A 68,984-nucleotide genomic window follows, 5' to 3' on the forward strand; every position below is an offset into this window, starting at 1 on the left:
AATTGAGTCTGCCCATTTTTAATCAGGGTAACCATAGATTTCCTACAAGTTCCTTAATAGGCCAAAATAATAAATATATAGTAGCGCTTTGCCTTTTTTTTAAAACCTCTTCCAGGGATATGGCCCTTAGCAGGGCCTATCACTTCTGTTGTTTGTGGTTGTTGTTTGTATTTGATTAAGTAGAAATCCCCTCTCCAGGGGAAATGCCCTAATGAGGTCATTCTTACTATGGTGTTAATGGCAGGTGTGCTGCTGTAGCCATCGGCTTTTTGGGGACCTGGGTCTGTGAGGTTCTTTCCCAGGATGGGGTCAACAGTGGGAAGGCGGGAGGTGACACAGCAGGCCAGGACACAGTGTGACAATTCCCAGCCCGGAGCTTCAGAGTGTGGCAAGGGCTGGGTGGAGGCCAGGGCCGGGAGGGGAGTGGGTTCCCAGCAGCGGGGCCAGTCCTCGCTTCCCCACTGACAGGGCCCTTTCCGACTGGTGCCATCCCCCCTCTGCAGCCCCCTGCCTGGGGGCCCTGGCTGCAGCCTGGCGAGAGGCAGCCTCCTTGGTGCAGTGTGGGACAGATAGCTCCAGGGGCCCTGCCTGACCCTGGGACTGACTGCCGGGAGCTGGAGGGCCTGCTGTCCCCAAGCCCAGGCCTGTGAGCTGTTCTCGCCAGGCTGGCCCTCTGAGGGACAGGGAAAAGGGGAGGGTCCCGAGGTCGCATGCTCAGGTCCAAGCCCCTGGTGAGCTTGTGAGGCTGGGGGGCAGGATAAAGGGAGGGAGTGCTGGGAGATTGCTTCTATTTTCCAGGCCACAGCTACAAATGTCAAAGGAAGTGGGGAGGTGGTAAGGGCAGCCAGGAGAGAATTACAGGCCAGTGGTCTGCCTGGAAGCTCGAACTTCAGCCTGGACAAGGGACAGAAGGCACCTAGGAGCTCCCCGGGGGAAGAGAGCCTTGGACCAACCCATGGACCTGCCAGGCACGGACCAACACCTCTTTGCTGCCTTCCTGTCTGGGCCGCCCAGGGGAGGCCCAGGTGAGCCGTGGGCCGGGAAGGGGCTCGGCTAAGGGCAGAACTGATCATGGCAGCGATCGTAACTGCCATTGTTCCTGGAGTCCCAGCTCTGAGCCAGACCCTCCGCTCACTGAAAGGGCACCAGGCTCGCCCACTCTTTGTTTAAACATGAAACTTGGCAGAGGCGTGGGTTTCGTTTTTACCTTCAGACATGCGGGTGAACAGGAAAGCCTTGGAGATGTTCTTCTGGCTTAATAACAACAACAAAAAAACCCTCGTAAGTAACTTCCTTGGAGGAAACAGATGTCTGCTGACATATTACTGTACCATGGCAGTAAATTATTAAACGAGACAGCCAGCCAGAGTTATGGGCTGCTTTGGGATTAAAGACAACTTTCTGGATACACGAATCACCCCCGAAGTCAGCAGGCCCTGAAAGGCTCCTGTGTCGGAAGTGACATCGAGGAAGGCAGTTTCACGGGCGATTTCGCCTCCCTCTGGCTGTGACTGTGGAAATGTGGACGAGTGATACCTCCTTCTCCTTATCTTGAGGAGTCCGGATGAGCTGAAGTTTTCCAGGGTCCATCAGTTAAGAAAGAAAGTTTAAAAGGGGGTCTGGAGGAGCTCGAAAGGTGTCACTTGGAATGGGGAAGGGCAGGGAGGACTAAGGGGCTCACACGGTGTTGCTGACCACAAGCAGCGTTTTTTTCAGCTGCATCCTCACAGACCAGGAGATGGCATTATTCCCACCCTGTGCACGTGGAAGTGGAGGCTCAGAGAAGTCCCCAGTGTGCCCGGGGTCACACATGAGGAGGTCAAGGGCTGCCCTCCTGAGTATGGGGACTGTGGCTGCTGCAGGGTGTGTGTGGGCTCTGGTGTCAGAGAGACCCCGGTTCCACTGTGAGCGCTGCCGAGGAGATGGATGAGATTCCTGTTGCTGCTGTAACAAATGAGCCCCAGAGTCAGTGGCTGAAAACAATGCAGACGCATTAGCTGAAGCCGGGCAGGTCAGAAGCCCAGAGGGGATTCACTGGGCTCACATGGAGGTGCCCACAGGGCTGTGTGCGATGCTTTCTGACGGGAACATCAAACAGATGTTCCCTTTTCCTGCTTCTAGAGGCCGCCTGTCTCCCTTGACTTTTGGGCCCTTTCTCCACCTTCAGAGGCGGTAGGTTAGCCTCGTCCGGCCTTGACTCTGATATTCCCGCCTCCCTCTTACACTCGTGGGAATGCTCTGACTACCCTGGCCACCCTCCGGATAATGCCAGATCTCCCCATCTCGAGTTCCTTTAGTGACTCACACCTACAAAGCCCCGTGCTAGGTAAGGCAGCGTAAGTCACAGGTTCCGGGGACTAGGATGTAGGTAACGTTGGGGCTTCCCTGTTCTGCCCATCACTGTGGTCTTGACCAGGGGACCGACATTCGGGATAACACCCCTTTCTCAGGAGGTTTAGAGGGGATGAAAATAAGGAGGTTGGGCTTCCGCCCGGAGAAAGTGACTGAGGTCACCATCAAGAGACAAGCTGTTCTGGAGGCTGGTGACACGGTGAGGAACACGCGATCTACCAGAACTGTGCTCCTTGGGGGCAGACAGTGCCTGGGAGACGCCACTTGCTCAGGTAGAGGCTGTCCCCGTGGTCACTGGCCCCTCCTGAGGGCGTGACCCAGGACTCAGCATCAGACAGATTGGGTTTACATCCCAACTTTGCCTCCTGCCAGCAGCTTGTGGGTGGTTGGGGGTGGGGATGTGGGGAGGGGTGGTGTCAGAAAGGGAGGAAACTAACAAGTTGAGTTTGCACGTGACCTCATTTCTTCTGCCTCTGTTCTGCTGGGGCGGAAACAACAGCTCAGAGAGATCAAGCATCTTGTCTAAGATCACACAGCTGCTGGGGGACGTCGCACCCGCCAGGATTCCTCAGCCGGTGTGGCCCATCCGTGGCCCTTTGCCACATCGGCCTGCCTCCCGGCCTGCAGCTGCCTTGATATTTTTCTTTAAATCAAAATATGCTTTTTCTTAACTAAAATGTATCTGTTTTAAAATGAGACCTTATATTACTCGCATAAATGGGAAATCACCAGAATTTATGAGCAATTGAGGTTATGTGTATTTTTATAATGCACATTAAAATGAATCTGTCATCATAAAAATGAAGTGTTCATCTGCAAACCACATAAAGCGGTTCTCATACACCAGCAGTGGGCTTTGGTCTTTGATTTGGCAGTTGGCTCCAAACCTGCTCCCGTTTCACCAAATCGTTACATTATCAATGGCTATCATTTATTATGGTGTTACATTTTCACATGTCTCCCTACCACAGTTAAATCCAGACTCCTCAGCACGGCCTCGGGGCCCTACTGGCCCCTCTCTCCTTATCTCCAGTCCATTTGGTCCTGGTGCTTTTGGGCGAAGTAGCAATTGTCTTGCTGTGTTGGCTACCAAGCCAGAAGATGCCAGGATTTGAACCTAGGCTGTGAGCCTTGGAGCTCAAGTGCTTAACCATTATACTGTGCCACCTTTCTACAATGTCTGCTCTTAGCAGTGCCTATGATGAAAAATAAGCAGGTTTGAGAATGAAGCAGGGAAGGGTTGGCTGGATCACAGGAGCCCTGTGCTGGAAGAGCCTCTTGGTCTCACTGCAAACAGAGAAAATTTTGATCAAGTCCACCGGACAAGTTTTGTGGGTCCAATAGAGCAACTCCTGTCAAGGAGGAGGAGCTTAAAGACCTTTTATAACTTCTGTGGCGCGGCGGGGGGGGGGGGGCAAAAATGATGGGCGGCCACAGTGGCCAATCCCAACTCTTATGATCTCATATGTGGGCGGGATTTCACTGTGGTGTTCTCCACTAGAAGCTTTACTTTTTGCAAGTGGACTCAACATCTGGATAGAGCAGACTTCCTACAGGAATTTTGCAAGGGCCTCATATTTCCTTCCCCTATTACAATATGGATAATTTATCATCTGACAGGGAGTACAGATCCCAGTGTTGCTTGCCTAATAGTCATGGTTTATTAATTCCAATCTTTCCCAAGAGTGAGGTGAAAAAAATCCTCGATTGCATGTGAGCATTGGAGGACTTGAGGCCCACAAAGTGCAGTTTTGCTGAGGGTTCCCCAAACTGCTGGGAGGCATCAATGACCCAGCTGTAGGAAGAGCCTAGCTCAGGGCCCGACACACAGTTGATAGATTTGCTTAGTAATTTATTCTTCTGTTCTGGTTTGGGCAGAGCTCAGGAAGAACACAGTTCTCTCTGAGGTTAGGGGGAGAGTGAAGGGGACATCGGCTCTGCAGGGTAGACTCTAGTACCAGCCAGGCCTGGTCCAAATCTCCATTCTCCGCAGGCTAGCTGTGTGACTTTGGAAAAATCACTCCACATCTCTGTGCCCCAGGTTCTTTATTTGAAAAACAGGGATAATAATAGTATCTCCCTCAAAGGGCTGAGGGAAGGATTAAAGGGTTTGGTCCAGGAGTGTGCTTAGAACAGGTAGGAATTAGTAGAAAATAGTTATTTTTGCAGCCTGCCAGACCTGAGTGTGACTTCTGCTACCAGCACTAACTACTGCGTGATTTTGGGGGAACACCTTGATCTCTCTGGACCTCTGTTTCTCTGTCTGGAAATGGGTTTGGTAACAATCCCCATTTCCGAGGGTGGTGGCGAGCATCCAGAAACTGCTTAACCCCCAGCCCGGGCGCACGGGACACAGGCACGGACGGTGCACGGGTCTGCCCTCCCCGGGAAGCCCCTCCGGCAGTGGCAGAGGGCCAGCTGTGGTGCTCCCAGGCAGGCTGTGGCCCATCCCGGCGGCCCCGCCCCACTTGTGATGGCCTTGCCCCTGCCTGTCTGAGGGGCAGGAAGGAAGTGAGGAGGGCAGCTTCCCCTTTTCTCTCCTGCTCCAGGAGCTGAGCTTCTTCCCCTTCAGTGCCTCAGAGGAGGGACAGCAGCACCATGGCCCCCAGTACGGCCATCCGCCAGACTTGCTGCTGCTTCAATGTCCGCATCGCCACCACCGCCCTGGCTATCTACCATGTGGTGAGTGCGGGGCAGGCCCAGGGAGACTGTGTGTGTGTGTGTGTGTGTGTGTGTGTGTGTGTGTGTGTGTGTGTGTGTGTGAGAGGCCCCTGATCTACTGAGGCCCCTCCAACTAGACGCCACTGCCGCCACCCTTCTGTGGGATCCTGCTTGGTGGGTCTCAGCCTCCTGCTCTGCTGACTCGGGGGAGGGGACCCGGTAGCAGCCCCCATAGTGGAGCAGAGGTGGAAGTAGGGGGTTCTTGTTGCAAGAGAACATAGCTCGCATTCTCTCGGAAGCTTACTTTCTGCCTCTGTAAAATGGGACAAAGTAGCCACTACAAGGTCAACCAGTACAAACGGAACCCCAGGTGGGAAAGTGCTTTGGGAGCCAGGAATCTTGGGAGACACGGGCGCTGCCAGGGCGCTGCCAGGACAGGGGCCAGGCCGCAGGCACAGCTCCAGCTCTTCCCCACCGTGGGCCCGGGCTCACAAGTGGGAATCTCCCTTCGTGCTTCCAATGGGAGGGAGGAGGGAGTCCTCTTAGCTCGCAGTTTGGGCGACCCACTGCCTTCTCCCCACCGGGAAAACTCGAGGCTTTGTGCTAATGAACAGGGGGGCTTGCCTGGCCCAGTCTCTTGTGGGGCAGCCCGAGGGGAGCAGGCCCAGTGGCTCCACTTTGGAGGCTGGCGGGTACCCCCCAGTGTGCAGCCTTGACTCTGGGTGAGTCACAGCCCCTCCTCCCCCAGGGCCAGAGGTCACTCCGTCTTAGTGGCTGAAGGTCGGGTTGGGGTCTCTGTGCCGTCCTTCCAGGCCCCCGGGCCCCACCCCACAGCTCCAAGCCATACCCAGCTCCCCCAGGCCCAGCGCCTTCCTCTCAGGGTGACTCATGGGCTGTGGCTAAAACTTCTCTCATGAGCCTGGAAGGGCTTCCTCAAAGAGAGCCCGAACCTGCACACCGTGGTGGGCCGCTGTAAGTGCCTAGACCTGGCTGCATCTGCTCCCCGTTGCAGGCTGGGCAGGTGGGGCTGTGGCGAGAGCTCAGCCTTCAGAGGGGCGTTGCTATTCGGTGCACACAGCCTCGATCCAGACCCCGTGTGCGAATCCTGGCCTCACTGTTACTAGCTCAGCAGCCTTGGGCTACCTGCTTAACCTCTTCAAACCTCAGTTTCCTCCTCTATTATAAAGGGGCACCAAGGGCACCTCTGATAGGCTGGTTGAGGGGATCAAGGGCGTTGACATCTACACAGTGTCTGACACGGCCCAGTGCCTTCTTGTCAGCAGTGCATCAGACACGGAGCTTGCTGCCAGCACACGCGGAGTCCAGCTGCCAGACCCCAGAACGCCGGTTTTGGGAGGGGCTCAGAGGTGCCCTGCCTAGCTTGTGCCAATGCAGGAGAGATTCTGAGAGAAGCCAGTGGCACCTTGGCTGTCCCCACACCGCATCCTTAGGGCCCCTTCCAGCTCTGCGATTATGCAATGTTCTTGGAAGGCCAGTGTGGTGGGCAGAAGTGGCCCCGTGGGAAGCAGGCCCCTGCACCTTCATGCGTGTGCCACCACTAACTGGCTGTGTGACCTTGGACAAGCTTCTCTCTTGGGCCTCAGTTTCCCTTTACAAAATGGAGGGTGTGTGGGGGGTGTGGACTGACCTGGACGTCTCAGACTCCAGGGCCTCCAGGGCCCAGACAGGTCCTGTGAGTGCGGGTGGTGGGCAGCCGGACCCGTGGCGGCCCCGGGAGTCCATGCCGGGTCCACTCTGGAGGCCGCTCTCTCTTCCCGCTGATTGTTGCCATGAAGGAACGTGGGCCCTGGTGGTGGCTCTTCAGGTGTTTAGAGAAGCAGGGAACACAGGCTCCGATGTTTCCATGTTGGTGGCTGACTCAAGGTAAAAACAAATCCCTGTGCCGGCTGAGCCAAGCCTACTTGCAGGCTGCCCTGCAAACTGCAGACTCTGTGACTTTCAAGGTTTCCTCTCTATCACACCATCTCAGGTCCTCACCTGTACATGACATCAGTGACATGACATCAAGTGACAATGGTGCCTGCTCACAGAGCTGGAGAATCTGTGGGCAAGTGATCAGGGAAGACTTCTTGGAGGTGGTGTCATTAGCAGAGGCATCGAGTTGGGCTGTGGGGAGTATGGATGGGGGCGAAGTGGGTATGCAGAGCTGTGGAGGCTGAAGGACAGCGGCACAAGCTGCCGCTGGTGCCGCTGGACGAAGGGCATCGTCTGGTGCAGGGGACACTACACAGACCAACCTGGAGACTTCGGGTGGGGAGCACGAGGAGGGAGGGGCTTGGAGTGACAAGTGAAAGAGCCCGGACCTCCACCGCTGAGGATTCTTTGTTGTGGGGACCGAACTGCGCGTTGTAAGATGTTCAGCAGCATCCGTGCCCACTCTCCACAAGGTGCCGGTAGCTCCCTCCTCTTGTGATAACAGAATATTTCCAGACACTGCCTGATGCCCCCTGGGGGCAAAATCGCTCCCAGCTGAGAAGTGCTCTCTCACGTGAGGGATGGGAGCCGCAGGAGCCCTAGAGGAGAAGGCAGGGGAGGAGGGGAGGAGCCTGGGAGCCCTGCAGCTGGCTCAGGCGGCCCTGTCGGGGTCGGGCTCCTCTGTTGATTCCTGTGGGGGCCCGTCCCCCTGTCCCCTCTATGACAGGCCTCTGCTCCTTCCCAGAAAGGGCAGGGGCTGGGGGCTTTCCTGTGGCCCAGAAGTCGGGTGGCAGGTGGACTGTCAGGGCCCCGAACATCTGGATGGAAAAAGAGTGAGCCACCCTCCAGATGTGCTGATCACTGGGTCGCTCTTCATCTGCAGCCTGTCAAGGATGACAGCCCTGCACATCGAGAGCTATTTGTGGACTTGGTCCCTCTGGGGAGGGTTAAATCGGGCCCTTGGTGTCTTGGGACAGCTCAGACGTTGTAGAATCTTCAGGAGCGTGATTGCTGGGGGACCCTCCAGTGTCGGTGGCTGGAGGGCCTTCCTCCGGATTTTTCTGGGTTTGGGTAGAGGACTCCCTGGGTCACAGATGGTTCCCGACCCAAACTTGCATGGGTAGGGGAGTCAGAGAACTTTCTTAAAGTGGCCACATTGGTGCTGCCTTGTCTGGCAACCTGAAGCATGTCCTTAAGTCTATGGCAGGATGTGGGGACCCCTGGGAGACCCCCTTGTCCAGAAATATCTTCCTCCCTGGCCTCTCCTCTCCGAGGCGCCTTGGATGGCACTAGAAGGGCATCGTCTGGTGAAAGGCTTACACCTGCGGTGATTTCCCCGCGGAGCAGCAGAGCGGGGGTGGGGGGGTGAGGAGGGCAGGACGGGGCGCCGGCCCTGGTTGTCCCTGGGTCATCGGGTGGTAAGCTCTAACTGTTTTCTCCTTTTCTCTGTTCTCCACATCTGGCACCATGACCACGACTACTTTTTAAAATAAACTTTTAATTTTGGAATGGTTCTGAATTTACAGAACAATGTTGCACCGAGCGCCGAGTTCCTGCATACCCCACACTGGGTTTCCCGCGTTGCTAACGCCTCACATTAATAAGGCACGCTTGTCAGCTGCTGAGTCGATGTCACATGCTGTTACTCACGAGGCCCGCCCTGCGTCCAGGCTTCCTCAGCTCCCCTTGCTGCCCTTTTTCTGTTTCAGGGCCCCACCCGACTCTGAAGGAACCTTCAGCCCTTGGGTTCCTCTCGGCTGAGACAGTTGCTCAGATTTTCTTGCTTTCGGTGACCTTGACAGTGTTGAGGGGCACAGGTGATGCTTCGTGTCAAACACTCCTCAAAAGGACTTGTCTGATGGTTTTTGCATGGCTGGATTTGAGTCTAATGTTTTGGGGGAGGGAGACTACAGAGGTCAAGTGCCATTTTCCGTGCATTGTATTGCTGCTGCTGCTGCTGCTGGCCTTGATCGCCTGGCTTCTCCACCGTGAAGGCACTGCCCCCGCCCCCACCCCCACCGCATCCAGTCCTCTGCGGGAGATGGTCACCGTGCACGCTTCCCCTCCTTGCGGGAGGAGTAGCTACATAAAGTAGTTCGTATTCTTCACAGGAGGGTCGTCTGCTCTCCTCATTTATTATAGAAATAAATGGCCGATTTATATTTTTATCAGCAGGGACTCATGGATATTTATTTTATACTTCGGGTTATAATCCAATGCTATTTTATTTATGTGGTTGCTCAAGTTTGCCACTTTTTAAATAAAAAAAAAAAGTAAAGCAACCTCTTTACTTAAAGGAATCCCTGGTGATTGCAGATATATTCTCGAACATGCCTTCCTTTTCTGTGTTCAGCCTCGGGCTGAGACCCAGGCCAGACTCACTCATGGCCGTGCCTGCCAGGGTTCTAGTAGGTCCAGGGGCAACCGCGATTATGGCTTTGATGGATGACAGAGCTGCTGGGCATGGGACACGGATGAGAGAGCTTAGCCCATCCCCTGGTGGAGGCTGGGGGTTTAGGAAAGGTTTCTTGCAAGAGGCCTGAGTGCTAAAGGTGAGCAGGATTTCGCCTGGTATGTTGGGGAAGAAAGGGCATGCGTGAATGTTCGGCGGAGGGGGGACCAGGTGGCGATTTGGAAGTCCTGAGCAGTTCACAAAGCCGGGCTGGGGGAGGGGTGACTGTGAGGTATGGAGGAGAAGCAGGGAGGTCAGTGAGGGTGGGGCTGGACCAAGTCCCTCGCTTTTTCAGGCTTCATAGCTGACATGATGGGCCTCTGCTTGTCCCACTTCCTGCATCTTACAGATGAGAGAACAGTGGTCCAGGAGGGTCCCTGACTTGGTCCACGTTGCACAGGGTGCCAGTGCTGGCTCACGGGCGTGTGGATTAGCTAGTGAATGAACAAATGAATCCTTTACGTGACCCACAGGCCAGGGGTGGTCCAAGTGTTTGGAGGCCCTTTGTTTCTTCTTTATGGTCCCGCTCACAGGAAGCTTCTTTCTCCAGGAAGCCCCTCCTGATTTGCCCTCCTTAGAATTCTAGGGGCTGCTCTCTCTGTTCCTCTCTGGGATAGAGAAGATCACAGACTTTTCTCCATCACTTACTCTTTTTTTTGTAAGGATTTTATTTTATTTCATTTATTTTTAGATAGAGGGGAAGGGAAGGAGAAAGAGAGGAAAAGAACATCACTGTGTGGTTGCCTCCCACATGTCCCTTACTGGGGATCTGGCCCAGGCATATGTCCTGACTGGGAATCGAACCAGCGAACCTTTGGTCCGCAGGTCGGTGGGTGCTCTGTCCACTGAGCCACACAAGCCAGGGCTCATCACCTACTCTTGATGTGACCTTGAGAAGGCAGGCGCCTTTGTGGTCTGGGCCTCAGTTTCCTCATCCATTAAATGGGACTAGGAGGTTCTGTTTCAAGGGTAACTGTTTCAGGGTTTTCAGCGGATGCGGCCTCACTTAAGGGGGTTGTCGGGCAGCTGGCACGCAAGTGCCCGGAGTCGGCCATGAGAGAAGACCATGGAAGCCACTCTTCGCTTCAGTTCTCATCTGTTCGGAGCCTTAAAATAGGCCTCAACTGCCGGATGGGAAAAGCCCCGGATGAGAATGTGTTAGATTCTTTGTCTTCATGCTCAATGCCCCCGTGTGGTACAGAGAAGCCTTCACGCCTGGTGCCCCCGTGTGGGGCAGAGAGGCATGGCTCCGTGTGGCTGCTGAGGGCCTGGGCCCTTCCCGGCGGGGTGGCGAGGCTGGCGGGGGTGCAGTGGGCGTCTCTGCCTCTCCCCCAGCTCCGTGGCTACGAGAACTGGGTTGTGCTCCGTATCTGTGGGGTGTGCATCCCACCCTCTAGCTTACAAAACGTTGGAGGCCTGCTAGGTTAGTGGACCCACTAGGCTCATGGGGAAAGGTGCGCAAGGCCCTCTGTGGGCACGGGTGGGCCCCGGGAGCGGCACCAGGTCCGGCGGGCTGGGCGATGATGGTCAATCACTTGTGGGAGGCAAGCCAGGTTGGGCCAGACCCCAGGCTGGGCCTTATCCTCTCCCCCACTTCCTGGTTCTGAGGCCCAAAGCAAGGGAAGGAAGAGGCTTCTGGGAACGAGAAGTGGGTGGTGGTCCCAGTCATCAGAGGCCCCCTCGGTTGGAGGGGGTCACTGCTGTCAGTGGGCCATAGCGGGGGAGGCACCAGCCTGGGAGAGGGTGCTGCCTGGTGCCTGGGCTGGGGCCCCGCTCAGGCTGGCCCGGGGCTGGAGGGCAGGGCCTGGGTAGTCTGGACTTCCTGTCACCGCCCTGTCCCAAGCTCCCAGGAAGCGAGGCTCTTATTTTCAGCCCAGAGCAGTGGTCTGGAACCAGAACTTTGCTCTGAGGTCAGTATGAGGCTTGTGTTGGTCTCCCAGGGGACCCTGCTCTGTCAGGGGGAAGAGGACGCACAGAGTGCCTAATGAGGCGTGCAGCTGACCAAGGAGAAGTGCAGAGTGGGGCTGCGGGCCCCTCGCCCCTCCAGCCCTTAGCCCTGCCTCCCTTCCAGCCTCAGTTTTCTCCCCTGTCAAATGGGGCCAATGAGCATGGCCTGCAGGGGCATTCAGAGACTCAAGAGAAACCTGGTGGGAGACGTACCTGGCACCTAGTGACTGCCCCACAAGTGGCAGCTGCCATCAGAGCCCCCACTTGATGGAAGAAGAAACTGAGGCTCAGAGAGGCCAGGTTTTTCTGCTGCTCCAGACTGTGGTCGGGGAGGTGGGGGGCGGGGAAGGGTGTCAGCGGGAATGTCTGGGAGCCTTGTCCTACTCATTTTTCTTTAAAAATGTTTGTTCGTGTGTAGTTGACATGCATATTACACCGGCTTCAGGCATTCAGCACAGCTTTGCTGCATTTACACACCTTATAACACGATCAGCACGACTGGCCTAGGAGCCATCTGTCTGCCTGGGCACGCAGTCACCACATTACTGACTGTACTGCCCGTGCCCTGCACACCATCCCGTGGCTGACTTACTTCATCACTGGAACTTGCCACCTCTTCCTCAGGGAGCCTTGTCCCCATTGTCACGGGCCTCCCACAGAAAGACACAGTCTCGATTTCGTCTACAGAATGGGGAAAAACAGGGCTGAGAACGGCACCTACCTCCCAGGGCGGAGGTGAGGTGCAATGACGTGTGTGTGTGTGTGTGTGTGTGTCAGTGATCAGAGCACCTGGCCCCTCCCAAATGCCGGTCGTGATCTAAATACTATCAAAGTGGAGGGGTGTGTTTGCTCTGAACATAAACAGGGAAGTAATGGTTTACAGGGGTAGTTTTCAGGGTGCAGGCTGCTGCGCAGATACTCAGGAAGTGGAGGAGGACAGGGCTTAGGCCAAGCCTGAAGGCGGAATCTGAATCTGCACCCCCAAATGGCTGCCCTGCTCTTCACCCCCAAGAGTGGCAGAGGCCCCTGGAATTGATTGGTCAGGCACTTGACCCTCAGTACCTCTTCCTTGCTATCCTGTCTTCTTTTATAGGGGCAGGTCTGGAAGGTCAGAGGTCAAAGGACAAGCCTTGCCAGGCTGCCCCAGGCTGGGCCCAGGCAGGTGTGGGGCTCTGAGGCTGGCCCTGGGCCAGAGCTAGCTGCTCTCTGTCCAGCGCTCCGGTCCTGGCGGTGTCTGTGCCGCAGGGTGAGCATTGCCTACACTGTGTTCTCCGTGGTCTCCTGGCCTTCGCACGAGCTGCCCTTCTGCTGGCAGCGCTCTCGTCCTGTCCTTCCAGCCCCACAGTCACCACCTGGGTAAAACCATGTGCCCCGCAGAGTCTCCCGCACCCTCCCACCAGCCCAGCCGCACGTGCCTACTGCTCCCTGGGGGCCTGTCGTGTGCCCAGCACCTGGGGCACGCCAACTCACGCTTCCTTAAGAGAAACTTCTTGCTGTTCCCTGAATGTGTCTCATCCACCTTTGCTCTTGCTCCTGCCATTCCCTCTGCCTGAACACCCTTCCCACTGGCCTCTGGGAGAAATCTTTAAGACTAACCACTGTTTGGAAGTTGAAGCCTGCACTCCTGGAGCCGAGCTCCCAGCACCTACCCCCGCCCCAGGGTAGCCCCCCATCCCCCCACCCCTGCAGCTGCAGCAGCGGGGTGCTCATGGCCTGGAGGTTCCTCCAGGGTTTGGCAGGCCTGCTCCCTTCTGTGACCCCCAGGGCCTGACACAGAGTAGGGACCAGACAGTCTCTATTCCATTTTACTTTTGTAAACTTTTTATTAACCGACCTGTCGTAAGTACACATCCGGATGAACTCTGATGGAGTGAGCATACCTGTGCAAGCTCCATCCTGATTAAGAAATAGGACAGGACCAGCACCCAGAGGCCCCCAGCGCCCCACCCCCTCACTGCCCTGCCCCCACTGACTTCTCCTGTCTGTGGTCCTAGCGCTGCAGAGGGATGAGATCGCACAGTGCGTGTGCTTCTGTGCCTGCTCCTTTCTCCCAGCATCGTCTGTGAGCCCCCCCCCCCCGCCCCTGCTGCTGAGTGCAGCCAGCTCATCCCCTCGCCCCCCACCCGTACTTGTTTCGTGAATATATAACAACATATTTGCCTGTTCTACTGCGGAGGGAATGTTGGGCTGCGGGCAGCTCGGGAAGTTATGAATAGAGCAGCCACTGCCGCCGGGACCTGCGGTTTGGTTTACACGCACAAGCGCTTCTGCTGCTCAGTCCGTCTTTCTGAATCTTCATTTTTGGGAGCAGGCATATGTCACCTCACTCTTCACAACCGTCCTCCTAGCGGGTGGGTCCTGCTCTCTGTTTTACAGATGGGGCAACTGAGGCACAGGGAAGTGCAGTGGCCAGGAAGCGGGGACAGGGATGGGAGGACAGTAGCGCAGCAGCCTCGGGAGAGAAGCGGGGCTCCGGGGCAGGTGAGGGCACCTGGCTGGGGTTGCAGCTGAACCCAGGCTCTGGGAGGGGGGACCGTTGTGATGGTATCTGAGCTGCTGGGGGTGTGACTGCAGAGACAGTGCTGCTGGGGAAGGGCCCCCACTCGGTTGCCCACTGATAAGCTGCAACAGGAAGTACGGGGTGAGGGTGGGGGAGGGGAGCTTCCTCTTGCCATGATGCATCTGGTTCTTTTCTCCTTCCAGAGAACTTGGGCGCGGGTGAGGGGGGGTCCTTCGCACGGGCAGGGAAAACAAAGTAAGCCTGGGAGGTTGAGCTTCAGGAGGTCGTTAATAATAATGATGACGGCCTAAGTGTGCGGGTGCCCTTCAGCCTCTAGGCCCTCTGAGCGGGAGGCCAGGGTGAAAAGGAAGAGGGGGCAGGCAGGGTTGTGCGCAGGAAGGGACTCATTCTGCAACCTGCATTTTCTGTAGCAGGAGGGCCGAGGACGAGCCCAGGCCCGATTCCCAGTGTGAACTCTGCAAAGTCACACACAGGCCCCGACTCTCCTCGCAGGCAATCCTGATCTCACAGCCCTGTTAGCAGGGGGCCATGAAGTTCACAGATAGGAATGTGCTCTCGCACCGGCTGGCACTGAGTAGGTGCTCATGGAGGGTCGTGTTCTCTGTGATCTCAGAGGGTGGGTCTCTGCCTACTTCTGAAAGGCTGGGTCCTGAGCCCCCAGGAGAGACCTGGTATTTGCACCCCAGAGTCTAGGGTTCCATGTCACATTGGTCTTCATCACCACCATCACATCCCGGAGTCCCCAGCAGCAGCAGCAGCAGTGGCAGCAGCAGCAGTAGCTGCAGCTTCAAGGCCGTGTGATCTTTGCAGTTACTTGCCACTTCCCAGCATGCGCACCAAGGTTACCACAGTGAGGCCACATCCACTGTCACCTCTGTGATCACCACGCACATGATCACGACTGTCACCATGACTCCACACCCAGTGACACAAGCTGGTCCCCACCTCCCGGCACGGTCCCTGCTGTCAGCCTCACCGGACCCAAACTCTCCCCCCACATGCGGCTGTATTTAGTAGCGTCCTGTTCCCCACCCACCCGGGTTTTCCTCCCCTCCTCCAACCCCACCCCCTTTGTTTCAGCTCAAGCTGTGGGGTGCTCCTCAGAGCCACCAGGAACGCAGAGAGCGAGTCCCCTGGTGTCCTGGCCCCTTGCCCCAACGTTCAGTTTAGGGAAGTTGGGCTTGTTGTTGAGAAAGAAGGAACGGGGTGGGGTGAGGTGGGAGTGGGAACAGAAACCAGGGAGAAGCAGAGAAACGAGGTAAAAAGGGGAATGGAGAGGGGGGCTGGTGGGAGGGCGCTGGGCGTGGCCGGCGCCGGCGCGGCCTCGCAGCCTGAGCCCCGCCTTGGCCTCGGGAAGAGTGAGGAGTGAGGCGGTCCGGCTCTGCAGCACTCTTGCTGTGTGACCTCGGGCTGCTTGCTACCTCTGTCTGAGCCTCGCCTCCCCGCTGCGAACACCCCCTCTCTGCTGCATTGCCACCCCAGTCCTGGGTCTGCAGCCGGGCCGCAGGCCTTCACACGTGATGTTCCCTCTTCCTGCTTCTCTCTCGTCTCAGTTGGAAAGCTTCTCTTTATCCTTCAAAGCGGTGCTCCAGCTTCTCCTGTTCATTGAAGCCTCCCCGAGTCTTCCAGACAGTGGTGATCACTCCTTCATCAGGGACCCTGAGGTCCCTGAATGTCCCCTGTCACGGCTCTGAACACACTGGTCACCCATCAGGTGCCCCCTGGGGCCTTTGACACCTGCAGGCCAGGGTCAGTGTCTTGTCCAGCCAGGGCCTGGTGGGCCCAGAGAGAATTTACTGGGTGGACAAACGAGGAAAAGAATGAACACCTGCAATTGGCAGACACTGGCCGGCAGCGCCGGTTTATGGAGCGCCTGCTGTGCACCTGGCTCTGTGCTGGCTGCCGTTGACCTGATAACAGCCTTATGAGGCAGGTCGAGTTATTCCCCCATCTCCCAGATGGGGAGACTGAGGCTCAGAGAAGTTAGGGGCTCCCTCAAGGGCATAGAACTTGGCTTAGGCTCAGGACCCTCTGACTCCAGCACCCCAGCTCTGAACCACGTGATGTCACCATGTGGGATCAAAGAATAGTGAGTGGGAAGATGCTGTGATGGAGGAATTTTCACCTGCCTGGGCTTTGTAGGAGGAGAAAAGACCTGTTCCAGGAGGGTGTGGGCCACGGCCCAGCCAGGCCCTCTGAGCTCAGGGTGAGGGGAGAGCTGTGTTCAGGTGGAAACTGAGTTGGGGGGTGGGGTGGAGGCAGGTGAATGAGGACCTGGGAAATCTGAACTCCTGGGGATTCCAGGCCCCTCCCAGCATATGCTGTAGGTAAGCCAGGTACTTTTCCAGGACTGCAGATGACTCTTGGTTCCAAACCTTGGGGGAAGCGGCGAGGGCTGTTTGAAAGGTGGGAGGCAGCTCAGGGCCGGGAGTGTGGGAGGGTCATGCCGCAGTTTGTGACAGTTCCACTCCCCTCACTCTCCTGTGTTCAGTCATCGCAGTGGCCCTGGGTGCAAATGCGGTGACTTTGCTCATTGACTGGAGGGGGAAACTGAGGCCAGGGAGGAGCCAGGACCTGGCTGTGGTGGGACAGCAGTGAGGCCGTGGGGAGGCCTGCCGTCACGCTGCAGCTGCTGCGTCCTGAGCTCTGAGAGTCCGGGGCTGGGGAGGGTGGGCAGATGGTTGGTGGGACCAGGGGCTGGGCGCCGGAGCAGCCACTTGGCCCTGAGTGGAGCCCTGGACCCTGGGAGCACAGGGCACCAGAGTTCAAGTGCCAGCTGGGCCACATGACACAGACAAGAGCATGTGAGTCCGCCTCTCTGAGCCGCCATGTCCTCCTCTATAACACTGGGAAAACGGTGCCTTTCTTGCAGAGTTTGGGAGTTTGTGAGGCAAACCTGTGAGTGCAGATCTGAGCATACAGTAGGTGCTCAATAAATGTCAGTTTCTCTCCCATCCATCTCCTAGGGAGCTGAGTCACCTACCTTCCTCCTGGGCTTGGGACTGGTATCTTTGCGGAAGGTTAGGGGCCCCAGGAGGGTGTGTGTGAGTCTGGCTCTGTGACCTTGGGGCTGGTTCCTGTCATCCTTGAGCCTCAGGTTTTTCATCTGGGGCAGGGGGCGGAATCAGCTCCCTCCCCCTGCAGGACTGTGGAGACGGTGAAATGGGTGCTAAGGGGGAGCCTGCTTTTAAACACAGATGGTTTTCACAAAAGTAGAAATACCAGTGCTTGCTGCTGCTTCTTATACCAGCTGCAGGAGGGAGAGGAGGCTTCAGAGGGAAGAGGAGGTGGGCGTTTGTCTCTGGCTCCACTGAGGCGCTGGCATGGGAGTGGGGCAGAGCACAGGCCTCAGGCAGAGCCAGGGGGCTGGGAGATGCTGGGAGGACAGGGGGGAGGAGGTGAGAGTCAGACCCAGGGCCCTTCGGCCTGGGTTTGAGTCCTGGCCCTACAGGTCGCAAGCTGGGAAGCCTTGGACCTCTCTGAGCCTCGATTTCCTCGTCTTTGAAGTGGGGGAAGGAGAATTAAGAATAGTCCCTTCACTGGGCTGTGAGAGTGCCATGGGCTGGTGAGGGTGGTGCACCTGGCCCATGTGGGTCCGGCTGTCCGAGTGTCCCTCTCCTTCCCGGGGTCACAGGACGTCCAGGAGGGGTGGTGGGAGGCTAACAGCAGAGTGCAGGCTTGGTGGCAGGGGCGCAAGAGACTTTTAGGGTCAGAGTTGAGAAACTGGGGGAGGCAGGGAGGTTTGGGAGTTTGCAGTGTTCTCCAAAGCGGGGTGATGCTCCAGGTGACCGCTAGGGTCTCAGGATGACCATATTAGAATTTATAAATGTTTCAATTACACTCTTTATTAGTTCCTGAAGTTTTGTATGTATGTTTCACTATGTTTGTGATAAACCAGGGTAATGGCGCATGCATATAATTTAGAAATAAAGAGGAGTATGTTCAATAGGTTCACTGACAGAGGGGCATGATCAAAGTCTCTGAGCTTTCTGGAGTCAGGGCCACAGGGGCCTTGCTGTGTTTGGGGGACGCACTGGGAGACCTGGGCTTCAGCTTCATTCCAGATCTCAAATAATCCCGGACTCTGGACACCTCAGAAGTCTTTTCGTGCCACACCTGGACTGGGGACCGGGTGGAAAGTTAGGGGCCTATCTAAGCCCAGCTGTGACTCACCCGTGCTCTGCCTGCACACTCCCACGGACGGGAGCTCACTGCCTCTCAGGGTCCCCTGTTCTGTCCTGGTCTGAGCTGTCATCCGCCTCTTTCTCTGTCCCTTGTTAAAGGGGAAACTGTGGGGAGAGGGGCTGAGGAAGCAGCTTTTGTGTCTCAGGGCTGCTTCTTGCGGGTGCCAGCCACAGGCCTCACACCGCATCTGCCTTTCCGCTCTGGGCTGCTCTCAGCCTTCCAGGGGGAACAAAGCCTTTTTGGTCACCCAGGTGGAGGGGCCAGCGAGAGCAGGCTCACCGTCAGCCCCCGGGCACCCTGCTCCCGGTACTGACTGACCACCCCTTGTAAACTCGCACCAGCCAAAAGCAGATTACGTTTGCTGAGCACCTGTCTCCTGGGCCCAAGCCCAGTGCTTTGCAATTCATGCCTTAGTAAATCCAGTGATGGCCGTTTTCCAGACGGGAACACTGAGAGGTGAAACGACTTTGCCCAAGGACACCTGGTGACCTGCATTCGAGTCTATCTCTGACTCTGGCGCCCAGCTCTTCATCACTTTTCTGGGTGGTCCTTTTCTGCCCCACTGAGCAGGGTATAGCAGCAGCAGGAAGACTGACTCAGACCTGCATCTCAGCTAAAAAAAGTCACACAGGCAGCAAGGGGGAAGCATGGTGGGTGTCGGGTTGCCTCTCCGTTGAGCATGAGTTACCAGGGCAGGGCTTCCTAGAAGCCGGTGTAAATGCAGGCCGTATTAATAGAGGTCGGGCACCTGCCAGCGGGGAGTAGATCGTCTTATTCTTAGTGTCGCTGGGATGGTGCCCAGAGAATTGTGTGTGCGGTGGGGGGACAGCAGAAGGTCAGCTGCAAGGACACGAACACACAGGAGATGCTGAGTTCCCCGTGCCTGGAGGCATTCAAATAGAGGCTGCATGGCCCAGATTCCTGCAGTGGAAAGTGGAGGGCCTGGGCAAAGTGACCTCCAAGGTCCTTTTAAACTGTAGTTTTGCGGCTGGAGCTACCCCAACACTCATGCCCATCAGGGTCACCCCTTCTCCATTATTCTCGGCAGGGGTCCCCTGAGGGGATGGGGTTCCTGGTCTATACATCCACTTATTCATCAAATAAAACAGCAAGAGCAGCGAACCGGAGAGACGCAGGCACCTACAGTCCACTGGGGATAATTGTAATAGTAATAGAAAGCACAGACTAAGTGCTTACGACCTGCCAGGCACTGCAGGTGAATGACGGCGCGTCTGGTCCCACTGCAGCGCTCGGAGGCAGCCATTGTTGTTACCCTCATTTTGCAGATGGAGAAACTGAGGGGCCACGGGAGGTGGGTTTCGGAGGGGCACCCCGGGCATGCTCAGGCCAGGTGCTCCCAGGCCTGCGTCGGCAACTCCATGAGCCTGAAGCTCGCTGGTGCTCAGGTGTCGTGACCGAGACCCCAGGACACCCCCACCTCCTCTTAAGGCTGACCCTCAGTGGTCCCTGTTACGCTCCAATGAGAACGTGGCTCCAAGGGCTCGACTGGGATGTTCTCATTGACTTGTAATATCCTCCGGGGGTAACTTGTCCTCGTTTGACAGAGGGGAAGCTGAGGCACAGAGAGGCCAGGTTACTTGCCCAAACGCACACAGCTGGGGAGAGAAAGAACCACGGTCATGAGCTTGTACAGGCCCTACTTGCATCCAGGATGCCCGACTGGCCTGCCTGTCCACCTCTCCCAGGACCGTACACCCTTGAGGAGGGGGGCGCTGGTGGGGAGCGGCGTGGAACCCAGCTCACTGACGCTGTTTTGTCCCCAGATCATGAGTGTTTTGCTGTTCATCGAGCACTCCGTGGAGGTGGCCCACGGCAAGGCCTCTTGCAGGTTCTCCCAGGCAGGCTACCTCAGGATCGGTAGGTCCAAGGCACAGGAAGGGGAGGCAGGGGGAGGGGGAGGGCGTCCTGGCTGGGCGCAGACCGACTGGGGTCCGAGGCCCTCCCACAGCCTCTCTCTGAGCCTCAGGTCTTCCATCTGCAAATGGAGCTATTCCACCTGTCCCGACCCAGGTCCGAGGTCAGGAGCAGAGCGGATGGTGCTTGGAAGGGTGACGGCAGGACTCCCCTGTTTATACCTGTCAATGGCTGCCCATCACCCTAGAGGAAAATCATGAAACCCAGCCCCTGCTGACCTGCCTGGCCACAGTGGTCACTTGAATGTCCCTCCAGCTTCCCCCTGACTACCTGCACTCTGGCTGCACTGACCCACCTTGTCACAGGCCCCTGCCTAACCACCTTGCCCCCCTGTTTGCAGGCCACCTCCCCAGAGCCCTTCCCAGACTCACCCTGGTTAAAGCAGACCCCCAGCCTGCCCCTCCCCCCACCCCATTCAGGACCCTTTGTTACACCTTCTTGTTCGCCCAAAATGTTCTGTTTGCATCTTTGTGGCTTCTATCTCAACAAAAGGACAAAAAGACTTTCTTGTTCACTGGCATGGCCCCACACCAGTGGTTCCCAAAGTGCGGTCCTTGGAGCCGGGCAGGGTTCCCCGGGGCACCTCCGGTCCTCACGACTTTCCCTTGCCTTTCAGCTGACCTGGTCTCCAGCTTCCTGCTCATCGCCATGCTCTTCGTCATCAGTGTGAGCCTGTTGATGGGTGTGGTCAAGGTGAGGGCCCCACTGGGGGAGTGGGAGGGGGGCACAAGGACTTGGGGGTCCCAGCTGCCTTCTGGCCCCCTTCCTAGTCACACCTACTAGGTGGGGGAATTGGCTTCTGAGAAGGTAGGAGGTAGGTGTTTTGGGAGACCCATGCTGTACCCTAGATATCATCACTGTGACCCACACCCTTTTATACTGCAAACGGCGGCAGGGGATTTTGACAGAGAAAAGAGGAAGGGCCACTCTGAGGAGTGAGGAGGGGGAGAATGCAGTGGGTTTCGTAATCCGGAAGAGGAGCCAAAGCACATGGGAGAGCGTGGACGCCTGCAGCTCGGTTCTATCCACTGAGTGGGCGAGAAAGACAGGCTGTGGCTCAGCCTCCTGCAAAGAGGAACCATCTGTGCCCCGGCCCCAGGGGGCCAGGGAGCCAGGGCCGAAGCAGGGCCCTTCCTGGGCAGACAGTGGCCTGGCGCTTTTAGGGTCAGGAGACGGAGTCAATGACTCGGTGCTTGTTCGGAATGTTTCCACTTTGCATGAAATGTCACCATCACCCCTGGCTAATGAATGCCCTTCTCCTGGCCCTGCACCCCAGCGATGGATTCCAGGTTGTCCAGGGTGGCTCCCAGGTGCTTGCACAGAAGTGGAAATGATCTGGCTAGAAAGGTGGGGCAGGCCGCCCCTGGAGGCTCTGAGGCTCGGTCTGGGTTGTTTGGTCACCTCCTGAGTGATTTCAGACGACCACGCGAGAAACCACGAAACCACCCTTTCTGTATCTTATCTCCAGCTGGGTTCCTATGCAGTCCCGCTGGTCACCTGCTTTCAGTTGTAGGAGAGGGACCCCAGCCTCAGTCTTTCAGGTCCCTTCGCCATGACTGGTTAGCGGCACAGAGGAGCGTCTGACTGTTTCAGTCCTGCGGGCTTTTCCCCACCTCAGGGCCTTTGGTCACGCTGCCTGCCTGCCTCCAGTACCCTCCTGCTTTTCCTCCTGCTTCTCTCCAGATCCACCCTGTGTCTCCACCTCCAGGAAGGCCTCTCTGATTCCTTCTTATCTGCCAAATGGCCCATCCTAGTTGAGTTCTTGAGAGGAAACTGAGTCAAACCTGCTCCTAGAGCTGCTGGAGCAGTTGCCCTGTAGATGGAGCTCGTTCTCCTGTCTCCCAGGACACTGAGGCTCCTTGCGCTCAGGGTCTGGGCCTTGCCTTCCCTCATCCCCAGAGCCTCACTCAGACGAAGGCGTGTAGATCCGTGTGGGTTAGGAGACTTTGGGAGGGAAGGGAGCTGCCGGTGGGTGGGCGCACGGGGGATCGGGCTGCGTGGGGGACTGTGCAAGGGACACCCTGACAGTGCCGGGCCTGCCTTTCAGAACCGGGAGAAGTACCTGCTGCCCTTCATGTCCCTGCAAATCATGGACTACCTGCTGTGCCTGTTCACCTTGCTGGGCTCCTACGTGGAGCTGCCCGCCTACCTCAAGTTTGCCTCCCGGAGTCGGGCTGTGAGTACCCAGCCTGGGCAGCGGGGGGCGGAGCTCAGGCGGAGGTGGGAGGCTCCCCAAGGGCCCTTCCTAGTGGTGACCTTCAGCAAGTCTCCGGGTCCCTCCAAGCACCCCTGAGGTCCTTCCTCTGTCAGACGGGCCTGTGATCCCAGGTGCCCCCGCGGCACTGACTGCGGACAGTGTGTAGGGCACTCACACCTGGTGAGCGCTCAACAAATGTTGGCCACAGAGAATCCTCAGCAGGAGAAGCAGCGCATGCCCCTTTCAGCCCCCAGCCCTGCTTCGTCTCTGCTTTGTAACCAAGTCCTAGAGGAAGACGAAGATGGGTAAAACCATCTGAGCACCCACAGTGGGGCACCCACGAGGGCTGGTGCCCATCACTGATGTGGCTCCTCAGAGTTGCTGTTCTTGAAAAGACTGGGGCGCTGTGCTGTGGAAGGGCCCCGGGTGGGCAGTCAGGACCCTGGTTTCAGTCCCGGGTCTGCCACAGGCCCCTGGTGTGAACATCTGGGAAACGAGCATCCATTTCTTCCTGGGGACGGTGGACTGGGGGCCACTGGTTCTCTCTAGCTGTACCATGTCTGAAGCTGAGCCGCAACCCCCGTGTGCCTGCCCCATAGCACAAGGGCCTCTGCTTGGGGCTTAATTGCTTGTCTGTCTTCCTCTTTGTCTTTGTCCCCCTAAGCACCCCTCCAAGGTCCCACTGATGACCCTGCAGCTGCTGGACTTCTGCCTGAGCATTCTGACCCTCTGCAGCTCCTACATGGAAGTGCCAACTTATCTCAACTTCAAGTCCATGAACCACATGGTGAGTCTGGGCCAGGGGCCCACGCCCATCACTGGCTCTGTGGCCTTGAGCAAGTTGCTCCCCCTCTCTGAGCTTCGGTGCTTACACTGGGCTGGGCTCCTTAGAAGTGGAGCTGGGGAGGAGGATGTTTGCATAAATGATTTACTGAGGAAGAATGCATTAGAGAATGCTTGAACAACGCGAGGGAGACAGGTCAGACACGGGAGAGCCGCGCAGACACGTGGCTTTGGGGGTAGCCCTGCCTGATCCCGTAGGCAGCCCTGGAGTATGAATTGCCCCGCAGAAATAGCACTAATTTTTTTATTATTGTCTAGCCAATTCTCCCCAAACATAGTAACTTAAAATAATAAACAATTGTTATGTCATACGGCTTTTTTGGGGTCAGGAATCTGGGAGCTTTGCTGGGCTGTTCAGACCCAGGGTCTCTCATGGGGTCACCCTGCGCTGGGGGCAGGGCTGGGTCTGGAGGACCAGCGCCCAGGGTGGCTCACTGCCATGGCCATCGGCTCGGGGCCTCAGTTCTGCCCCCTGCGCACCTTTAATAAGGCTGCTTGAGCATCCCCATGTCATGGCTGCCGGCTCCTCCCAGTGAGCATCTGTGAGGCCGTGCGAGGAGAAAGTGGCTGTGTCTCAGAGGTCACACTCACCTCTGCCACCTGCTACTGTTTGTGGGAAGTGAGTCTCTAGGTCTGGCTCACATTCTAGGGAGGGGAGTGAGCTCTATGTTGAAGGAAAGAGTATCAGAGGTTGTACACACATAGTTACAAATGCCGTAGAGGCCATCCCACTGTGAGCAGCGACTGTCCTCACTGAACCGCTGCTTGGGAGCTGCCCCCTGGGGAGGGCCGATTTCCTGGGTGCTTTGGATTGGGTGGTTCAATCAGCCAAGACTGTGCTCTAGAGAAGGGCCTGCCCACCGCCAGCTGCGGCGTGGGGGCACAGCCTGGTAAAGGCCATCTGGGCAGCCAGCAGCCGCATCTGCTTCCCTTGGTCTCCTCCCTGGTCCTGTGGGGCTGGTGGTAAGTAGCACCTGCCTCCCAGGGCCCCTGCAGGATCAGCCAAGACAATGGCTAGGCCACAACAGGTGCCTGCTAGGTGTGTGCAGAGCAGGCTGGCCACCGCCCCCCCACGGCCAAAAGCCTGACGTGGCCCCCGAATCTGTTGCAGAATTACATCCCCAGCCAGGAGGGAATGGCTTATAACCAGTTCGTCAAGATGATGATCATCTTCTCCATTGCCTTTATCACCGTCCTCATCCTGAAGGTGAGTGGCCCCCTCTCTGTGGTTCTGGGAGTGCAGTGGGGCTGTGTGGCCCCAGGCCCACCCTGCTGGACATTTTGGAGGCAGGGAGGTGGGTCTACCGCTGCCACCCTCCCTGCTCTTGGCCCCGTACTCCAGCCCTCCCCACACCGGGTCCTTCGAGCTGGCATCCTCAGGGACCCCGGTTCAGGGGAAGTGGGTCTGCAAAGACCACTTGCGTTCAGGTGTCAGAAACCCTGGCAGGCCCTGACCGGGGGAGGGAGGGGCTGTTCTGTCTGGAGGTAGACTCAGAAGGACCTGGGCTTGGATCCCAGCGCTCCCCTCACTAGCTGTGTGGTTACTTCTCAAGTCACTTCTTGCTGGGCCTCAGGTTTCCTCTGGGAAAGGGACATAATGCCTTGCTTTGCCCGTGTCACAGTTTCGTGTAATTCAGGCACCAACATGTATGGGTTCTCAGGTCATGGTGCTAGAGGTTTGGTGATGAGGAAGAGGGAGGGGAATGGTTTTATTCTTCTCTGGGGTAGCCAGACCCAGAAGGTAGAGTCCAGCTTCGGGCCCCAGTTCTTGGGGAGATGGTGACGGATTGGGGTGCATTAAGAGCAGCACAGACAGGAGGGTGAAGAGGCAAGAACATTTGGCCTCTTCATCGGAGAGCGTCAAGGAAACCAGGGCAATTCCACCCGGGCAAGAGGTGACTCCAGGAGCGCACAATCACTGTCTCCAATGCTCCAAGGACCCCCCTGGGGATTCTAGAGGCTGCAACTGGGGCTTGTGGCCTGAAGCCACAGGGAGGCTGATGTTGACAAGACAGAAGAAAGGGCTTCTAAAAAGTGTTCTGTGAAAGCACCACTGGCTTGTGGTAGAAATTTAGAAACTGCAGCTGAGCAGAAAGAAGACAATCAGAGCCCCGACCCACCAGCTCTCAGAGACCAGCATGCCAGGATACTCACGCATTCCCTCCCCGTCTTTTTTCTTTAATTTTGTTTATTGATTTTAGAGAGAGAGGAAAAAGGAGTGAGAAAGAGAGATCAGTTTGTTGTTCCACGTAGTTATGCGTTCACTGGTTGACTCTTGCACATGCCCTGACCAGGAATCGAGCCCACAGCCTTGGCACCCGGGCACGCCACTGTAACCAACCGAGTGTCCCGGCCGGGCCTCCTCCCAGTCTTCTGTGTGGGTGGCTGTGAGCAGGCGTCGCCGCCTCCCTTCATCGGAGGCCCTGCTCAGTCTCTGGCCTCACCTGATGCCAACCTGGAAGCAGAACTTCACTCCTCTTAAGCTTTCCTCAAAGTCCAAGTGCATCGGTGATGTGCAATGAGAACTTTCCTGAAGGCTTGGGGCAGACCAGGGTGGGGGTTTACATCACACGCTGGACTAGAGAACAACTTCCCAACCCCCACCTCACGACCCGTCGCCCCGCCCTTCTCCTCCTTCGATGGGGCCAGCCGTTCTCTCTGGGCCCCTCACTCTGCCTCACTGGCCACTCCACACCCGCTCGACCTTCCCCTGGCCCTTCACAGTGCGCTCTTTTACACTTCATTTTACGTATGCCTGCCCCCTCTGAGTGCCCATTAGGAGACTCCATAAAACACACGACCTTCCAGGCACCAGGACCCGCTCTTCTTCCCCAGGGGGCAGTTTGGGGCACGGAGCGCTGTCGTCCCTGAGCATGGCCCTGGGACCTCACTCGCCACTGTGGCAATTGTCTCTTCAACCCTCAAATCAGCTGCTGAGACAAAGCTGTTGCTTACAGTACCTGACAGATGTATACATCTGTACATATATGATTTTTTGTATTTATAAACATGGGATATTACTGTGTATACTGTTTTGTAATCTGCTTCTAAAAACACAACATAGCATAAGCAATTTTCAAGAGAACCGTTCCCCCCGGACCGGCACAGCTCAGTGGGTCGGGCGTCATCCCCCAAAGTGAGAGGTCACTGCTTCCATCCCGGGTCAGGGCACGCGCCTGGGGTGTGGGTTTAGTCCCCGGCAGCGGTGCATTCGGGAGGCAGCTGGTTGACGTTTCTCTCTCATACCAAAGTTTCTCTTCCTCTCTTTCTCACTCCTTTCCCCCCTCTCTAACAATAAATAAAAACAGAAAGAAAGAAAACCTTTCCCACCATGAGCTCTGTCTCAAGTTGAGCGAGGCCACCACAGTGAGCTCCCAGTGTCCAGGGGCGGGCGAGCGGGGTCTGCAGGACTGTTGGCAAGGGGGCTTGAGGGTGGCTCAAAAACCTCCCCAAAGCCCCTTTCTGCACTGCAGCTGTGGCGTAGTAAAAAGGGGGAAAACCTGGAGTAGCGAGGACAGGCAGGCGGAGCACCCCTCAACCAGAGTAGGGGTCTGAGCTGCAGCAGTGGGATGCTGCCTTCTGGGGCGAGTGAGGGCTCCCCAGGAAGTGCTCGGCACCCGCCTCCAGTCTACTGGGACAGTGAGGAGCAGGGTCAGCAATGCACAGTCTGACCTGGCTCTTTTCCAGGTCTACATGTTCAAGTGCGTGTGGAGATGCTACAAACTCATCAAGCACATGAACTCAGCAGAGGAGAAGAGCAGCTCCAAGATTCTGGAGAAGGTGAGCCTGGTGGGGGGGGGAGGGGAGCCAGCGTTGGCTCTGCCAGTCACTCTGTCGTTTGGGGGAGGTCTCTCTCCCTTGCTGTGCCTCAGTGTCTCCACTTGTAAGATGAGGTCTAGACCAGAAGAAACATGAAGATCTCCTTTAGCTCTTAGAGTCTAGGGATTCTGTCATATATCCGTGCATTCAACATTTTCCGCCTCTTATAAGGGTCAGTCTTGCATCCAACCCTGGGGGTACAGAGAAAACTAAGATGCCACCCTATTTTAGATAGTCCAGAGCGCATCTAGACACAGAAATTCAATTACAACTCAGTGTAACACACAGGGGCAGTGGGAGCACAGAGGAGGCAGCTGGTCTCATCTGGGTTGTCAGGGAAGACTTTCTGGAGGAGGTGACATTTGACCAAGTCTTAGATTGTCAATTGGTACAAGTTAGCTGGGCAAGGGGCAGGGGCCTTCCTGGCATAGGGGCGAGGTGCACTCAGAAACAGCTTATTGGAGAAGTGATGGGGAAGGGCAGCCGGTTTCAATTACTGTGGCTCACTTTCCTCATCTGTACAATGGGGATTGCATTAGTCAAGATGTTTTTGGCTGCAAGTGGCAGAAACCCAACTCAATCTACTTACATTAAAAAGGAGACTTTATTAGTTCGTAGAATCCAGAAGTCCGATGTATGTGTGGACACCCCCCCCCCCCGCCGTGCAATCTCATCCTCTCCAACCCTTTACCCCACTTCCCTCGACGCTGGCTCCATTTTCAGGCAGCCCTTTCCCTGTGGTGGCAAAATCGCTGCCAAAACCCCTTAGCTGACTTCCCATTCTCTCAGCAACCCCAGCAGAAAGGAAGTCCCAGGAGCCTGTCTGATTGGACCGAGTTGAGTCACAAGCCTATCCCTGAACCAATGACCATAGACAGCTAGGGGGTGAAATTCTTCTTGGAGTGGCCCCACCCAGGTCACATGCCTACCCCCTGGCTCTGCAGGATGGGGCCAATTCCTCCGAAAGCAAGTGGATGGGGGATGTTTTCCCAGGGAAAACGGTGTGTCGTTATCAAACAAGGGGGCCTGATGCCGATCGGGCGGAGGCAAGTCTGTTCACTGCGGGAACGGAAGCTGCATCTGTCTGGTGTGCGCAATGCCCAGCACGTATTAGGTGCCTGAGGTGTGCTGGTCACCGCCGTCCTTTTGTCAGAGGTGTGGCTCCTTCTGGCCAGTCCTCAAGTTTCATCTCTGTCCCTCCCAGGTGGTCCTGCCGTCCTATGAGGAAGCTGTGTCTCTGCCACCCAAGACTCCGGAGGGGGGCTCAGAGCCGCCCCCATACTCCGAGGTGTGACAGCGCCGGGGCCCCGCCCGGTGCTGGGAGAGGCGGAGCTGCCTCGCAATCCGCTTCTTCGCTTCGGGGGCCCCTGTGGCCTGCGTGAACCACCCAGCTGACTTCGGGACAATCTGCTTGTGCACCCCTCGCTGGCCTGCTTTTCCCGTGGGGCCTGGGAGATGCTCACAATCGGATCAACGCTTTAGGCTGAATGACTCGTAAGGATTCAGTCCAACAACACACTTGGCTTATTCTGACTAGCTCTGGCATCTGTTTCAACAATTGGTCATTGTAAATTCATTGTGTTTGGTTAAATAATTTTCAACATGACCAGGTTAACCAAGTGGCTGACACATTTAAGAAAAATACACTTGTCGGTTCAGTAAAATAATCTGGTCAGACTGTAGCAGTGCATTGCGCTGGTTTGTAAACAGTTGTCAGTTTGCACAGCACTTTAGCAAAGCAATCATCAGTTAGTCCTCCTCACCAGATCCACATGTTCAAGTTCGTCCGACAGCGTGCTTGAATAATGGCCAAGTTGGCTAACCCAGTCAATTTAGAATAGGGCTTAAATTCGATAATTAAGGGAAAGATCAGATTACCCCCCACACCATACAGTTCATTTCAACCCAATACAGTAACTGGCTGCCCACTCTGACCAATTCAGTAGGGCCAAGTGGCTGAATAATTGTTACTTCAAATGAAAATTCAGTCAGTCAGTTGCCAAACCATCATCGTTCAACAGCTAGTTCCAGGAAATGACAGCAGTTTTAATCATCAGACGGTCCCTATGAACACACATTGTTTTGCTTGTGAGTTGTCACCGTTGGCACGTGGTCGGGAGTCACACGTGGTCGGAGCTGTCACAGAGCAGTGGACTGTGTGAAATGGGCTGCCTCGGCCATGGCCATTCATCTCCAGTAACGCACCGTCAGTCCATTCCACAGCCCAGTCTGTCCACCGCCAATTTGGTTGTCAGTGACCCGGTTCTGCCTGAAGCTTGCGGTCAAGCAGAAATTCAGCCCCGAAATCAGGCGAAGCCATTTGTTGGACTAAATCCACATATTAGTTCAGTCGAAACAGGCAAACCTTTTGTGGGTGCGGACCTTGCCACGGGGGCTGGTGTTGGAGCTGCCGGGAGAGGTTTGGCCCCAACACCCCCTCTTTCGCTTGCTTCCCGGAGGGCTGGGGTTCCTGAGGGAGCTGACCCAGAGGTGGAGGTAGGGCCCCAGGGGAGGGCTCTCTGGGGTCTTCAGTGGGGTACAGAAGGGGAGGGCTGTGCGAGAGGCTCTCCGCCCACACTCGCTCACAAAATTGCTTTGTGTGTGACGGGGAAGAAGTTTCAATAAAGCAGCGACAAGCTTCTCTCGGGCTGATGTGGTCCCTCAGATATGGAGTAAGCGGGGCCCCATTACCCCCAACACACACACACACACACACACACACACACACACACACACACACACGTGTTTGTTCAGTCCAGAGACTCACAGGGGCTCACGTCCAGCTGGGGAGGGTTGTGACCTGACACTGTTTCTGATACAAATCCCAGATCATGTAAGTACCATGCTGTCTCCCACATAAGGTGTGAGTGAACTCCACTCCCCTCGGTGGGGGACCCACCTGGACGCTGGTGCTGCGCTGGGCACTAGGGGTGATTGTGATGGGTTAGACTTGCCTCCAGTTATCCACAGGCTGGGGTCGGGGAGGGCAGATCTGTAACTAAGTGTAACAGTTTGAGGAACAGGGCAAGTCTGAGGGGCCTCAGACAGCCTGAGAAGGCTTTTCAGAGGAAGTTTCACCAAGCTGAGTCTAAGGGACGAGTGGGCAGCAGGAAGCAGAGTGGGGAAGAATGTTCTAGGCAAAAGCCACAGACTATGGGAGGCCTTTGTGGGCGTGGGGGAGGGGAGCTGGGGCAGCTCAGTTTGGCCACAAGTGGGGAGGGAGCTGGTGAGGTCCTGGGCCCTGGACTGGGAAGAGACTTTGCTCACCTTAGGGCTCTTGGGCTGCAAGCCCACCTTGGCTAATGTTGGCCAAGGGCATCTGCAGGAAGGAGATGGTTGCAAGGAAACCTTAGTGAACCAAGTTTGTTTAAAATACAAAGCGGGGGGGGGGGGGGCGGTGGTCACGGTGCTTCTTGCTTTGCATAGATGAAAAGTCCGGCCTTCATTGTGGTCGGACCTAGGAACCAAATTCTGAGTAATCTTTTCCTTTCTGTCCCTTTTCCTCCCTGGCTGAGCAGCTGTGGGCCTGCCTGGGAGTGAGGTCAGCAGACTGCCTGAGACTGAGCCCAGGAGTGTGGGCTTATCCTGGGGCAGGAGAGTCTTTGCAGGGTTTTGGGCAGGGGAGTTACAGGGTCAGGTGATGGGTTGGGTTTTAGGAAGGAAGAGACCAAATGCAGGGGCCCAAACGATGGCATGGCCGATGGCTGACGGCCGGCAAAGTCGGTCGGTGTGAAGGGAAGCAGGTGGATCCGGGAGGTGTTGTCAGTCTTCTGGCTTGTCAGCTCTTCTTGGGGACAGCGGGTTTCTTCATGGATTTCGTCTGCTCTTCATCAGATCCCCAAGCGACGGATAAAGTGCGGCTGTGACAGAGACGAACAGCAAGCTCCCCTCCACACACGAGGGCACTGAGACCCGGAGACTCCGGTGACCGTCCTGAGGCCACACAGCAGTCAGGGATGAGACCAGTGACTTTGTTTTTCCTACTCCAAGTGGAGGCTGTTAGGAGGGGCTGGGGCACCTGTGTGAGCTCTTGTCTCTTGTGCATGTGAAGAGCCCCCCCCTTAAAATCCCCATCAAATGGGGACTAAGGGCACAGGTCACTAGAGGAGGGGATTGGCTTCGTCCCTAGCCTCTTTTCCTCATCAGGAGGACACCAGGGGGCCATGGCTGAGTGACCCGAGGAACAGCTGAGGCGATGCCCCACCCCCATCCTTGGTCAGGAGCCAAGAAATGGGCCGAGCTGTGTAGGGGCTTGTGCCCTGCGGCTGGGCGGCTGGGCGGGGCTGCCCGAGGAACAGGAAATAGCTGGGTTAGGGGAAGTCTCGTGGAGCAGCCAAGGCAAGCCAGCTCTCGCTCCGCTGGGCAGCTCTCCCCACGGCCCCATCAATGCCCTGTTTGAGGTGCACACAGGGGTCCTTTGACAAGGCCAGGCTGGGACCCACTGAGAGGGCCTGTTGGAGCTAGAAGCCCTGAAAGGAGCTGGCCCCAGGACAGAGGGGCCGGCACAGGATGGGCAGGTGAGGGCCACCCGGCTGGGCTGTTCCCTGGGGAGGAGAGTCTGCAAAAGCAAACCCAGGTTGCCAGGCAGAAGCACCTCAGTTGTCAGGGCCCTGACGGTAACAGGAATGGGCCCCGTAACTGAACGAACTCTTCAGCGTGTCATCTCCATGACTGTCCCCCTGGCCCCACAGCAGGTGCCATGTGTCCACGATTCCCTACCCTGATTACTCACAGGCTCAGGGTGCGCAAGCCACTTGCCCGGAGCCATAATTGGTTGAAGGGCAGAGCTGGGGTTTGACTCCAGCTGGCCCGACCGGAACCTGGGCTTGTCCCTCTGGTCCTTCCTGCTCCATGCCCTCCTCAAAGGTGAGCAGGGCGACGGCCTGGTTTTAGAACCTCTACACGCCCCTTGAAGGCAGGGCTGAGGTGCAGTCATCACTGTGTGGCTGGCACTGAGGACAGGGGTCTGTTGTGGCTGCAGGGCCCAGGTAGAAGAATGATGGGGAGGTGGCCCAGGGGACAAATGGGGGGACATGAGCCAGCCAGTGGCTGTGGGGCTGGGTAGACGCAAGAGGCATTTGGGAAACTAGACCTGCAGGGCCTGGGCATAGAAGTGAGGAAGAGGAAGGTCAGGCTGGTGCCCAGGTTTGGAGAGCACTTGGGACTGTGGTGTCTAGCTCTGAGCTAGGGACACAGGACAGGGACCAAAAGAAGATGAGTTGAGCTTTGAGCCACCTCGGGGGACACATGACAGGTGGGGTTCAGGAGGCAGCTGTGTTTATAGTCTGGCGTTCAAGGGACTGAGGAGGAAGGCAGGGGTATGACCGCCATTTGTGGACACACGAGTGTGATGTCACCACACTTCCAGGAGGTGTTAACATATCAGCCGGACGTGGTATTGGCGCGCCCTGGGGCAAAAGCCGTGCCTCCTCGCCCTGTCCAGCCTCTGGCTTCCAGCCTGCCTGGCCACTGGGAGGGCCTGAGACCAAGACAGCACATGTGAGGTGTGACGAGCCACATGCGGGACCTCAGACACAGGGACTGTGGCCCAGTGGAGCCCTGTACGGGATGGGCAGCCCAGGGACCCGGCAACAGCCTCAGCGGTGGGGCGTGCATCTGCTTTGCAGATGAGGAAACCTGGCCTTGTGCTTATGAGCAAGTTCTCTGCTGACTGTTGGGGAGACTAGAAATTTATATCTGATCGGGCACCCTGGGCACGTCTCCAGTTTGCAATGAAATAATTTTAAGTGTCAAGAAAAGCACTTCCCAGGTTAAAGGAAGTTGGAGGGGACCCACCCTTGGGCCCACCTGGGGTTTCTGGGTGGCATCTAAGAAGCAGCTGCTGTGGGTCTCTGCGGCCACAGGCCCCGGCCACCACCTGCCCAGATGCTCTGGCAGCCAGGGCTTGCCCGCCACCTCTCTCCCGGGAGTCCGGAAGGAAGCCTGCTTAATTAGCCACCAAGAGTGTCTGACAGGCAGTGGGCTTGGCAGAGAGCGGCCAGCCCTAAATAAACAGAGTCCATCTGGGAAGCAGTTCTGCTGCCACAGCAGGGGCCAAGGTGGTCAAGCAGGACACTGGCCTTGTAGCTTCCTCTGCTCCACCTGCTGGGGGCGCGGTCTGGGCAGGGAGACAGCCTGGGCCACGGCCTGGAGCTGCGACCACATGCCAGAGGGCGATTTTAGTCTGAGAAACTCGCTTCTGATAAGTCACCACTTACCATACCACAGAAATGTTCCGCCTCGACCTCGACAGGCCCAGGCTGCTGAACGTTTGTACGGGGATGGAGCTTTGGGAGAGATGAGGGCGCTTACATTAAAGCACTTCCGGTGGGACAATGGCAGGAAGAAGGAATGTGCCTGGAGCATGGGAAGGACAGATTCAAGTGTTTCTGGGGTGGGACACCCTCATAAAGGCTGCGGGTGAAGCAACCTCAACGCTAATGTTCCTTGGTTGCCCACAGTCACTCCACGAAACAACAGGGCCAGGCCTTGCTCCCACGTCACCAAACTCCACAGGGAGCCTTCCCGCCCTTCATTGCTGAAGTCACCCCAGAGGGAGGGGCCTGGAGACTGAACCCTGAGAGTAACCCGCAGGCTGTAGTTTGGGTATGTTAGTTGGTGTCCAGTGCTTTCCATACTGACTTTGAAGCCACTTCCCCCAAACTGAAAAATGCTGTATTTCCTTGTCCATCCTCTGCCCTCCTCCCTCTTTTGTTCTCTGCCCATCTATACCGCCCGAGGAAGGCCGAAGTCTAAGATGCCCTCTGATGACCTATGACCTTCTAGAGTTCTCCCTTCCTGAGTGTGGGTGGAGCCTGTGAATCTGACAGCATAGTCACTCTAGGGACTAGGTTGTGTTACATAGCACTGTTAACTTTAAGAAAGGGAGATCGCCTTTCTTAAGGGTGAGCCTGACTTAATCAGGCGATCCCTTAAAAGAGACTGGGCTCTTTCTGAAGAGGGGACTTGGCACAGGAGAGATCTGAAGCATGAGGGGGCTTGGGAGGAGACCACATGGTGAGGAACTGTGGGTGGCCCCTAGGAACTGAGAGCAGCCCAGGCCCCCGGGTAATAGCCAGCAGGAGGGTTGGGGGTGGGATTTAGCCTGACACCTGCTGGGCGCAGCTGAATTCTGCCAGTCACTTGTGAGCTTGCAGGAGGATCCCGAGCTCCAGAAAGGAATGCAGCCCAGGGGACACACAGATTTCAGCCTGTGGGGCCCCGGACAGAAAACTCGGTTTGGTTGTGCCCAGGCTTCTGACCTACAGAAGCTGTCAGGCAACATGCTTTTGCTGTTTTAAGCTGCTAAGTTTGCCATCATTTGTTACATGGCAATAGAAAATGAAAGCACCACCTCTTCCCGACTCGGAGGAAGTTGTATTTTTTTCCTCCTTTAAACGCATAACTGGCAGCAGCCGCGATAGTTCCGAATGTCCAGGTAGGTCCTGAAATCTTGTCAGGGTAGGTCCAGAGCTTTGAAGTTCAAGGGTGGAAACAGCAAGCTGAGCACAGTTCACACAGCTTCATGTGCTCCTCCCAGTTAGTTCTCCAGAAGTTGCATTTGGAGGCTGAGGGCGAGAGCAGCAGGGATTTCAAGCTGCATGAACACTGGTTCGGTACTCTGGGAAACCGGGAGAGAAATGTATTTCGTTCTGCTAGTTGGAGGATTACATTAAATTCAGAGCCCAAATCTTTAGGGAGGGAAAAAGACAAATTGAACTGCTACTGGGAGCTGGTACCAGGCTGCTAGGAAGCTGAAGTCTATGTGTCAAAAAGGATGCTTGTCAGAAAGGGGGATGTTTTCACTAGGGAAGGATAGCCTGGGGTGGAGGGCGTGACCTTGATCTTCAGGTTGCTGAACATGGCACACCAGCAGGTGTGCTCACCTAGGAGCGGATGGAGTGCTTTGGGGGAGAGACAGCAAGCTCCCTAACCGAGAGGTGTTCCAGAGACAGAGAATTTAAGCTTCACGTGGGAGGCTGGACCACAGGGGTGGTTTAATCATATCAGAACCACCTGGGGGGCTTAGGAACGCAGATTCTCTGGGTCTGTGGTGAAGCCCGACAATCTGCCTTTTTCTTTTGAAAAACCTTAATGAAACTGCTGGTCTGGGGGTGACCGAAGGAAATACAAAACAGAACAACTTGTACGTGCGTCTAGAGGAGGACGTGTCTTCCGCCCAGAGCCCCGCAGATCCCAGGGGGACCCGGGGTGTCGTACAGGCTCCCCACTTCCTCGCCCTCAGCTGCCCCACCTGTCGGGGCTGTTCTCCCCTAGGAGGGCCCCAAACACACCTCGGTTTGGACCCCCACCCTTGAGAAAGCGTTGCCTCAGCTTTGTTTAAATTCCTCCAAAGCAGACCCTGAGACAAGGGCGTGGCGCTGGGGGGTTTACTGGGGAGGTGGTCCCAGGAAGCACAGTGAGAGGGGGAGCGAGGCGGGGGGGGGGAAGCCAATAAAAAGTACTTTAGCGAACAGTTCACTTCTGTGGGCAGTTGGGGCTCACTCCTGTTCGGGACCCTCCCAGGGACGGTGAGGAGCACATCTCAGAACGATCCAGCAAGGAGCAGGGAGAAGCTGGGGGGCTTTCTCACGGCGCCCACCCCCCACTGGATGAGGCTGCCTTGCTCACTGTCCCTGGGGCGGGAAACCGCCTGCTGACCAAGAAACGGTGAGAACACCACCGAGGCGGTGTTCAGTACATTTCCTCCTCAACCCCCATCACGCTGCCATCGACCTCCCACCTTACAGCCCGAAGCTCAGCAGCAGAAACGTGGAGAGGCCCCCTGGGGCCGGCACGGCTGGTGGACGGCGGACGCCACCCACCCACCCAGCGCTGTCTGATCCCAACGTCATCTCAGGCCCAGGACTCCCCAGAGTCTGGTGGCAGAGCACAGGATCATTTCTGGTGCTAAGTGGGTGAAAAAGTGAAATGCAGTTTGTTTCCAATGTATTTAAAGGCCTAGTGGAGTAAATATATAAACTATATGGAACCAGGGATTCCATGGCTGTTATTTCTTAGGAGCAGGAGACTTTTTTTTTTCAACAAGTAAGTGGATTGAAAGTTAAAGAGAAAGATGAAATAAATAACGGGAAAGGTATGTGTGGACCCAGCCTCACTGTGCGGACGGTGAGTGAAGGACGAAGGGGACGCGCTGCCCTGGACCAGCCAGGTCGCATCTCTCCTCGGGGGCTGGAGAGACCCAGGTTCGCTCTTCGGGGGAGAAACCCAGCCTCAGGGTGAGAGGGGGGCCCTGCGCGCTCCGCCCAGGGGCCTCTCGCTCTATCACAAACACGCGGTCTCTCTCTCCCATAAAACACTAAAGGCTTTAAGTTGCTGGAAACCCGAGGTGTGTGAAAACAAGGAGGGGGAAGTGGGGGGAGGCCCTTTGAGGGGGGGCAGCCTCGAGGAAGGTCCCGCAGCGCATTTTTTCCTCTGGCCAATACCGGACCCACTGTTCCCGAATTTGATTCCTGGGGAAAAATGTTTCACGTGTTAAAAACACAAATATTTATTTTCTTTTCTCAATGTATATGCTGAACTTCCAGGTCTCCTTCCCCACAAGCCCTTGCTCTCGCTGTGGGATGTGAAAGCTGCCCCGTTTTTGGGGGGGTGGGGGTGGGGACCCATCTCTGTTCCTGAAAACTTACCTGAAGCATATTTCTGTGGCTCTGCTAATGAGCAGAGAAGGGACCCAGAAAAGGCGCCTGTGTTCCTCCGAGGAGTCCATAGGACTGCCATTCAGAGCCGGAGCTGAAAGAGCCGTTTCATGGGCCCAGCTGCCGCCCCGGCCAAGGGAGCGTGGTGCCCTCAGCTCTGGACACGGCCCTGTCCACGGAGAGGGGGCGGCTGGCGAGGGGACTCGAGCTCACGTTCTCCTCGTCCACCCTCAGCAGGGCCACGGGGAGAGCGCTCGGCCTCTGTCACCGTCGGTCACCACTGCTGACTCCGGTCTGACTCTGCATCACTAGTTCTTTCTTTAGTTCATTTCTTCACTTGCATGCCACATGCCCCGTTCCAAGCAGCATGCTGCGTCCTGGAGATTCAGTGGGGACCGGGACAGGCGAGACCCCTGCTCGGAGGGGGCTGACCTGCTCGGGGGGTGGCAGGTACCGCACTCATAACACAGTTTGGGGAAGCCTTAGATACCACAGTCATCACGCCCCCCGTCGTCTCTGGGGAAGAGAGTTAGACTTAAAATGTGCAGAGAGAAAGGAAGCCAGCAGGCCGCTGGTTTGGGAGTTGGGGAGGGCTGTATGAACAAATGAAACAAAACGAGGAAGTTGGAGGGAAACACTTTCAATTTCCTCGCTCTTTAAAACGGGGGCAAAGGGCACTGAGACCTGAGTTCCAGGCTTGGCGTAGCCTCGAAACAGGCTGGGTGGCTTCAGACAAGTCACGACCTTCTTTGAGCCTCAGTCTCCTCATCTGACAAATGGGCTAATAGACTCGGATCTGCTGGCATCACTCAGGTTTGTTGGGAGAACAAAGGAGTAGGGCGGTAGAGCGAGTGACCACCACTATTGATGAAGGCCGCGAGAGTTGGCTGGGTCAGCTCTGCCCAGCAGTCATTTTACAGAGAATGTCTGTACATTTCCTTTTGTTATGGCATAATTTACATAGAGTGAAGTGTGCAGGTCTTAGGTGGTAACGATGCTACCCCCTGGGAAAATGAAAGTTGGCCCCCATCTCCACTTCTGTCCTGTCATTGCCTCCTTTCATGGTCTCAGTGAGGCGGGCGGGCCAGGAACTGCTACTCCCATTGCCTGATAACAAGTCAAGGCTCAGAGAGGTTAAGTCACCAGCCTCAGGGCACACAGCTGGTCAACGGTAGAAGTGGATTTGATTCTGGGTCGCTCAGGGGGGCCAAGCTCACACTCCTTTCACTCTGTCCCATCGACTACTGGACCTCGATGCGGCTCAGGGACCACTGGGGTTATGTTCCTTTACTGAAAAGCCTGCTGAAAAGCCTTTATTTTTTTCTCTTCTGTGCAAGACTCTGGGCTGGGCCTGCGTGCAGAGATGAATCAACCAGATTCTTACCCACTCACAGATGAGACAGACAATATATGAAAGCAGGGAGAGGGGGCATAGCCCAGGGTAGCGGGGAAGAGGTGGCCATGGAGAAGGCACCCACCTGGGGCCCCATACTGGCAATGCCACTTCTCAGCTGTGTGACTTCAGACAAGTTACTTCACCTCTCTGTTTTTCAGTTCCTCATCTGGGACATGAGGGTGATAATACTAGCTGCCTCACAGGGTTGTCGAAAGAATTAAATGAGGTAGTTTGTGTAATTCTGTCCTTCCAATGAACTCTAGGAGGTAGGTGCTGTTAGCACCCCATTTTCAGATGAGGAATTGGAGGTGAAGGGACTTGCCTGTGGTCACACAGGTGGTATGTAGCAAATCCAGCAAACCTGGTCCAAATCTGTGCTCTTAGCTGCCTTCTCTACTGCCAGGCACGTGCCAAGTGCTAATGTACACGCTACTGCAATTATGATCTTGAGAGATTCGGTTTGGCAGAGTGAGTGCCATGAAAAGCATTCTGGGCAGGTTGCCCTGTACGTGCGAAGACTTGGAAGAGAACTTGGAGAGTCCAGGTGTAGCTGGAGAGCATGGTGTGCACGGAGGGGCAGGGGACAGTTGAGCTGGAAAGGGGGGAGTGTGTGCAATGAGAAAGTGGGGTAGAAATTGCAGGTAAGAGAAGAATCTGGGTGTGGGATGAGGGTGCAGAGCAGGGCTGGGGCGTGAGGCCCTGGAACTCAGTTTCCCTGGACCTAGAGTGGCAGCTTCAGGGCAGCACAGGTTCTGGCCCTGGGGGAGACGCCCTCCGCCCTGCAGCTGCAAGCTCTGGTTGCTTCTGGAGGCAAAGGAGCCCTTGTGGTCGGAGGGGCCTCTCCAGCCCAGGCCAGGCAGCTTACTCCCTTTCCCGGCTTCCTCCCTTCCCTCTCTGGAGGGAGGAACACACACACACACACACACACACAGACACACATACACAAACACACCTCCATTTAGCTGGGCCCCACCCCCCACACAAGGAGGCCAGGGGCAGGGCAGGGCCTCCTGGCTGGGAGGCTGGGCAGCAAGGTTGATAAGACCAGGAGCCTGCTGCCCTCCACAACTGTGCCGGCTGCTGCCTGTGCTGCTAGGACCATGAGGGTCGTCTTTGGTGCCAGCCTCGTGCTCTGCGGTCTGCTGCTGCTGCTCCTGGTCCCATGCACACTTGGCCTCACCCCACAGCCCAGAGGTGAGGGGTCCTATGTGAGGTGGGGGACAATGGAGGAGTGGCCACTGACCAACAGCCTGGGGGACTGGGCACTGAGATGGGAAGAGGTTAAATGGGATCCGAGATGAGGAGAGGGGCAGGGAGGCAGGGTGGCCAGCAGGCTAGCACAGGGGCAGACAGAAATGGTGACACTCCTGAGAGCCAGGGCAGGGGTGGCCCTCAGTCTGTTCTGTCAGGGGACATGAGCGAGCTGCTCTCTGGAGCCCCGGCGTCTTTCCTGGGGTTTCTCAGCCCTGGGTTGCCCTCAGGGACCGTGCATGCTGCAGGGACTGCTGTCTCTGGGGTCGCTGAGGGCAGGAGCTCCACAGAGAGCAGCTGAGGTCTGGAGCTGCACCAAGCCCAGCGCTGAGCTCATGGTTCTGTGATGAGCCTACTGCCGGGATGGGGGGTGGGGGTGGGCGAGACTCCAGTTCTGCTCACTAGTCCTTGGGCTCCCTGCATGCTGTGCCACTTCCAATTTCAGCCTTGAGTATTCTCAAATGCCCAGCTCTTCCTGTACAGATGGGGAAACTGAGGCTGGAGCGGGGAGGACCTACGACCACACAGTGAGAGAGCCCCAGAGCCTCCTGGCTCTTGATTCACTGCTCTACATGGTGGCCATTTCCCTTTCCCTCTCTGGACCTCAGTTTACCTACTTTTTGTGCTCTTAGCTAGTGGGGACCAGGGAGTGGCTGCAAGGCCATTTCTAAGGTTCCCTGAGTAACTCTGGTGCCTGGATTTAGGGCATGGTGTCTGGGAGCCGGGCGAGCTGAGCAGACATGCTGGCTCCTGTGCCTTCCTACACTCTTCTTTGGGAGAAGGCAGCTCAGTTTGAACTCAGTTCACTTTGGATTGAGCCCCTCTGGCCACAGACCCAGGCCAGTGACTTCATCAAGCAGTAGCCTTCCTTCCCACTGAACAGGTGAAACGGAAGCTCCTAAAGGTGCAGAGACCTGCTCAGGGCCATTGGGTGCCTGAGCCACTATTTGAAGCCCCCTCTACCTCACTCCGGTTCCAAGCACATCCCAGCAGATGGTGTTGCCTTCCACTGTGCCTGGAAAGACAACTTTCATTGGGGTTGTGTTTTGGGGGCAGACCTGGACAGCTTGCCAAGGCAGCTACTAGAAATTTCTGCCCCTTCTCCCTGCCCTTGGACACCAGCCGGCAGGCTGCGCCAGCCTCAGGAGACTGAGTCCACTTTGCTGATTTGTTTTGATGTTCAGATGAAAGAGGCCGTATCGACAGAAAACTGTGCTGGGCCTCAGGCAGGTCCACCCTGGAGGGCCCACCCTCAGGGCCCGGCTTCCCAGACTGGAGAAACAGCTGACCCTTGTTTACCTAGCGACTCTGGGCTCAGACCTGAGAAGTGGGCTGGAGAGGCCGCCCTCGCCTTCGCGGCTCCCTGAACACCCACTGCGTGCCCCACCCCCTGCGCCCAGCCTGGTGCGCGTTTTCTCATCCTCTGAGGATGCTGTGAGGACAGGGTAAACAGTTCATTGTACAGATGAGAAAACTGAGGCTCAGAGAGGTGAGGTGAGTTATCCGAGGCCAAAATGTGAGCCTCTCCTTCCCAGGAGCTGAGCTTGGGGTCTTGAGCAAGTCGCTTGGCCGAGTGCCCACGTGCTAGCCAAGGCTCCAGTCCAGTCCGCTCTGCCTGGGGCCTCAAGTCTGGACCCAAGTAGCCCTACGCTCTGCTCCTTTGTCTGAGTGTTTTGGCCCCGCCTCCTGACCTCTGCCTCTGCTCTTTGTCATCTCCCCCCTTCCCCTCCCAGGGCACCTCTGCCGAACCCGGCCCACGGACCTGGTGTTCGTCGTGGATAGTTCGCGCAGTGTACGGCCCGTGGAGTTTGAGAAGGTGAAGGTGTTCCTGTCGCAGGTCATCGAGTCGCTGAACGTGGGGCCCAATGCTACCCGGGTGGGCGTGGTCAACTATGCCAGCTCCGTGAAGCAGGAGTTCCCGCTGCGGGCCCACCTTTCCAAGGCCGCATTGCTTCAGGCCGTGCGCCGCATCCGGCCGCTGTCTACGGGCACCATGACTGGCCTGGCCATCCAGTTCGCCATCACCAAGGCCTTGAGTGATGCCGAGGGTGGCCGCGCCAACTCCCCCGACATCAGCAAGGTACGTGCCCCCTCCCCGCTGCTGGGGTCCAGCTGTTTGCAGGCTGCCACTGGTGCTGAGAGCTTTGCCGGCATACACTGGAGTTCTGCCCACACCCCTACGAGGTGGCCATTTACAGATGGGGAGCAGACCCAACCAAGAGAGGTAGCAGAGCTGAACCCTGCTTTCCCCATCCTTCTGACCCCCAGTGAGCATGGGATTAGTTCAGTTTACTTGACCTTGGCTTCACAGCCAGTCTATCTCCTTGAAGGCAGAGTGAGAGAGTTCCGATGTTTACATGACAGGTAAGGGCATGGACACTGCCACCAGCCTGAACGGTTCAAGTCCCTGCTCCACTGCACTAGCTTCTGAGTGAGTTACTGCATCTCATGTGCCTCAGTTTCCTCACCTATAAAATGGGAGTAACACAACGCCTGCTCAAGGGGCTCTCGGGAGGGCCAAATGAATTCATAAGCACAAAGTTCTCAGAAGCCCCGTGTAAGTATTAGCTATTAAAAAATATAAGCCTTAGAGCAGGGGTCTCTAACCCCTGGGCTGTGGACTGGTCCGTGGCCTGTTAGGAACTGGGATACACAGCAGCAGGTGAGCAGTGGGCTGGCGAGAGGGAAGCTTCTTCTGTGTTTACAGCTGCCCTGCATGCCTCCCATCACCGCCTGAGCTCTGCCCGCTGTCAGATCGGCGGCGTCAGATTCCCACAGCAGCGTGAACCCTGCTGTGAACTGCGCACGTGAGGGTCTAGGGTGCACGCTCCTCATGAGCATCTAGTGCCTGGTGGTCTGAGGTGGCGCTGAGGCAGTGATTGCTAGTGCTGGAGAGCGGCTGCAAATACAGACCGTCATTAGCAGAGAGGTTTGACTGTACCAAGAACACCCCGAAACCCTTCCCCGCCAACTCCCCTGGTCTGTGGAAAAGTCGTCTTCCATGAAACCAGTCCCTGGTGCCAAAAAAGTTGGGACTGCTGTCTTAGAGGGGAGGGGCTCGGGCAAATGAGGCGGTTTCCCAGACGCACCAGTTGGTAAGGGCTCCAGGCAGAGTGCTGAGAGTTTCCACAGACCCGTACCCATGTGACACTTTTAGGACTCGGCCCAGGGCCTGTGAGTCCAGCCAGGCGTCCTCTCTCCTGCTGGTCCTGCACAGGCTCTGGCACCTTCCCATCACTGACCGCCCTGATTGGACTGAGGACTCGCCATCTGCCTGCCCGGGGCCCCAGCCCAGGCAAGCCCTCTTTCTCACCCCCTCATGTACGCCCCCTCTGGCGTGCAGTACACAGTCGAGACGTGAGGGCCGAGTGAACACAGTGCTGCTTAGAGGTGGTGTCTCTGCTTCACAGAGGAGCAATCCGAAGCCCAGGGAGCTTAAACAGTGGTGGAAGTGCCCCCAGACGGCAGCATATAACCCCAGTCATTGCGGTCCTCAGAGAAAAGACACATCGGGCAGCCTGTTGGTCTTATTGTGTGGGTGGGTGTCAGTTACAAGTTTTGACATGAGGTTGATGGTCAGGGACTGGGAGGATGTGGTGGCCCCGGGCAATCCTAATGGAGAGAGAGAGGTGAAAGGGATGGTGGAGATGTCTGCGGAGCTAACCGTTTCACCCCAGCTCAGGCCAGTGGCCTGGGGTGGGCCAGTAAGGAGAGTTTCTCCACTAGTTGGAACCGAGACAGAGGTCTGGGGGAGCTGTCACCAGACACTAGGGGATCAGCCTAGAATTTACCTGTGGGAGGTCCTTCAAGGTGGATTGAAAGTCTCAAAACTGGGTTGCAGGGGGACTCAAGGAGATGGGGCCTCAGAGGAAGGCATGTGGCAGTGAGTCGTCTCAACTGGATTGTCAGTGCGAGAAGCCCCAGCCTCTGGAGAGGAAGAGATTGTGCAAGCTCACTCCCCAGGGGACCAGGGCAGTGACACCACAAGTAACAGTTCCCCTTCCTGGCTTCTTACTCTGAATCATCTTACTTAAACCTTTCCTAGATGAAGAAATAGAGGGTCGGAGGTGAGCTGGAACTTGTGGGGTTGCATTTCTAACCTGGGCCTTTCTAAACCACCAGGGCCAAGAGTGGGGACCCAGGAATCAAGCAGATCCAGGTCAGAAGCAGAGAAGCAGCCAAGGGGCTGGATGCTAAGTTCTAGACTCCCGTAGAGCTGTGAGGACCCAACTTCAGGGCAGGCTCAGGCACTGGGCGATGAGGGCCAGGCTCAGCGCCAGCGTCCCCTCCTGGCTCCCTTTCCAGGTGCAGAACAGGGGAGCCTTATGGGAGGACAGCAGTCATTTCCTCTGTGGAAAGGACAAGTAGCATCTGGGAATGGAGAGAGAAAAGGTGGCATCTACGGGGTACTGTCTCCCTTTCTCTGCCGCCCTCTGGTGGCCAAAATGCAGAACTGCGTGGCGTTGGGCACATTTGCTTGGCCGCTCGTCTCAGAGGCCCCCGGTCTGGGCGGGGGAAGGCATGGCGCTGACTGGTGTCTGCCTGAAGCAGGAGACATCCAGAAGCCCGTCAGATGGGAGAACACCTCAGCCTTGTCTCTTTTAGTCAGAGGAGACCTGTCTTCTCTTCCTCTAGCCTTTTTCTCTTCCGTGGGGCAGAACCCTGGCGGGGAGTTAGATTCACCTGCAACCAACTAGCCTCAGTCACTTCTGCCAGCGGTCCCGGGGCTTACTGGAGGGCTAAGCGCCGCGGGGGGGAGGGGCGTTCCTCACACGTTTCCCCGTGTGTGGCAGGTGGTTATCGTGGTGACGGACGGGAGGCCCCAGGACAGCGTGCAGGATGTGTCTGCCAGGGCCCGGGCCAGCGGCATCGAGCTTTTCGCCATTGGCGTGGGCCGTGTAGACAAGGCCACGTTGCGCCAGATCGCCAGCGAGCCTCAGGAGGAGCACGTGGACTACGTGGAGAGCTACAGTGTCATCGAGAAACTGTCTAAGAAGTTCCAGGAGGCCTTCTGCTGTGCGCGGGGCGGGGCCGGGACAGGGGCAGGCTTGAGGGGCGGGGCCATGCGGGCGGTGACCTATAAGGGCAGGGACTGAGATAGAGCGAGGATCTGGGGCGGGGCCAGGGCTGGCCGGGTAAGGGGAGGCTGATTCGGGAGCGGATCCTCAGCCTGGGTTGAAGGGAGTTGGGGAAAGGCGATGCCGAGACCCCGTTTATATGGTAGGATCCTGCCAGGGATCTAGAAGAGGCGGGAATCCAATAAAGAGAGGGCCTGGAAAAAAAAATCTTTGCGTGTTTGGATGTCAGTGGGAGCAGTTAGGTGCCAAAGTGTTCTCTTGATGCCGGAGGGTCTGTGGGGCTTGGGCACTGGACAGGAGAAGGTTTAGAGTCCTTCGAAGAGGGGAGATGGCTTGTGGGCAGACTTAGGAATGTGACCAATCAGAAGGGGCGGGGTCAGGGCAAGGACTTTTCCCCATTTGTAAAAATGGGTCTAAGAAGACCATGTATATTATTGTGAGAATTCCATGCAGTAACGTGTGGCATAGCGCTCAATAGGTGGTATTTAACAAATTCTTGTTGAAAGTCATGCATGTGGTGCTCTTCGCTGCATGTGCTGTTCTAGACGCTTGTCATACAGCAGTGAACAGAACGGAATGAAAAGCTCCCGCCCCTGTGGCCTTTGCCCTTTTAGCAGGAAGTTTCAGTTTTATCATCAGCATTATCACCTTCTTCAGAGATGTCAGCCCCAGGGCAGTGATTCCAGCATCTGGAGGAAGCTCTGGGGCTTGGGCCTCATGTAGTTGAGAGCCGCAGGTTCCCTGAGTGAGGGCTCATCTTGGCTGAGATATTCGAGGTTCTGTGGCTGTGAGATTTTGAGTCTCCTCTTGTCCCCACAGTGGTGTCAGACCTGTGTGCCACAGGAGACCATGACTGTGAGCAGGTGTGCATCAGCTCCCCGGGCTCCTACACCTGCGCCTGCCGCGAGGGCTTCACCTTGAACAGTGATGGCAAGACCTGCAACGGTCAGTGGGGCTGGACACAGGCAGCCACAAAGAGGGTGGGTCAGGGAGGGGGTGGAGGCTCAGCTCAGAGGGAGCCTTCCCACGCTTTGCCTCTGGACCAATCTGCAAAGGCGATAGATTCCTTCTAGAGTTTGATGTCGGCCGAAAATTCTCTTCTGATTTCCCCTTTTGATTTAGTGGGTGGTGGGTTTAGTGTGGTGGAAGGAGTCACATAGTCTTGAGTTCAAATCTTGGTGCCACTCCCCCTGAGCCTGGTGATCTTTCAGTTTTCAGTGATGTAAAACAGGCCAGGAACTTTGGCTTTGTAGAGGGAGCTTTGAGGACAAGATGGGGTGAACCTCAGCACAGAGCCAGGTGTGTGGGAGGTGCCCGGCCAGTGGTCAGAGGGGCGACTGCCTTTCAGCTTCGTCTCCTTGCCTTTTCATACCCCCCAGTCTGCAGCGGTGGTGGGGGCAGTTCTGCCACCGACCTGGTCTTTCTCATCGATGGATCCAAGAGTGTGCGGCCGGAGAATTTTGAGCTGGTGAAGAAGTTCATCAACCAGATCGTGGACACGCTGGACGTGTCAGACAAGCTGGCGCAGGTGGGGCTGGTGCAGTACTCGAGCTCCGTGCGCCAGGAGTTCCCGCTGGGCCGCTTCCACACCAAGAAGGACATCAAGGCGGCTGTGCGGAACATGTCCTACATGGAGAAGGGCACCATGACCGGGGCCGCCCTCAAGTACCTCATTGACAACTCCTTCACCGTGTCCAGTGGGGCTCGGCCTGGCGCCCAGAAGGTGGGCATCGTTTTCACCGATGGCCGGAGCCAGGACTACATCAATGACGCTGCCAAGAAGGCCAAGGACCTTGGTAGGTGCTCCCTCCTGGACCCTGAGCAGCAGTGATGACCAGGGGTACACGGCAAAGCCCAAATGTAATTTATTTTAGTGGCTATTCTGGTCAGTGCTCGCAAACCAGCTTCAAATCAGAATGAGAAAGGATCGGCTCAACTATGTCTTTCTTATACGGGTGACAAAACCGAAGCCCCAGAAAAGTATGTGGCTTGTTTTGAGGGTCCTTTAGTAAGAGGAACTTTTCCAGTTGAATGTTCCCAAGGACATACCAACTGTTGGAAGGCAACTGTTACCCACTTTGGGATAAACCTGAGCCTTAGTTTTAGTACTGGTTAAGTGAGGATAATAATAAATAATAACCACTGGATGATGGTTGTAAGAGTTAAATGAGATTATGGAGCTGCCAGTGTAAAGAGTTAGTGCTGGTCTGACACAGCAGAATATTGATAAATGATTTCCTCAATGTCTTTGTCTCAGGCATTGTGCCTGCAATTCCAGCAGTTTCCACCAGGAGGCATCTGGGGTTGATTTCCTGGGCATCCTGCAAGTGGCTGAGCCATTGCTGCTTGTCCCCATCACCATCCTTACTGGTCTTGGCTCTCTTGGCAGGCTTTAAGATGTTTGCGGTGGGCGTGGGCAATGCCGTGGAGGACGAGCTGAGGGAGATCGCCTCCGAGCCCGTGGCGGAGCACTACTTCTACACAGCTGACTTCAAGACCATCAACCAGATTGGCATGAAGTTGCAGAAGAAGATCTGCGTGGGTGAGTGAGGCCAGGGCTGGCCTGGGTGGGAGGGGCAGGTGGGGCTCTGGGGGTGGGGCATGGAGCCATCCCGGAACTGGACATGGGTGGGGAGCAGCCAGAGCTGGGGTGGCACCACGAGCTGGCAGAACCTGGATCGGGGCCGGCCAGCTGAAGTCTAACTACCAGCACACGTATATTTTCTGAATGCTCATTACATGAATGACACTGTCCTCAGCGCTCTCCAAGGACTCAGTCGTTCAATTCTATTTGGTAGGAACATTTTTATCCTCACTTCACAGACAGGAGCACCAAGGCCTGAGGGGTAGAACAATTGTTAACAACCGGAGAAGCTGGGATTTGAATCCTTGTTGCCGGAGGCCTTTATCAGGGCTCTGGGCAATCAGGAAGACATTCAGGGGTGGCCCTCCGACTCTGAGAGCCATGTCTCAAGAATTCCACGTATCTCTGCCCCCTCGGGTGTTCTAGGCCACACCCTCCCCTAGACTCCCTAGTCCTGGCTCTGGGCAGTGACTACTCTGCCTCCATGACCTTGCCTTTCTCTACTTCCGGTCCACTCCAGAGGAAGATCCGTGTGAGTGTGAGTCCATTGTGAAATTCCAGGCCAAGGTGGAGGGGCTGCTGCAGGCCTTGACCAAGAAACATATCCTTTTCCAGAGGCCGACGTAGGGAAGGGGAGGGGCCAGAGCATTGTGGGGAGGGGTGAGGGGGCTGCTTTGTGTGGTGGAGCCGGGGCAGGCTCCCCTTTCCCTGCTTCCTACTGAAGACTAGCTGGGTTCTGGCTAGATAGGCGGACACCAGCTTTGATACCCACCCCGTCAAAAGTAGTGGCTTCTAGAGGGTAAACGGAGAAACTGAGGCAGAGTTCAAGATCTAGAGACAGACACAGAGTCCTGGACACATTTAGGAACACATGGTGCCTGGGGACACCCTTCTTCTCAGACTCTTGGTGACATGAGCAACACCAGCCCCCCGCTCTGATGGGCCTGGTCAGGACTAGGTGGGGGACCCAGCGGGCCGAAACCTGCACCTGCACAGGTCTGGGTGTTCATGGCCATCGCACTGGCTGCGCTTTGGAGAGCAGCACCATCTGAGGCCAGTAGTTGGGTAAGGTTCGGGGGGGCGGTGGTGGTGAGAGAAGGCCCTGAGAGGGGCCCTCGGCAGGAAACAGGAAGCGGGGGCCCTGAGTGCGGGTGACAGTCCCCCACTCCCTTCTCTGTCAGCCTGCGCCTCTCCTTAACTCGGGGCCCACTGGAGGCTGTGAGTAAGCGGCTGGCCATCATGGAGAACAGGATCGTCTAAGGCCGCTGGTCCCCGCTGTGGTGTCTCCCCCTCCCGGCCCCAAGCACAGCTCACCGAGTCCCGCGTGTGTTCCCTAGAGCCCTGAGTCTAGTCTAGCTTTGTCCTCTAGTGAGGGGTGTATGTGGGAGGGCCAGGCCCCTGGGTGGTTCCGGGCCTCTCCTCCTCCCACCGTTGATCCCTGCTCAGGGGAGTGTGTGTTGAGTGTGTCTGCTGGGAGGACGTGGTGTCTGCGAACACCGGCGTGAGTGTGTGTACACGTGTGTGCCTGAGGGCCAGGGCATGTCTGGGAGCAGTGCAAGAGCAAGCACAGGAGCGTGAGTGTAACTGGGACTGCATTTGCATTTTTTAACCAAAAGCTTAATATATTCCTCTTTCTAGTTACCCCTTCATGACTGTGAGTGCTGTGAACCTCTTCTGAGTTCTCTGTTCCTTTCTGAAAACAATTAAAATGGGATTTAACTAAAGCACTGAATGGGCCCGAGGCAGTGTGGTTTTTTGGGGGGCAGGGGAAGGACGGACGAGGGGGACTGCTGGGTGGTGGCACTGATAGAAAGGGACAGCGATGACAGCGACAGCTCCAAACCCCAAACCCGCTGACGTTTGTCCTGCCTTTCAGTGACACGTTCATTTCCACGGTCTTGTTTCATGATCCCAGTAGCGCTGCCCAGAGCAGACCCGAGTCCTCCCCGTTCCACGGACGGGAAAGCTGAGCGTCCCAGGGATGAAGTGACTGGCTCAGCACTGGGCCAGCTGCAGGGACAGGACTTGTATCCAGGATGCCAGGGCCTCAAAAGAAAAAGGCCCAGGGAAGAGGAGCTGTGGCTCCTGATCAGACTCCATTCATTGATTCACTGATTGACTCGTGGATTCATTCATTCGTGCAGACAAAACACAGAGCCTACACCCCATGTCAGACAGTGGGGGGGGGCCACCTCTGAAATAGACACAGTCCCCGGTCTGAAGGGACTCAGAGTTGAGCAGGGTGCCCGCCTCCATCACGTGGCTGGAGGGAAAGACAGTGGGTCTAGGTTGTAGGTGAGGAGTGTGTACGTGAGAGAGGTGGCGGAAGGGTCTGAGCCCAGGTGCCTCCGTTGGAGTCCTCTCTCCTGGTTCCTTGTGTTTCAGAAGCTTCACCCCACCCCCAGCACAGACAGCCACTCCCCCCCCCCAGGACAGCACGAGGGAAAGACTGCGGCCCTCCAGTCCCCCCAACCCCACCAGGGTCTGCCAGCCTCTGGAGCAGCCCCCCTCTGGAATGTCAATCCCTCACCTCCCAGCGGGGGAGCTTAGGTGATTTTCGGGACCCATCCTTGTTTAATGGAGCATTTTTAGTGTTACTACTAGATTCACACTTGAGAGCAGGTAAAACGCTTTTACAAGAGGCTCAGTGCATCCTGGAAGATCTTCCGTAGAGGCAGTTCAAGGAGGCAGAACAGCACTACCTGCAGCACTCAGGAGCCACAATCACACAGCTGACAACCTCACAAGGGCAACATAGCGTCACGCAACCACCCCGGGACAGGGACCCGGCCACTGTCACCTGGCCTAGGGGTTTTACTGTTGTCTGAGGAGACTCCTTGCCACACACCCCTGTGGCAACTGCTTGGCCCACCCTTCCCTTCTTCTGAGACTGTCCCCCAGCCCCACAGGACCGGCCTCTGGGACTCAGCTGATTGCTTGGGTCAACGGGTAGACAGGCTGGGCAACTGGTGTCTCTCTTTTTGGGAATTTTTTTCTCTTTTTTAAAAAAATATATTTTGTTAATTACAGTTGTTCTATTTCCCCCTTCATTCCCCTCCACCCTGCACACCCTTTTCCCCACCATTCCCCCCCTTTAGTTTATGACCATGTGTCTCAAGTTCTTTAGAGTCTATATTTCCCATACTATTCTTGCCCTCCCCCCTATTTTCTACCTACCATCTATGCTACTTATTTTCTGTACCTCCTCCCATTCCCCTGTTGCTAACCCTCCATGTGATCTTCATTTCTATGGTTCTGCTCCTGATCTAGCTGTCCTCTTTTGGGAATTTGGAGGCAAGGACCTTAGCTACCTGGCTGCTGGTCCTGGAGCCTGGAGGTCTGTATTTTCTTCCAGGTGCACTAAAGGGTGGAGACCAGAGGCCCCATCCTTAGGAGAGAAAAGAGCAGCTCATGCTGGGCTGCTGACGGCTTTCCAGCTGTCAGTTGCTGCCTGACAAACTGCCTGTAAAACGGACTGGCTCAAAACAAGCCTCTATTGTTGCCCGACTCCGTGGGCTGCCTGGGCTCAGTGCCCACCTGCAGTTTGCGGTTGTTTGGGTCTCAGCCAGGCTGGGACATCCAGCATGACCCACTCACGTGACTGTGGCCCTCGTAGGGATGGCTGAGAGGCGGGGCCTCTCTCTCTCTGTCTCTCTCTTCCCCTCAATGCAGTCTCAGGGCCTTCCCTTCTCCGTGTGGTCCCTCCAGCAGGGGACCTGCACTCCTCACATGGCAACCCGGGGCTCCCGAAAGCTTTTCAGGTCTGAGGCCCATCCCCACCCCAGTTGGCACTGAATTACTTTCATTGCATTTTATTGGTCAAAGAAGCTATAGGCCAGCCCGAATTCTAGGAATGGGGAGATCAACTCCTCTTCTCCATGGGGGACAGTAACCAGGACTTTGTGGCCACTCTTCACCCACCACATGGGGTCATTGCCCAGTTCCTCTCATGGGGCCCCTCAGTCAGACACCCAGGAAACCTCGGTGACGCTCAGCATGGCGGGGTCAGTTTCTGTGTCATGCCCCACGCAGCCCCGACCTGGCCGTCCCCTCGCCTCCACGTCCTTCCACCTGTGTTGGTGGCCTTGGTGCCCTGGTTCTTGTCCTTCAATTCTGGAAAGTGACTGGGTTCCAGAAGCACCCCTCAGTGACTGGGTGACGTGGCAGGGCCTTTCACCTCAGCGGGAAAGCAATCCTGGCGCCGCCCCACGGGGGCGAACGGGATGACGCGTGGGGAGTGGCGGCAGGCCGCCGCCCACACTCTGCATCCAGGGTGCGGTTGGTGTCACCGCTGCCATCTGGAGGGGGTTTCTGGGCCTCAGGGACACGCCCACACCTGTCAGCTTCTTAGCACCTCCCTTGCACCCATCTGGCACTGGTGTTCCTTGAGATGCTACGGCCACCTGGCCTCCAGAGGCTGTGCCACCTGGAGCCCCTGTTGCCTGCTGGGAGACCACCCTGAGTGTGCACCACGGCTCCCTGCACGTCTTCTGCTCCTCGGCAGGGGCCTCGGCCCACGGGCATCTTGCTAATCATATGAACACCTGCCCCCCGCCCCCCCCCCCGGAGCTGCGTCAGCCGGAGGGTGCTGGGCAGGGCCTCGAGCTGGAAGGTGGTGTGAAGCCACTGAAGAGGTTTAAGTAGGAAGTGTGTGACCAGAGTTTCTAATTATAAATGGGACTCATGTTCTTCCCACAAACACTTGGTGGGGTGTGAGGCAGGCTGTGCAGAGGCCTCAGCTGGGATGGGCAGGGCCAAACATCCCCATCTCTCACTGAGGGGGGTGCGGTGACTCTGAGGCTGCTGGGTCCCCGGCAGCACGGCCGGGCAGCTGTTGGGGTCAGATCGAGGGTCCTTGGGTCTGGGTGCAAATCCTTCCTTGAGGGTCCTGATGAATCTTTCCAGTGACCTTATGAGTTAGCAATGGTGCCACCATTTTACAAGTGATGGGACTTGTCTGAGTAAGTGGAGGGGCCAGATCCCTAGGTTTACCCGAAGCAAAGGCCTTTCTTAATGGCAGCATAACCCTAGCTTTGCTGCCTGTGATTGTGAATGACAAGCCCTGGGCACACAGTAGGTGCTCAGCTGATCCCAACAGTCTCTCACTTCCCTCATCATCCTCCAGGCAGTCAGCAAGCTGACAGTTCAGCGGAGGGTGGACCTGGTCCTGTAGGAGCCTGGAGCCGGACCCAGGGGCCTGAGAGCACAGGGGGCAGGCTGGGCCCCCAAAGGAGGGGCGGGTGGGGGCCAGGCAGGGAGTGCAGGCCCCACCGAGCAAGCGGGGGCTGTGGGGGTTGAGAAGGAGTTGGACAGACAGACCGATCAGAGCCTGGGGCCAGGGAGGGGACCACAGCCCGGAGACTGAGAACTGGTGGAGCCCAGGCTGCGGTTTTGTCCTCTGCCCACCAGGTGCAGCTGGGTCCCCAGTCCAGGCTGAGCTGACCTGGGTGGGGATCTGAAGCTCTGGGGCTGAGCTTCAGGCTTTTCCATAGAAGCAACACATGGAGGGAGCCTGTGCCTAGGACCCAGCCACTGGGTGGGGGGATGTTTCCAATGTTCCTGCTGCAGGAACGAGGAATTCTGTGTCAGGAGGGAGAAGGCAAGACGCAGCTGGTGGGAGAAGCAGCGAGAGCAGCCACCTGGAGGCCAGACCACAGGCACAGGGGCCAGAGTGGGGCGAGTCAGGGCTCTTGGTTTAAGTGACAGGAAGTTCTCAACAACCAGCTTAAGTGCATGGAGGGAGCCGATGGGTCCCTGACTGAAGGTGCTGGGGCGGGCGGTGGGCTCAGCAGTGTCCTCAGGCCCCTGGTCTTCACCTCGATGACCTCACACCCAGGCAGGCCCTTTCCTCTGGACGGCCCACAGCTCCGCACTCACGCCCTGCCAGCTCCGAGGAGGGCGGGACCCGCACCTGGGCATCTTTCATGCCAGACTCCTGTGGCTAACTCATCACGATGCTCCCTACAGCTACCCCCCACCTGCCCACACACCGTCTCCAGGTCGTTCCCTCACCTCCCTCTGCTCTCGGTTTGATTCACAGAAGCTTATAAGCAAATCCCAGAAACAAGGGAAGCCAGCATCTCCCCAGGGCAGCCAGTTTATTGGCAGAAGGCGCATTACTTTGTAACCGATTTTTTAAAATATAGATAAACAGTACTAAACTAATTAGGATTTTTTTTTCTTTCTTTCCTCAGGTCTTGGATGACAATGGGAGTCTCTGGGCCCCCAGTGAATTAGTTACCGGGTTTCAATGAGGAGTTTGTATTTGCGATTACAGTTCATTAATGGATTTACAAGGGAGGGAAGATGGCAAAGGCCGCTAAGGGGATTGTTCCGCATTTCTCCTCTTTTAATTACACGATTTTCTCCTGGACCAATGCGCTGTGAAAAATGGGTGGAGGGGGGAGTCCCAGCATGCCATCTGTTCCAGATGCAAATGCAATAAACTCGGGAGGAGGCAGGAGCGCCTCAGAGGCTCCCCGAGACCCCGCCTCCTCGGGGACCCCCTGCGGGGCCGGTGGCCAAGGCCCCCAGGGCTCCGCTGGCATCAGGGCAGGTGGACGTGGGGACAGAACAGGTCTGCTCCTGGGCACATGGCAACCTTGGAGTATCTGGGTCAGAATCAGATTTTAGGTCACACGTTTTCCATGGTCCCATTTTTTGCTCATCCTTTGGGGGCTGGGTGACAGACCTGTGCCATTTCTACTTCAGACTTCTCAGGGAGCCATTTAGTAAGTTTGTTTCACAAAAGGGGAAATGGAGGCTGCCAGTTGTGGAGCGTCACACAGCCTGCATGTGGCCCGGCTGGGACTGGAACCCTGAAATCCTGACTCTAAAGTCAGAAGTCTTTCCAGGAATTGCCTCTTTGAGGCTCAGGTTCATTGTGTTGAAAGGGAGTTCTCGTTCTTTCTCCACAGGTTGGGACCATGAAAGGTTAACCAGCCTTTCTGCCTTGTTCTCAGTCTGTTATGTGCTTTGGTACCAGACCGACGGTCACTCAGTGAACCTCTGGGGAGGCCTCGCCCCTGCTCCAGAGCCCTCTCCCGCTCCCTATTGTCTCCAAGATAAAACTGAAACTTAGGCAGACACCCTCAGTCCTGCATGGTCTGGCTGTTGCCCAGGCCAGCTGGCCTCCAGTGTTTGACTCTTCCCATTCACCCTTTGCTGCTCCCTGGGTGGCCCAGTGTCCCTACCTGTGAAATGAGCCCCTGACACCGGAGAAGATGATCTCAAGGACTTGGACCCTGGAAGTAAAGTTGAGCTCAGTGGGGCTGGATTAGCCAGCCTGGGCTGCTATGGAGGAATCCATCCACAGGATGGCACCATTGGCCCAGGAATGGGGTGGCCAGGCCCAGCTGGGGGATGGGGTTCAGCTGTTTTCACTGAGCTGGGCTAGTTTCTGTCACTTGTAGCACCTACTCTCTAATCACTTTAAATTGCCCCTTCCATCCCACGCAGTGGCGACCTCCCTGCAGGGGCAGATGGTGGGTGTGGGTCTCCGCAGAGATGGCCGTGTCCTTCCCAGCCCAGCTGGACCCTCTCCTGCTCCTCGTCTGAGGAGCAGCCCTGCGAGGGGCCTGGGCTGGACGCGTCTCTGCTCCCTCAGGGCCTGTCCGGTGGCTGTGCTGGACCAGGGGGTGGCTGCTCAGGCCTGAATGTCAGCAGGGGGGTGGCAGGAGTGCCCCAAGGAAGTGTCTTACTGTCTCCTGCCTCTTGGGCAAACCGTCGAGTCCTTTGTTTTCCAATTACGATGTAATTGTTCCTGAGTCAAGATAAATGCAGCCTGGTGAGGGAGAGGAGATAGCGGAGACTCAGATGCAGGGGTGACGTGGGGGCCCCAGGAAGGCCCCTCAGGCCCCCCGGCGGAGAGAATGTAGAGGCCACAGTCCAAAGAGCTGGGGCGTGACTGGGCCCGTGGTTGCCCCCTCGGGCCTCAGTTTGCTCACCTAGGAAATGGGGAGAACAGTTCCCTGCGCACGGGGGTGTGAAGGCTGAAAGAGACTCTAAGTGCCCGTCGGAGCTGAGTCGGGAAGAGCCTCTTTGCCGGGGTTCGGGCCCAGCTGCCGCTTCAGTCATGGGTCTTCGAGGTGGAGGGGGGCCGTTCTTCCAGATCAAGGACTGTCCTTTCCTCCCTCACAAAAACCTATGAACAACAGGTCAGGACGTGTCCCTTCCTGTTGTCACCTTAGGTTCGCAGGGTTTGATGTGGTTTCTATCAAGTGCAAGCTGCAGCCCTGCTCCGTGACCACGGGGTGGAGTCTGGGGTCTGCGGGGGGCGGTGCCCAGTGCTGGACAAGGCTGTGAGGGCGGGCTGGACACTCAGGCCCTGCGGCGAGACCTGGGTAAGTTCTCACCCCTCTGAGCCCCGTTGCGTTGAGAGGGCCTTGAGCCGTTCCAGGCATGCAGTCTGCACTTCATCCCCGTGAACTGAACTTGAACTTCCAGCCCCGTAACAGCTGCGGCAACACCTTCATGTCCTTTCCAAGGCAGCCACTCGGAGAGGGTGTGACTGTGTCTTGATAAGCCGGAGGGGGGGGGGCAAATATAGTTGTTCATGTGGAAAATAGAACAATACTTAATAAATAATAATGCAAGAATAAATTCTGTGTTTTGCCTACTTAAAACTGTAAACCTCCTTTTGCCACACCCTGTATGTGGATTGAATGAATGTGTGAAAAATGAAAACCATTTAGGCCACACAAAACATTTGTACTCTCTCTGTGTGCCACAGAATTTCAGTGGAAATAATGATAGATGACTCCTAAATAGTGATTTATAGTACATACAGTACACATAATACATTACATATACCTATTAATACATATAATACTTATTTAAGTACTTCAATAAATATACATATAAATGTACATAATACATATAATACTTAAATAAGTATAATTATTTCAGTATAATATTTAGGTAACAATATAAATAAAATATAATCATATACATAATAAATACAAATATAAAATAGAAACGTATTGTTACATAATAATATATTTACAGTATATTATAAGCTGTAGGAAGTTATTTATAAATATAAACCTATGAATAGCTAACATATATCAGCACTTACCATGAGCGTAACGTTGTCCCGATGGTGCTAACCTCATTCATTCCACACCCCAAACTGGGGAGAGCACTCTCCCCATTTTAAAAGTCGGGCAGAGCAACGCTTAGCAGAAGGACTTTGAAGAGGCAAGTCGAGGCTCTGGGGCATGAACCCAGGCCCGCCGGCCCCCACTGGCCCTGAGCTTTCCTTCCTCGAATCCCTTTCTTTCCCGCCCCGTGTTGCCCTGCTGCTCTTTGGCGTTCCCGGGGTCGGGGTCCTGGCTCTGCCTCTAGACCCCTCCCCTTGTCCACATCCCCCTATGTCCCCGGCACAGTACAGGCTGGGCCAGACCCCTCGCTGGGCCCCTGAAGCCCCCACTCCCATCTGGAAGCCTCGTGCCTGCCTCCCTGTGTGGCTGGCATGGCTGCTGCTGGGCATGCGGCCACAAGCGAGGAAATTATTCCCTCTTCCTGGTATCAGAGTTTCCCTGGCACTTTCCTGCTTTCATTGCTGGCAGGAACGCTTGGCCCGAGGACAGCGAGTGCCTCCCAGACTCTCTGCTGTGGGTGGTGTAGAGCCGGGAATCTGTCCGAAGCCCGGGGCTGCCTCCAGGCCAGGACTGGCAGGGAGCGCACGTGGGGGGCACCGCAACATGCACCCCATGCTCGGGGGTATTGGGGCCATCACAGCCTTTGACGCCTTCCCCTTGGGGCTTCCCCCCACAAGGCCTGGGCAGCATGGTGTTTCTTTCGCTGAGGCCCAGCCTGGGGGCAGCAGACCACGGTGGGGCCTCCCCAGGACAAAGAAAACCCCACCGTCCTGGGCCAGGCTGGGCTGGGAGAGGCCAGGCCACACCGACCACCCAGATGCCACCTCCTGCCCTCCCCCCCGGCCTCCCCGGCAGCAGGCCCGAGCCTCTCAGTGGACTGGGACATGCTTGCTGAGAGGCGAGTGTGGGTGATGCACACACAAACACTAATAGTTACCATTTTACTGGTCGCACCTGTGTTTTGATGGCGTCAGAAAACCCCACGGTAGGCAGAGCGTTGCACCCTTGACTTCTCCGTGTCCTTGCCCAGGGCCAGGCGACTGCAAAAGGGAGCAGGGAGCCCACTTCGAGGCGTTCCGAAGGGAGGGACCGAGTCTTTATTGTGTGGGTGGGGGGTGGGGATGGCGAGAAGCACGCAGGGACCCAAGGAAGGGCCGGAGTGGGAGACACTGAGAGGCCTGTGAGCCCCAGGGGGGTCCCCGGGGGCCAGCCTGGCTCTGCCTGCGGCTGAGGCACCTGGGCAGGTCCCTGCACCTCTGTGAGCCTTTGCTTCCTTCTCAGACAAGGAAACCGAATGTGAGAAGGGCCCAAGTTCACACATGAGAGGTGAGAGGGCCACGGTTTGAGCCTCGGCTTCCTCATCTCGGTCCAGGGTCCCCCCGGACGCTGGCCTGTGGCTCCGTGACTGACAGGCCTGTGATGAAGGTTGTTTCCCGTCCGTGCTGCCTGGGGCGTGAGGACACTCATGTTCTCTGGGCAGGAGTCCTGACCGCCACTGAATGGGCGACTCAGGCATGCGTATCACCCAGACGCTCAGTTTTCCCAGCTGAAAAGTGGAGACATTGACAGAGGCTCACGGGCCTGCGGGGAGGATCACAGACAGGACAGGTGTGAAGCCCTGAGTGTGAAGCCCGAGTGAGAAGCACGGGCAGGGCCTGCTGGGGGCGGAATTACCTGACCCACCCCCCACCCAGCTCCTCTCCCAGGCCAGCCCCGCCCTCTGGCCTCAGTTCCCCTCCCCTGGGCCTGCCCTGGTGCTGCCCCTGAACCTCACCTGTCTAGCGGTCACCGTAGCAGCCGCCTCCGCTTCTGGGTACCAAGTGGAAATCGGGCCAGAGGGGTAATGAGGCCGCAGAGCTCTGGTCTGTCCCTGACGGCTCTGGCTTCACAGGGCGTCTCCCCACTCGGAGGCAGCCAGCCACTGTCTTCTTGTTCTTGAGCCAAAGGCCTGGGCCCAGGCTGGATGTGGGCTCCCCTCTGTTCACATGTGGCCAGGGGATCCTGGGCAGCAGCAGCAGAGATGGTCCAGCGGCTGGGTCTGAGGCCACAGGAAGCGGATTGCTGAGTGACCTTGGCCGTCCAGCCATGAGTGACTCCCTCCCACCCCCTTACCCCCTCACATGCAGGCCTCTGCTCCAGGCTGCCCAGGGCTGAACCCCCATCACCCCTCTTCCTCTCCTCCACGGCCAAAGCAGCCAGGCTCTGGGCACCCGTTTGCCTCTCTGCTGCTGGTGCGCTGGGGACTTCGGTCTTTCTGCTGAGGTTGGGGCAGGTGGGGAAGGGCCACCCTGGGACATCCTGGATGACCCAATGCAGATCGTCCTCCTCCAGAATTCCAGTCCCTCCCTGCCTGGTCTCCATGTCTCCACCCCCTCCATCACCCCTGGGGTTCAACTCCTTTCCAGAGAAACCAAACTAAACGTGAAGGAAGCCATTGCCCTGAGCCCACCGAGAGCCTCTGATTAAACACGGGCTGAGGGAGGAGACCGCCGTGACGAGCAGGTGAGTGGGTCAGGAGAACCAAACGGGACTGAAACGAACGTGGGCTCTTGCCTTCCTATCCCCAAGCTCTTAAACCGAGGGAAGATGCACCGGAAATTTCCACCCTATTCCTAGTATTGTCATAATTAATGCTAAAGAAAAAAGTCCCTAAAGTGTCCTGCTGGGACCACATCTCCCCAGAGCTTTTTCTAATAGTTTTTGTTACCTGGGGCTTCAAGATCCATTCAAGACCCTGGTGCTTCTCAAGATACCACCCTCACCGAGAAGGTCCCAGTGTGAAGGTGAGCAGGGGTGCAGCCCACACCCCCCACTTCAGGGTCCGGGGGGTGCAGGAGGAGAGCGGGGTGGTGAGGGGAGGGGACGTTAGTGTGAGGCGGGGGTGGGGTCCCCGCCCTGTTTCTCCAAGCTGGGGGATGGTCCCCAGGGGAAGTATGTTTGGGAGATTTCAAAAAGAAAGCAGATTGTACACTATTGTAGGACAAGGGGAGATTCCATCTCTGCTGGCAGAGTAACCAGGTTCAAGTGAAGGCGGAAGGTGATGGTGGAAACCTCTGGAGTGTTTGCATCAATCCTCCTGACTCTGAATTCTTGAAGGGAGAGACTAGGGTGAGCCAGGGAGGGATGAGAGAGAGGGGAGAATGGGATGGGAACTCCCTGAAAGTCCACTTTTTAATGCTGAGAGGTCCCTGGAGATAAATGGCTGAATAACCTCTTTCTAAAGATACTGGAGGGTGAGAAGCCCAGGGTCTGCCGACCTCCGCTTCCACCTATCACGCAGCTGGGGCCTTTTCCAATACGCCAGCACCATTCATAGCATCTGAGATGCACAGAGTCTTGGAATGAGAACATCTTTCACAGACTCGAAGAGTGTGGTAGGGAATCTTTGACTTTCAGAATCTGAGCATCTAGCCTTCAGACAGAATCCCAGAACTGTGGGGTCCCAGGTACATTCATGGGCTCCTAGGCCCACAGGATCTTAGGATTTAGGAATCACTGCAGAAGAGTTGAAACACACTCATTCAGAGAAATGAGGCTAAGGAAAAATCTTGGCATCTGGACAGGAGCGCAAGAAATGACTGGAGTCCAACTTCTTCCTATCATACAGGAAGCCCTTTCTGTGCCGACCTGTAATTATTGAATACTTCGAGGGGACAGTGAACTCATTACCTGACAGGGCAACTTGTCTTGCTGTTGAGCAGATTTGACTGCTGATGCTGAGCCTAGAACTGGCCCCATGCTCCCCACCCGCTCCTCTCTTCCTGGCCCCACTCCCTGTCTTTCTCCGTCTGCTTTGAAGAGCTGAGTGGATAGAAAAAGTAGAGACCAAGACAGAAACCAAACTGTCTCCCAGCTGAAAACAATGATTTCAGGGCAGTGGGGCTGCGGAAGGCGCAGGCCATGACAATCGCTGGCAATGACATTCACCCCTCCCTTTGGTGCCCTGCCCGAGGCAGAGCCAGCCATCTGCAGCCTGCCCAGCCCTCGGGCTGCCTCTCCAGCCCTGCAGAGGCAGGAAGTTGGGTAACCACCGGAAACCATCACAGAAAAGGCAAGCCCTGGTTCCAGCTGAACTGCAGCCCGCAACAAGAATGGTTTGATGGTGAGACCAAGCACCCTTCTGACTGCGGGACCTGGATTTCATTAAGTTGTTTTCAATGTCGGTAGAAGTGGGGTGGTATGCAAAGGGAAGGCCCAGTTCTTCTCATGTGCCAAGGCCACAGGACTAGCCCTAGGCAGATCTGGAAGCATAGGCCCTGGGGCCAGACTCCGCAGGCGGGGTCCCAGCTCTGCCTCTCGCTGGCTGTGTGACCTTCGGCAAGTTGCTAACCTCTCCGTGCTTCAGTTTTCTTTTCTGTGAGGAAAGGCTAGTGGGAATACACTGAGTATGATCTCTACCCTTGATCTCTCAGGCAGGCTTGCTTCCCTCCCTCCAGTAATTCATACTGTCATTTGCTCAGTGCATTCATTCATTGTTGCTCTCACCCAATTCTCTGAGTTCATTCGTTCATTTAGACATCGGTTCACTTGTTCCTCCACTATTCGATACTTCAGTTCATTCATGCATCCTGGGGTGCTGCTCAACCTTGCTGCTGGCCAGCCTTTCTCCAGCTGGTGGGCCGACTACCTGGGCCCTAGCAGCGACACAGGTCTGTGGGGCTGGTAGATAACCAGGGATCACTCCCTGGTAACTTAAAGTTGTTGGGAATTGTAAGGATCTAGGGTGTGACTCTATCTGGGTCTCTTGACCTCAGGACCTCCAGGTCTTCTCTTAAGCCCTGCTCGGTTGGGAACCTCCCACTAGTGGGCGGGCCCTGGGGGATGGGCTGGGGCCTGGCTGGAGGGGAGGCTGTTTCCTCTCAGTGGCCCGGGGCCAGATGGCCTGTCCTCCCTGTGTCCCAGGCCCAGTCCCTTTCACCCCCAAGGGCAGCGTGTCTGAGCAACCCTGAGCTCTGGGCTGGGAGACAGTCTCGGCTGTAGTACATCTGCAGGGAACAGAAGCTGCCCTCCCTCCCAGTACTCACAGCCCTGGCTGAATTGAGGCGTCTTATGGTCTAAGAACATAAAATAGCGGACTCCTTATTCCAGAAAATTAAACAGACTATTTCCTTTGAGTGTCTCCCTTTTGACGAGGAGGGGCCATTGCGGGGACTAGGCCTGCGTCAGGGTGCGCTCTGCTGACTCAGGAGGCAACGACGAGATGGATCCCGTCCAAAATCAATTCTGTGGGTTGCAGTGGTCTACGGGTGTCCGGCAGCTAAGGGCCCACCGGTTGGTTGCACTAATTAATTGATTTTATTGCTTATAGTTGAGGTCTCTGGGGCCATGGCATGCCAATGTGTGCAAATGACCAAAGGAGCGGGTAGGACTCAAAGCCTGGGGAGCATCCACCTGGACGGTGCCAATTTCTCTGCTCATCTTTGCCGTTGGAATCTTCTCATGTTCCCAGGGAGCAGGAGAGTGGGTGTGAGGAGCAGGGGCCTGGGCACCGGCCAGACCTGTGTTCAAATCCCAGCCACACCTCTTCCTGCTGTGTGTGGTCTGAGGGAGTCCCTTCACCTCTCAGTGCTGCGTGTCCCCTGTCCTGCAGCAGGGACGGTAACACTGTGGACTGGGCAGGGCTTGGGGGCCCGAGGAAGTAGGCGCTCCATGAACAGAGCTCACAGCGTTGCTGGGAGGAGCAGTCCCCTCGAAGCACCTAAATCACGTGTCTCTGAGTCGGTGGGGAGGAGAGTGCATCGCTCTGGGCTCTGCAGCCCCAGCAGAGGGCAGAGTGTGCGCCCCTTGACAGGGGGGCTGCGATGTCCCCTAATCAATGGCAGCTGCTCCTTACTGGAGTCCCTGCCTCCTCTTCCTGTCTGATACGGGGTGTTTTATGTGTGACCTGTGCTGAAAGCAGCCATTCCCTTGAGGAGGAGGGGGAATTACAAAAAAGATCGGAATTTAAACATCCTGGAAGATTTATTGTATGTAATGGATGGAACGAATCCCACAAAACCACTCGGGTTTCGTCAGGAGGAGTGGGGCTGAGGGGGGCTCGAGGCTGGGCTGGCGGGTTGGAGGCTGCCAGACAAAGGATTCATTCAAAGCATCTTGGAGTCTCAGCTCTGAGTTGGATGCAGCATGCAGGGGTGGGGCCGGCATTTACTAAGCACCTACTGCGTGCAGGGCCGAGTTCGTGCTGAACCCCGTCACCCCTCACCCTGCCCCCAGGTGGACACTGCTGCTCCCAGTCTTCTGGAGGGGAGACAGGGGCTCTGAGGGACGCACAGACTTGTCCCAGGTCACTCAGCTTGTCCGTGGCAGGAGGGGAGGGGAACCCAGGTCTGGCGGACCCCGGGTCCCTGCTCTTTCCCTGGGCCTGTGCAGGAGGCCACGGGGATTAATTCACACATCAGAGGAGCTGGGGCTCCAGACATCGGTTCAGCTGGCAAGGAGCATGTTCCCATGAAGCACAGGCTGGCACTTGGAGGAGGGTCTGAGGGAGGCAGGTCCCGGACCTCTGGGAACGTGTACCCCATCGGGGGGCCAGATTCCAGACCAGCAGCCGGGGGAAGGGGCAGCAGGCACTCCGGGGAAGCCCGAGGCCCCCCTGAGAAGACGGGCAGTGGGGAGACTCAGGACCGAGCCAGGCAGGCAGACTAGGAAGGGCGCCTGGGCAGGCAGAACCGATAGGCAGATGCCGATGAAACCCCATGACAGTGCCAGGCCCTGTTCTTAGGTTCTGGGTCCAGGGAAGACTCGGGAGCAGTTCCTGCCTGGGCTGTTCGCCTTCCAGCTGGGAGACGACCTGGGACACAGGTGACAGCATGTAGAGAGGCCGGGGCTCTGCGGCCTTTGAACTGCTTGTTCCTGCACCTGGACACGTTCTTCCTCCCCTTCCTCCTTGGGGAGCCCCCTCACACCCCAGGCTGGGTTAGGGTCCCCCTCTGGCTCCCACATGGCCTGTGCCTCCCCATCAGACACCCCTGCATCATCGTCATCTGCCTTCCACAGGACTGGGGGCCTAGAGGCCAGTGACCTCATCTCCGTCCTCGTGGCCGGCACAGAGCCAGCCTCCGTCATCGCCTGTGGAGAGCCGGCTCTGCGCCTGCTCTGCCCTCACCAGCTGTGGGGCCTTGGACAAGTCGCCTGACCACTCAGAGCCTCGCTGTCCTCATTGGTGAAAGGGGGTGACAAATCATCTCCCAGGGTGGCTGGGTGTGACGTGAGATGTGTGGGGACAGCCCTGGACACAGGGACAGGCCCAGGGACAGGGACCCGGACAGGCCCACACACCAGTGCGCACTTCTCAGGCCCCAGCCTCTCCCTCCCTCCTCACTTCTCTATTCTCGCCTCCACCTCTGAGGGCGCCCTGGGCCCCTGCTCTCCTGCAGGGCTCCCCACGACCCACCGCCGCCCTGCATGGAGAGGACAGGTAATTAAACACTTCCTCCCGGACTTGCATTTCCTAAAGTTTCATGCTTAATTAATGGGTCCTGTTGATGGGTCTGAGGAGTATTTCTAGCCCTGGCAGAATGGAATGTGAGGTGCTGTGTCACCCGGCCGCTCCCCGAAGGGTGAGGGTTTCTCTGTCCTTCTTCCCTCCTGGCTGTCCCCCTCCCTGACTCGGAGTCCGTGCGGCTGTGTTTTATATTTGGAACTCAGGGAGCCAATGACTTTGCTTTATAGCGTCACCGACGAGGGTAGTGAGGCAGACCCGAGCAGGGGGTCACAGAGCTAATAACCGTCAGAGCCAAAATGCAAGCCCATTAATTAATTAACTCCTGTAACAAACATTTATCAAAGTCCATCTATGTGCCACAGTTTGGAGGCTTCAAATTCAGTCAGATCCAGCCTTAGCCGAGGGCTTTGAGCGAGTCCACTGAGCCCCTGTGTGAGGAGTATCGCCCGGCTGGGTCCGCGCTGACCGCTTCTGCGCACAGGCCGCGTGCGGTTACCACCACGGTACTTATAACAGGAAGAAAAAAAGAGAAAAAGGACAACCTGAACAACTCAACACAGCGTTTAGTTAACTAAACTGTGAACCATCTGGAATATTCCACAGGCTATGGAAACATTGTTTACACTCATACTGTGTGGGAAATGCTTAATTATATAATATTAAGTTAAAAAAAAACCCTAGGATGTGAAATTATACATACAGATCAATAACAGCTGTGCCTGAAAACTGATTAAAAAATACTGAAAAGCATGAACACAAATGTTAAAAATACACCTTAGGGTATTGATGCGTATTAACAGGAAAAACCAAAACATTATTTTTGTATTACCAGTGTTCACTGATTTAATTTAAAAATGAATATTGTGATTGTTGTTTTTCTGACTAGTTCATAAAAGCCTTCAAGTGCTTCCTCCTGCCCGTTCTAGAAAAAGCCCTCACTTCTCACCTCCCCCTTGTCTAAGTGTCCGCAGTCCCGTTTTCTGACCTCCGGAGCTCTTCCAGGGGGTGTGATAACACTTTACACAATGTTTCTCCTCTTGCTTTAGCCCCTTCTAATTTGTCTTGGAAGTGTCTCTCTGACAGCTTTACAGATTTACTTCATTTAAAAAAAAACTATATCATCCTGTCGTGTAGACGACTCGTGGTTTATTAGCGTCCCTGGGATGGACATCCGGGGGTTGCCCTTTGCTCCTCGCACAAACAGGGCGTCTGAGAACACCCCCGTGGGTGCATTTCCCGGTATTTTTCTGTCTGTGTCTGTAGGGTAAGTTCTTGGATGTGGGCTCGCTGGGTCGAGGGGTGTGAGCTTTTCCATCCTGACCAGCATTGCCTAACTGCCTCTGAACTGCCGGCTCCGTCTATATTCCCACCAGCTCTGCATGAGGGGCCCGGGCGCTGTTTTTATCATGGAGATCAGAACAATCACATAAACTTTGATGCGATTTTAACATTTTTAAAGGACTGCCCTTGGCCTCCTCATTCCCAGTCTCTGGAGGTCTGCGCCCCGCTCTGCAGCGGCACCCAGACAGCGGGTCTCAGGGTGCTGAGCAGTAAGGGACCGAACAATTGACCTCAAGACACCGACCTAGAAAGACGCCTGACTTGTAGGGCGGCGGTGCACGTTTTAGTGCCTATATTTAACATGGGCCAAAATAACGGACGTGATTATTTCTTTGTGGTTGTCGTGTGCACACACAGTTCGATGTTCTAGCTCTCGTCCGGCCAACTCTTCGACTGAATGGTGCAGCCCCAGGGCCTCCTCTCACCCTCCCCTCCCCCCCAGCGGAGGGGGACTGTGAAGGTGGCTGGGCCACAGCTTTGAGAAGTCCCGGCACGTCCGCAGTTCATGTCTAATTACTCTGGTAACTGTTTACTGCCTCTTTAATTCCCTGGGCTAACATCCCCATTACTGGGAGTAATTTGCCGGCACCGTCTGGGGCTGTGAGGCAGAAGCTGCTTGTGAGGGCCCCAGCTCAGCTCTGCGCCCTGGGCATGCTCACCCGCCTGGGACTGTGGGAGGAGCCGAGAGAGCCAAGGACAGAGTGTCTGCCCTCCTGGGTATCTTGGGAGCGGGAGCTCCCAGGCTTGGCTCTGCCTGTCTGTAGCTCTTTCTGACCTCTAGGGGGTCGGACAGCCCAAGGGGCTGTGCTACCTGGTGACCAGAGCACAGACTCTGAAACCCGGTGTGCCTGGGCTCCGGCAGAGCGTGGCCTCAGGCCAGCCCCTTCTGCTCTGGAAGCCTCAGTTTCCTCATCTGTAAAACTGGGAGTGCTGTCTGCCCAGTTGCTCTCCTCTTCCTGGCCTCTGCCCCCCATCTTTTTCTACAAGAGAGTACTGGGGGTTCCCATAGTCTTACTTGATCCTGTCATCACCCCTGGCCACGACTCACTGGGTGACAAGGGAGGCACCCGACTGGAGCCAATTGTCCCACGTCCTTGACTGCAATGATGGACAACTGACCCATCACTGAGGATCAGCGAGGAAGTCCATCCCTCTGTGGCAGCTGAAGGCGTGACTTCCAAATACTGTTGGGCCTCGAGTTTTCAGCCTGTGGAAGGAGCTGATGCAGAAGTGAGAGGCAGAGCTTGGGGCCCCTGAGCCCTGGGCCCAGACTCCTGTGCCCTCTGCCGCACCTCGCTGTCCCCGTCTCCCTGCGAGGGCCTCCTTTGGTCTTAGCCAGGGCAAGCCGGACTTCTGTCACTCCAGCCAAACCAATCCCGAAAATCCAGGACAGGCAGCAGTGGCTTTTCCACAGGGTGTGTGAGGAGATGAGGTGACAGTCGGGGCCACAGGACCCTGCTCTGGCCATGGGGCAGGCGGGGTGAGGATGGGTGGTTGCTGCTACCCAGCCTTTGGATCCCTGGCAGCCGGTCCCATCAGCCTGGGTCCCTCTGAAGCCCAGAGCAGACAGCATCCTCTGTCAGGACCGTCACTTCCTTAAATCTGGATGTTAAATCCTGATTAATAGAGCCCAGCAGAAAGTAGGGCTCACAGGGAGTGGCCTCAGTTTTGGGGGGAGTGGCAGGTGCTAACTCCAAGGCCTTGATGCAAGGATACTCCCTGGCCCAGGGGCCCAGAGGGCAGAAGCCAAGGAAGGGGCAAGGCTTTGGGTGAGCAGATATGGGTTTGGTCTTTTTTTATCCTGGTTGATCCTAGAGAGAGGGGTGGGAGAAGGAGAGAAACATCAATGTGAGAGAGAAACATGGATCAGTTGCCTCTTGCTCATGCCCTGACCAGGAACTGAGCCTGGGGCGTGTGCCCCGACGGGGAAAGGAGCCCATGACTTATAGGCATGTGGGATGGTGCCCATCCAGCTGAGCCACACCAGCTAGGGCTGAGTTTCAGCTTCACTTGCCTTATTTACTCAGTCTTTCTTGGCCTGTGTATCCCTATCGTCCAAATGCAGGTGATAGCAGCCCCCACCTTCCCGTGTTGTGCAGGTCAAGTGAGGGAAAGAGGAGACATTGTCTTAACTGTAGTTTGAGCACATGTGAGGGCTGTTGCTGACATTATGAGGACAGTGGGCGGGGCCACGTTTCTTCACAGGAAATGCCACAGGACAGATGACCTCTGCACTGAATGAATGACCACTCCATCGCTCATTCATTCATTCATTTATGTGTGCTGAGCACCTGCCAGGCAGTGATGGTGACAGCTCGGGGCAAACCTGGTCACAGGTCCCTACTCCCCTGAAGCTGAGGGATGGGCGGGGAAAGGGTCCCGCAGAGGAACAGCCTGCAGCTTGTTGGGGTTGGAGTGGACGGTGCTGGGAGCGTCTGTACGAGGGTGGGGCCGGAACAAGGGAGAAATGGGGAATCAGGATGGGTGAGCGGGGGGATCAGGAGAGAATTCCGCCATTTCTCTAGAGGTCCTAGATGATTGGGGGGGTGGTGGTGCATGTGCCCTGTGCACAGAGAGCTCCTAACCTTCAGCCCCCACTGCCCGCACCACTCAGCTCTCCAGATGCCACAGGGAAGGGGAGCTGGAAAGGAGCTCCACTCCCCCCACCCTCACCACCTAGAGTGGGCAGAGCCTTAAGCCATATGGCTTTGCAAAGCAATGGGACTTCGAGGCAAAGTCCTGGTCAATCTTGGAACCGGGGTGCTCTCTGGAGATGGTGTTGGACAGGTGCTGCCCGAGGGTGAAGCTCTGGGGCCAGGGAGGCTTCTCTCCCTGGAGGCTCACCTGGAATTGTCCTTGGCAGGCTGGTCACCAGGGCTGGGGGTTTCCCACTGCTGTAGCTCTGGGCCTGTCCCCGCTGGGTCCTGCTGCTGCCCAGATCCTGCACTGGGTCTGGGGAGATGGAGCTTGGTCCAGCCCAGCATGAGCCCCGAAGAGGCCTTTGATTCATGAACCGCTGGATTTAGGTGGATTTAACAACTGGGTTTCCACTGATTTCCAGGGGGAGGAGGATGGAGCCATAAGCTCCTAAAGCAGCTTGCAGCCTCTCTGTACCAGGCAGTGGGCAGGAAGTTATTGGCGTGGCCTTGGACCCTGAGAGGGAAAGATAATGAGGTTCAGAAAAACCCACCCGTGTGGGGTTTGTCCTGGGGCCTGGAAGATGTAGCTTCTTCTGATGCACAAGCGCAGCTCTGCAGACGCCTCGGGAGGGTGTGGAGGGGCAGGGGGGTGGGGAGAGAGTGGGCTCCTCCTCCCCTCTGGGCCCTGGGCCCTCTGATGAGGCTCTGGCTTTGCAAAGCATTGAAGTCTGCGAAGTTCTTGGCAGACAAAGTTCAGAACCTGGGGGATCTCTGGAGCCCTGGGGGCTGGCTGTCCTGGCTGCCCTCCCTACAGGCCCCAGGTGCCTCTGTCCCTGCAGCCCCCTCCCCTCACTGGCGGCCCAGTTGTCCATGGCCCTGCAGGCTCAGAACAAGGAAGGGAGGAGAAAAGCCCCTTTTCTGTGGGTTTGGGGACGGGAGCCCTGGGTGTGAACTCTGTGGGATTCTGCCGCTTGCTGGTCCCGGGCGCCCCCTAGACCTCACTCAGTTGTTAGTGACGAGTGTCACGGCCTCAGGACGCCCAGGCAGGCGGTAGCTTTTTTTTTAAATTAAGATTTTATTTATTTATTTTTAGAGAGAGGGGAAGGGAGAGAAACATCAATGTGTAGTTGACTCTCGTGTGTTCCAGTTGGGGACCTGGTCCGCAACCCAGGCATGAGCCCTGATTGGGAATTGAACCAGTGACCCTTCGGTTCAAAGGCTGGCCAGGCAAGGGGTGTGATGAGTGCTAGAGGATCTGGCTGTGAAGGGCTTTAAATATAAGCCCCACGTGAGATGTTTGTGTTTTACTCGTTGCCGTCTCAAGTGCCCAGGGCAGACCCTGGCACGTAGTAGATGCTCAGTAAATATTTCCTGAATGAATATGTGAATGGATGTCACTGTGTTTGTTTATTTAAATCCTGAGGTGGCGGGGATTTAAATCCACCAGGCTGCCGGACTTTCCGGCCCAGCTGTGTTTGGTCCAGGACGGGGCCTCCAGAGCCGCTGGGAGCCCTACTCCTGCTACGGGCAGCTGAGGAAGCTTCACCGCTTCCCCCGGGGGTTAAAGAGTGTGTCCGAGCTGCCTCCCACGTGTGCTCCTACTGAACGCTGGGGTCTCTCCCTGCACCCTTCCGACCCCCACCC

The 68,984-nt window shown here is 56.5% G+C and overlaps 2 protein-coding genes across 2 annotated transcripts; both read left to right on the top strand.

The window, feature by feature from the left end:
• Positions 1–4,893: 4,893 nt before the first annotated feature.
• On the top strand, positions 4,894–29,488 carry LAPTM5 (lysosomal protein transmembrane 5). Its single transcript, XM_037149426.2, has 8 exons — positions 4,894–5,034; positions 19,838–19,931; positions 20,605–20,681; positions 22,036–22,164; positions 22,850–22,972; positions 24,140–24,235; positions 26,716–26,808; positions 28,052–29,488. The coding sequence occupies exons 1-8, from the start codon at positions 4,951–4,953 to the stop codon at positions 28,139–28,141; spliced, it is 786 nt and encodes a 261-aa protein (XP_037005321.1). The 5' UTR covers positions 4,894–4,950; the 3' UTR covers positions 28,142–29,488.
• A 4,627-nt stretch (positions 29,489–34,115) lies between these two features.
• MATN1 (matrilin 1) lies at positions 34,116–48,075 on the top strand. Its single transcript, XM_053660725.1, has 8 exons — positions 34,116–34,285; positions 40,887–41,233; positions 43,947–44,169; positions 45,051–45,176; positions 45,611–46,027; positions 46,621–46,773; positions 47,336–47,438; positions 47,997–48,075. The coding sequence occupies exons 1-8, from the start codon at positions 34,189–34,191 to the stop codon at positions 48,073–48,075; spliced, it is 1,545 nt and encodes a 514-aa protein (XP_053516700.1). The 5' UTR covers positions 34,116–34,188.
• The last annotated feature ends 20,909 nt before the right edge of the window (positions 48,076–68,984 follow it).

Source organism: Artibeus jamaicensis, unplaced genomic scaffold (assembly GCF_021234435.1).
Source record: "Artibeus jamaicensis isolate MK-2021 breed Jamaican fruit bat unplaced genomic scaffold, CSHL_Jam_final scaffold_847, whole genome shotgun sequence".
Taxonomy (NCBI): domain Eukaryota; kingdom Metazoa; phylum Chordata; class Mammalia; order Chiroptera; family Phyllostomidae; genus Artibeus; species Artibeus jamaicensis.

Bases quoted from the DNA above. Each gene is read 5' to 3' on its own strand.
- LAPTM5 (XM_037149426.2), top strand. From the start codon at position 4,951: ATGGCCCCCAGTACGGCCATCCGCCAGACTTGCTGCTGCTTCAATGTC. The intron at 5,035-19,837 runs GTGAGTGCGGGG...TTTTGTCCCCAG, and splicing joins CCCTGGCTATCTACCATGTG to ATCATGAGTGTTTTGCTGTT. The intron at 22,973-24,139 runs GTGAGTCTGGGC...AATCTGTTGCAG, and splicing joins TCAAGTCCATGAACCACATG to AATTACATCCCCAGCCAGGA.
- MATN1 (XM_053660725.1), top strand. From the start codon at position 34,189: ATGAAAGCACCACCTCTTCCCGACTCGGAGGAAGTTGTATTTTTTTCC. The intron at 45,177-45,610 runs GTCAGTGGGGCT...CATACCCCCCAG, and splicing joins TGATGGCAAGACCTGCAACG to TCTGCAGCGGTGGTGGGGGC. The intron at 47,439-47,996 runs GTAGGGAAGGGG...CTTCTCTGTCAG, and splicing joins ATCCTTTTCCAGAGGCCGAC to CCTGCGCCTCTCCTTAACTC.